Source organism: Zingiber officinale, chromosome 10B (genome assembly GCF_018446385.1).
Source record: "Zingiber officinale cultivar Zhangliang chromosome 10B, Zo_v1.1, whole genome shotgun sequence".
NCBI classification, from domain to species: Eukaryota; Viridiplantae; Streptophyta; class Magnoliopsida; order Zingiberales; family Zingiberaceae; genus Zingiber; species Zingiber officinale.
Genome location: NC_056005.1, coordinates 43679002 through 43750855, shown reverse-complemented (window position 1 = coordinate 43750855; position 71854 = coordinate 43679002). Strand labels below are relative to the sequence as shown.

At 37.8% G+C, this 71854-nt stretch overlaps 1 protein-coding gene across 9 annotated transcripts; it reads right to left on the bottom strand.

Moving 5' to 3' along the window:
* Window positions 1–19248: 19248 nt before the first annotated feature.
* LOC122029424 (mediator of RNA polymerase II transcription subunit 8-like) lies at window positions 19249–62237 on the bottom strand. Of its 9 annotated transcripts, XR_006125054.1 has the most exons (13): window positions 61972–62237; window positions 61191–61315; window positions 47520–47644; window positions 47236–47419; window positions 47002–47109; window positions 46783–46835; window positions 45119–45385; window positions 43274–43330; window positions 42977–43183; window positions 40436–40524; window positions 40207–40260; window positions 25192–25252; window positions 19582–19739 (listed from the first exon to the last, which is right to left on the bottom strand). XR_006125054.1 is itself a non-coding variant. In XM_042588402.1 (12 exons), the coding sequence occupies exons 1-12, from the start codon at window positions 62187–62189 to the stop codon at window positions 19567–19569; spliced, it is 1623 nt and encodes a 540-aa protein (XP_042444336.1). In that variant the 5' UTR covers window positions 62190–62237; the 3' UTR covers window positions 19249–19566. The 9 variants fall into 9 exon arrangements, 7 of the variants coding, with proteins under 7 accessions (XP_042444336.1, XP_042444339.1, XP_042444335.1 ...); XM_042588402.1 differs by lacking the exon at window positions 40436–40524 and having other exon boundaries at window positions 19249–19739; window positions 45119–45376; XM_042588401.1 differs by lacking the exon at window positions 40436–40524 and having other exon boundaries at window positions 19250–19739.
* Between the last annotated feature and the right edge of the window lie 9617 nt (window positions 62238–71854).

Below are 71854 nucleotides of genomic sequence, written 5' to 3'. Positions count from 1 at the left end.
TGTTCCTTCTCTCCCTATTCCATGCCGGGGCGTCCGGCCGGCCGACACTCATCTCCCGTCCGGCCGGTCCGGCCAGCCGGCACTCATCTCACGTCCGGCCGGCCGGCACTCACGTCAAGTCCGGCCCTCCATATGCATCGGTATGTTGGGGAGATCCTCGGTAAGGTGCTATGTGGGGACTGCTAGCAGTATGTTACTTTATGTCTATGGCCGAGCATGACTTCCGCTCAGCCCTTCGTTACTGTTCAATCGAGCGCCGGAACCCCGACCCCTGTCGGGGCGCCTTTTGCCATTGGTTATTCACCGGTCGACCGGTCGGGAGGTCGGCCCATCCTTCTCCGGTCGGCCACCTGGCCCTTTGACTTCCACGTGGCGTTGACCCCTCAAAATGGGGGTCCCCTGTTCTAACCGCCGGATCACTTGCCTCCCCCTCAAGTCTAGTAGAAGGAGGCGAAGTCCGACTGACTGGACTGCCGATCAGACTGAGTAACGGCCGCTGCATTAGTCCGCTCGGCCAGGCTTAGGGATGCACATCCGTTCGGCGATGTCTTGCCCGTGCCTTGTACTCCCTTGGAATCCATGCAGAATCCTCTCCCCTACTGCCAATCACGTGCGCTGCGTGCGGTAAGGGGCGCTCATTAAATGCGACCCGTGCCCTGCTGACACGTGGCGATCTCGCTTCTGTCAGCGTATGGTGGTGGCGTTACGTCCGATGGGACAGCCGCCGTTTGAAATGAACGGCTGGATGATGACCTCGTTCTTTACGACCTGAATCGGACGGTGGAGGCTGCTCGAAGCCGACGTTATAGAGCTCGGGACCTCTCTTCTCCGCCGCATTTCTGCTTTATCGATCCCCGACGCCCCGCTACTCTTTCTTCTCCGGCGACCTCGAGGCCCCTTGCGACCATCCTTTTGCCTGTAAGCCTTTCTTTTCCTCGCTTCCTCCCTCCTTTTCTTCCTGTTAGTTGTCTCTATCATTCTGCCCCCTTCTTTCCTTGCTTTATTTCCTTTTCCTTTCATTCCGCGTTCGTTCCTTGCTTTATACCATGACTAGTACCTCACAGCCGACCGCCGGCGCTCCCGGTCTTTGGTATACGACCATGGAGAGCCGGTTTGACGAGGAGGACGCGCTGCGCCTCGCTCGGACCTATGAAATCCCTGCCGACCACCACATAGTATTTGTAACGACCCAATTTTCCTTATTTTGAGTTCTGAATATCCTTAAAAATATTTGGAAATGCTTTTAAAATATTCTAGAGATTTTTAGAAATTTTTAGAGTATTTTTATGCAAATTTTGGAGTCCGTTTGGTATTTTTACCGAGTGGAGAAAGTTTAAAAAAAAAGGAAAAATAAAATAAAAACCAAAGTGCAAGAGCTGGGATTCGAACCCAGCTTCTCGGGCCCAAGCAGTAAGCGGCCCAACCAACCGAGCTGAGCTCGTTTTGTTAACTAAGTGGGGGAACAAATATATTTAAGTAATAGATGGAACCAAAATAACCCAGGTTATTTAAGGAGGTAAATTTCTTCCCGAGCCCTAAAAAAAAAAAAAAAAATCCTTTTCCCCTCTTTTTCTCTCCCGACGGCGCTGTTCTCCTCTCGGGCGAAACCGCAGCCAAGGCTAGGGTTCCTCCTCCCGACGCCGGCGAGGGGTTTTTCCGGCCGGTCTCCAACCGTGGGTGACCTTTCCAGCAGGGAAAGCTCGGGGAACACAAGGAGAAGGGAGAAACGAAGCTCTACCGAAACCCTAGGGCATTTCTCTTCGGTTGTAAGTTCAAGAACCCGATGTAAGTGCTTCTCACCTGCGGTAGGAGTAGCTTTTGGGGTTTTTTGTTCGCATTTTCTTGTTGTTGTGTAATGAACAAGAGCAGCCCTTCATTCTAACCTATTGTCCAGATTTCAACCTTTGCTAGCATTTCGGTTTGGGCTTTGGTTCAAGTTCTTTTGCTGTTTTTAGATCACGGACAGATTTTTTTTTTAAGTGTCTTCTTGATTTGTTACAGCATGTTTATCTAAATGTATTTACCTTACATTTCAAGCATATCTAAGTAGTTATGTTTCCTTCAAGTCATGGTATGATCAAAGAATTGTTAAGATTCAAGAATAAATTGGTTTTACAAGTTTGCTATTGGGAATCTGTTTGCTGCCGTGGACCTGACCAAACATATTTCATATGACCATGTAGTCTTTTAAGTACTGTTGAGTTTTGTTTTGAATATATACAGATATATATATCAGTGCCATGTAGTTTAAAATCTCTTGTTTGCTGAATAAATGAGAGAAGTATAAGAAAAGCAATACTAAGATACAATCTGATCCTAAGGTTCAGAATTTAGAACCAAGGCACACTAAGTGCTTAAATAAATGCCAAGGCATTTATTTAGAAGAAGTATTTAAAGAAGGATATAAAGAAAAGTATTTTACTTTTAAAAGGGCATGTACCGGACACAAGGTCCAAGGGATGGGCTCCAAGTTGCCCCTAGACATAAGGTCTAGAAGTGTCTTAATGGTTTTGGGATTAGCTACCTCAATTCTCATTAAGAAAGGCGCGCAAAGTGGTACAATGTCGGGCCCAAGTAAAGTTGAATATTATTTTTAAAGCATTTCTAGTGTTAAGTAGCTAGTACTAGTTATGTGTAGTTAGCAGAATCAGTAGCGGTCACCCTCAGAGTAGTAGTAAGGAGAGTGGCCGTTACAGTTGGTATCAGAGCAGGTCCATTTTCCAGCAACACACACACATCAGCATCATCCTTGCCGTCTTCAAGTAAGAAAGTATTTAAGTTCTTTTTTTATTGCTTTCCTTTATTTACATTATTATTTGCAGTATGGATTGATAGTTATAAGTGAATGAGTAAGATAAGAGTTTTATTCTTTTAGCTATTTCCTTTCTTAATATATAAATTGGTATGTTTAGAAAGGGTAGAGAAATCATCAAATTTTCTTATTTGTTTAACTAGATGTCGAGAAGAGGACGTCCCCGTACCGCTCGTACTGAGGACCAAGTTCAGGAGGAAGAGAGGCCAGGCTCAACTGAGCCCAATCTTTCTGAAGTTGTTGCCCAACTTCAGAAACAAGTAGCTGAGCAGCAGCAAGTAATTGCCAATCTGATGGCAAATCAACAACCAGTCCCTCCTACTCCTCAAACAGTAACTGTGGAGACTCCAGTGGTAACTGAGGTTCCACCAGCTACCCAGGAAGCTTACCTTATACAGTGGCTGAAACTGAAACCAGAGAGCTTCTCAGGCACGACTGAGCCCTGGGATGCCCAGGCTTGGTTCAAGACACTGGAGAGCACCATGGAGCTTCTTGACTGGCCAGAAGTCGAGAAGGTCAAGTGTGCCTCCTTCTGCCTGACTGGAGACGCACGCATGTGGTGGGAGAGAGTCAAAAGCAAGAGGGCAGTCAATCAGATGAGATGGATTGATTTTGAGACAGAGTTCTACGACGAGTTCTTTCGCCAAAAGATCACCAACAAGCACTACGAGGAGTTTATGGAGTTCAGACAGGGGGATCTGACAGTGGAGGAAGCAGTTAAAAGATTCAACAGGCTAGCTCGTCTCTGCCCAGAACTAGTAAGTACAGAGAAGGAGCGAGTCAGACTAATGCTCAGAATGCTGAAGCCTGTGATATCACTTAATGTGAGCAGTGGGACTCATCAGCCCCTGACTGGAGAAGAGTTGGTCAGTAGAGCCTTAGTAGCTGAGCACTACCTGAGCAGCATGAAGGCACAAAGAGAGCAACACAAGCCAATCAAGATGGAGACCAAGACTGGGGGAAATCAGAAACCCCAGTCAAATAATCAGAACTGGAAAGGCAAGGGCACTAAAAGAAAGCAGTGGGATTCAGGAAGTAACCAGAAGGGAGGACCAGAAACCAAACAGACTAAGCTCCTTCCCTGCCCTAAATGTGGGAGAACACATCCAGGAGCCTGCCTCTTGGGTAAGACTGGATGTTATTCTTGTGGTCAAGAAGGACACATGGCCAAACAGTGTCCTAACAAGTTCAAAGCAACCCAGCCACAGCCAATACAATATGGAGCCAAGCCTCAACTACATTATATGCCTGCAACTCTGGAAGGACCTCAGATCAGTCAAGGAAGGTTGGAAGCTCCACCAGTTCCAGCCTTTGACAATGCCAGAGTATTCTCCCTTACCAAAGAGGAAGCTGCTAGTGCCTCCACGGTCGTAACAGGTCAAGTAGTTATTTTTCAGCATATAGCTACTGCACTATTTGATACTGGGGCGACCCATTCTTTTGTATCCATACCTTTTGCCAAAGAATTACAGGTACCTACAGAAAGCATGAATTCCAAGTTCCTGACAACCCTACCTTCTGGGGAAGTCATGGAATCTAGTCAGTGGCTTCGGTCTGCACCAGTCAGAATTTCAGACCGAGAGCTATGTGTTAATCTGGTAGTCCTCGCTATGCAGGATTTCGATATCATTTTGGGTATGGATTTCCTCAGCAAGTACAGTGCTTCAGTGGACTGCCGCAGAAGAAAAGTGATCTTTAGTCCAGAAGGTGAACCATCCTTTGAATTTACAGGAGTGCCAAAGAGGAAGACTCAGAAATTTCTCTCTTCCCTCACAGCTCACCAGATGCTAGCTAAAGGGTGTGCTGGTTTTCTTGCATTCATTGTGAGTACAGAAGAAGAAGAAAGACCTAAGCAGGAGAAAGTTCGGGTAGTCTGTGAGTATCCAGAGGTGTTCCCAGAAGAGCTACCTGGACTACCTCCCAATAGAGAGGTGGAGTTTGAGGTTGAACTGGTTCCTGGTACCGGTCCAATTTCAAAAGCTCCATATCGCATGTCTCCAGCAGAGCTAAAAGAGTTACAAGAGCAACTTCAGGAGCTACTTGACAAGGGTTTCATTCGCCCTAGTCACTCACCATGGGGAGCTCCTGTGTTGTTTGTCAAGAAGAAGGATGGATCTATGCGGATGTGCATAGATTATAGAGCTCTAAATCAAGTGACCATCAAGAACAGGTATCCACTGCCCAGGATCGATGATTTATTTGATCAATTGAAAGGGGCAACAGTGTTCTCCAAGATAGATCTGCGCTCTGGGTACCATCAGTTGAAAGTGAAGGAGAGTGATATGCCCAGAACTGCTTTCAGGACCAGATATGGGCACTATGAATTTGTGGTCATGCCTTTTGGTGTGACTAATGCACCTGCAGTCTTCATGGACTTGATGAATAGAGTGTTCAGTGAATACCTTGACAAGTTTGTCATTGTGTTCATCGACGACATTCTAATCTATTCCAGGACCCCAGAGGAGCATGATGCGCATTTGAGAATAGTCCTACAGACTCTTCAGCAGAGACAGCTCTATGCTAAATTCTCAAAGTGCGAATTTTGGTTGGAGCAGGTGGCATTTCTAGGTCACATTGTTTCAAAAGAAGGCATTCAAGTGGATCCAGCCAAAGTAGAAGCGGTCAGCAACTGGAAGAGACCCAAGAATGCCAGGGAGATCAGAAGCTTCCTTGGTTTAGCTGGGTACTACAGGAAATTTGTGGAGGACTTTTCCAGGATAGCCTCTCCACTTACAGCCCTCACCAGGAAGGACAAGAAGTTTGAATGGTCAGATAAATGTGAGCAGAGTTTTCAAGAACTCAAGAGGAGACTGACCAGTGCTCCTATACTGACTGTTCCAGAGGGTGACAAGAGTTTTGACATCTACAGTGATGCTTCCAAGATGGGCTTAGGAGCTGTACTCATGCAGGAAGGAAAAGTTATAGCTTATGCTTCAAGACAACTCAAAGACTACGAGAAGAACTATCCCACTCATGACCTAGAGCTGGCAGCTGTGGTCTTTGCACTGAAACTCTGGCGACACTACTTGTATGGAGTCCAGTGCAGAATCTTCACAGACCATCAGAGTCTTAAGTACTTCTTCACTCAGAAGGACTTAAACATGAGACAGCGCAGGTGGCTAGAGTTGGTCAAAGATTATGACTGTGAAATCCTCTACCACCCAGGTAAAGCTAATAAAGTGGCAGATGCATTAAGTAGAAAATCCAGTGCATCCTTGATGTCCTTATCATCATTAGCCCTGCCACTACAGAAGGAGTTGTCAGATTTCGGACTTGAAATTATTTATGGGCAACTTTCTGCATTGACCCTAGAGTCAACCCTGCTTGAGGATATACAGAAAAAGCAAAGTGAAGATCCAGATATCCAAAAGATCAAGCAAGGAATACAAGAAGAAGGAAATTCAGAATTTCGAGTATCAGACAGTGGAATTCTTTATCAGGGAAATCGCCTTTGTGTTCCCAATGATGAAGAGCTGAGAAAGAGAATTTTAGAAGAGGCCCATAGTACGCCATATTCTATGCATCCTGGTTCTACCAAGATGTACCAAGACGTGAAACAGAAGTTCTGGTGGTGCGGACTCAAAAGAGATGTAGCTAAATATGTCAATACCACGACATGTCGAGGGTCAAAGCGAACACGAGACCGTGAGGAGTTCTGCCTCTTCCTATACCAGTGGAAGTGGGAAGACATCTCTATGGACTTCATACAGGTCTCCCAAGAACTACGAATGGATATGATGCAATATGGGTAATAGTGGATAGATTGACCAAGTCGCCCCATTTTCTAGCCATCAAGGTGTCCCACTCTATAGAGCACGATTATATGTTAAGGAGGTGATCAGACTTCATGGAGTTCCCAAATCTATTGTTTCGATAGGGATGGGCGCTTCACCTCTCACTTCGGGAGTGTGTTCAGACCGCACTAGGCACCAAACTCAAGTTCAGCACAGCCTTCCATCCTCGGACCGATGGACAGGCAGAGCGAGTAAATCAGATCCTAGAAGATATGCTCGGGGCTTGTGCACTAGATTTTAAAGGCGCTGGTGCAAGTATCTCAGCTTAGCTGAGTTTGCCTACAACAACACTACCAAGCCACCATCGGATGGCACCATATGAGGCGTTGTATGGCGAAAGTGCAGATCACCTATATGCTGGCAAGAAGGTGAAAGAAAGGAAATGGAAGTAGAGTTGGGCATTCACAGAGTTGATAGAAGAAACCACTCGTGCTATTTAGAAAATCGAGAGGATTGAGACCGCCTGAGTAGACGAAAAGCTATGCGACACACCAGTAGGCCACTGGAATTTCAAGTAGGAGATTCAGTTTTTCTCAGAGTTGCTCCTATGAAGGGAGTGATGAGATTTGGCAAGAAGGGCAAATTAAGTCCTCGCTATGTAGGACCTTTCCTGATTACGGACAGGATTGGGAAAGTAGCTTACAGACTGGACTTACCACCAGACATGTCAGCAATACACAATGTGTTTCATGTCTCCATGTTAAAGAAGTGCCTCCATGACCCTAGTCAAGTGATTGAGCCTCAGTCAGTGCAGATCCAAGCGGATCTTAGTTTTGAGAGTAGACCTACACAGATAGTGGACAGAGCAGTCAAGAGACTAAGAAGCAAAGAAGAACCACTAGTGAAGGCCGTCTGGCAGAACCAGGAACACGAGGAAGTCACTTGGGAGCGGGAGGATAGTATGAGACAGAAATATCCAGAACTATTATAAGTTCGAGGACGAACTTTTTATAAGGTATGGGGAATTGTAACGACCCAATTTTCCTTATTTTGAGTTCTGAATATCCTTAAAAATATTTGGAAATGCTTTTAAAATATTCTAGAGATTTTTAGAAATTTTTAGAGTATTTTTATACAAATTTTGGAGTCCGTTTGGTATTTTTACCGAGTGGAGAAAGTTTAAAAAAAAAGGAAAAATAAAATAAAAACCAAAGTGCAAGAGCTGGGATTCGAACCCAGCTTCTCGGGCCCAAGCAGTAAGCGGCCCAACCAACCGAGCTGAGCTCGTTTTGTTAACTAAGTGGGGGAACAAATATATTTAAGTAATAGATGGAACCAAAATAACCCAGGTTATTTAAGGAGGTAAATTTCTTCCCGAGCCCTAAAAAAATCCTTTTCCCCTCTATTTCTCTCCCGACGGCACTGTTCTCCTCTCGGGCGAAACCGTAGCCAAGGCTAGGGTTCCTCCTCCCGACGCCGGCGAGGGGTTTTTCCGGCCGGTCTCCAATCGTGGGTGACCTTTCCGGCAAGGAAAGCTCGGGGAACACAAGGAGAAGGGAGAAACGAAGCTCTACCGAAACCCTAGGGCATTTCTCTTCGGTTGTAAGTTCAAGAACCCGATGTAAGTGCTTCTCACCTGCGGTAGGAGTAGCTTTTGGGGTTTTTTTGTTCGCATTTTCTTGTTGTTGTGTAATGAACAAGAGCAGCCCTTCATTCTAACCTATTGTCCAGATTTCAACCTTTACTAGCATTTCGGTTTGGGCTTTGGTTCAAGTTCTTTTGCTGTTTTTAGTTCACGGACAGATTTTTTTTAAGTGTCTTCTTGATTTGTTACAGCATGCTTGTCTAAATGTATTTACCTTACATTTCAAGCATATCTAAGTAGTTATGTTTCCTTCAAGTCATGGTATGATCAAAGAATTGTTAAGATTCAAGAATAAATTGGTTTTACAAGTTTGCTATTGGGAATCTGTTTGCTGCCGTGGACCTGACCAAACATATTTCATATGACCATGTAGTCTTTTAAGTACTGTTGAGTTTTGTTTTGAATATATACAGATATATATATCAGTGCCATGTAGTTTAAAATCTCTTGTTTGCTGAATAAATGAGAGAAGTACAAGAAAAGCAATACTAAGATACAATCTGATCCTAAGGTTCAGAATTTAGAACCAAGGCACACTAAGTGCTTAAATAAATGCCAAGGCATTTATTTAGAAGAAGTATTTAAAGAAGGATATAAAGAAAAGTATTTTACTTTTAAAAGGGCATGTACCGGACACAAGGTCCAAGGGATGGGCTCCAAGTTGCCCCTAGACATAAGGTCTAGAAGTGTCTTAATGGTTTTGGGATTAGCTACCTCAATTCTCATTAAGAAAGGCGCGCAAAGTGGTACAATGCCGGGCCCAAGTAAAGTTGAATATTATTTTTAAAGCATTTCTAGTGTTAAGTAGCTAGTACTAGTTATGTGTAGTTAGCAGAATCAGTAGCGGTCACCCTCAGAGTAGTAGTAAGGAGGGTGGCCGTTACAGTATTAGCCACTCCCGCCGACCGGCCTCATGAACCGCCGCCCGACACCGTTCTTTTCTTCCGAGACCAATTTTTGGCCGGGCTACGCTTTCCACCCCATAAGTTTTTCTTGCAAGTTTGCAACTACTTTCGCATCCTGCTCGACCAGCTAGTTCCGAATTCAATCAGGCTGCTGAGCGGGGTGGTAGTTCTGTTTAAACTGAACAACATCCCTAATCCTGTCCGAATGCTGAATCAACGGACGCTGGGCACGTGGCGCTCCCCAACTGCTGACGTGGATCTTCGACTGGTTGCACGAACCTCCGGCGAACCTGCACAGAAGTCGGGCCGGGAAGGGGTTCCCGGCGGCGACCCTCCGACGCTCAAGTCAGGCAAGCAAGTAATGAAAAAAGTGGCTCCAAAGGTCTCCCACGCATACCTCCGGCGAAGTATAAGGCTCTTTATATAGAGTGGTGAAAGAGCTCCTGCACGTCCACCGAGGTGCATACGTGTCCGCAGCCCATACCTCGGTATGTGTCTGTCAGAAAACTTACCTGACGCCATACTGCTACAGTCCAAGCACGTCTTCGATGGGACAACAGAACACCTCGTTGTCAGACTTGGAGTATGGCCTAGCCATAGGACTTACAGCTGTCATAAGATGTTCTTGTCCTTCTTTACCGACCACAGGCGGGGCGTCCGTCTGGCCGGCGGGACGAGGAGTCCGTCCGGCCAGCATTCCTCTTCATCGGCCTGCTTGGGAGATCTTCGGTAAGATGTTATATAGGGACTACTAGCGGTATGTTACATTGCCATCGGACGATTATGACGTCCGCTCGGCCCTTCGTTACTGTTCAATCGAGCGCCGGAACCCCGATCCCTGTCAGGGCGCCTTTTTATTATCGGATGTTCATCGGTCGGCCGGTCGGGAGGCCGACTCATCCTTCTCCGGTCGGCCGGTCGGTCTGCCCTTTTCTCATGAGTCCGGTCGGCTCACCCTTCTCCGATGGACCACCTGGCCCTTTGACTTCCACGTGGCGTTGACCCCTCGCTATGGGGTCCCGTGTTCTAACCGCCGGATCAATCCCGTTGGACCCCAAAGTGTTCCACTACTTCTACTACCCTAAGCAAGCCGAGTGGGGTCAAATCTTTCTTTTAACTACAAATAAGGAAAGATATCAAACCTTTCTCTTAATCTTCTGTAGAAAGCTATAAAAGGAAATATTTAAATTTTAAACACTCTTTTAAAATCATGACTTCTACATAAGAAAAGATTTTAAAAATTAAAATCCCTTTTAATTTAACTGTGGCCGACCACCTAAGCTTGGGTTTAAACTAGGGCTGACCACCTACTTGACCCATCTAATCTTGGTTTGGCCGGCCCTAGCTTGGGCTCCAAGCTAGGTTTGGCCGACCACCTTAAGGTGGATAAGAAGTTGGGTTTAGGTGGGTAAAAGACTTTAAAAATAAGAGGCTACGACAGGGACCGAGAGGAGGAATTGATTTTGGTCTTCTGATGAACTCGAGCTTCCCGTGTTCGCCCCGAACACCCAACTCGAGTTCATCAATAATAACTCATACCACTAAAGAGTTATTATTGAACTACCGCACCAATCCCATATTACTATATGGGTTCCTTCTTATCATGAATGTGTTAGTCTCCCTGTGTTTAAGATATTGAATGCCCACTAATTAAATGAGTTACTAACAACTAACTTAATTAATATCTAGCTCCAAGAGTAGTACCCCTCGACTTCATTGTCATGCCGGATTAGGTCCACCTACAGGGTTTACATGACAATCCTTATGAACTCCTCAAGGGGACATCATCAACCTAGATTACTAGGACACAGTTTCATTCTATAATCAACAACACACCATATAAATAATATCATTTCCCAACTTATCGGGCCTATTAATTTAACGAGCTAAATCACACCATTTGATAAATTAAAGAAATAAATATTAAATACACGTGCTTGTTATTATATCATAATTAAGAGTACACACTTCCATAATAACAAAGGTTTTGTTTTTTTTTATATAGTTAGTATAAAAAGAAACTACCTCAAATGGTTCTGCTCAATACACTCATAGTGTACTAGTGTAATTTATTAGTCAAAATAAACTAATGCCTAATTACACTACAACCACTCTAATAGTTTGTTTCATTCCATCTTGGTTGTGAGAAACTGTTATAATTTATAAGGTACTGATAACATGATCTTCTGTGTGTGACACCACACACCATGTTATCTACAATATAAATTAATTGAACAACTACACTTAGCATATAAATATAAACATTTGACATTCCAACACTTTTATTATAAGGCTCGAGCTCGGCTCATTTTGGAATTATCAAGCTTGCGAATAGTTCAAGCTCGGCTCGTTATTAGCTCGATTATCATAGTTAATGAGCCTAATTTGTTAAGCAAGCTCGGGCTCATTTTAGAGCTCATTTTTTTGGCTCGTTTTAAAACTCGTTTTAAGGTTCGTTTTAGAACTTGTTTTTTGGCTCGTTTTAAGCTCATTTTTTGGCTCAATTTAAGACTCGTTTTAAGGCTCATTTTTTGGCTCATGAGCCTACAAACGAACATATTCGCGAGCTCATGAGCCGAATATCCTTGAGCTAGAGCTCGGCTCGATAAAACTGTTGAGCTCGAAATCGAGCTCGAGCTCGGCTCGATAAGATAAACGAACGAACTCGAATGAACTTTTTATCGAACCGATCTCCGAATAGCGAACCGTTTGGTTCATTTACATCCTTACACGCTTGGTCATTAAATCCTCATTTCTGAAGTCAGCTATCTTTTTAATAATATGCAGTTGTAGCTTAATTCGTTGGTTGCCAATTATAGCACCTAGAAATTCAATTTCTGGAACCGCAATCTTCATTTTTGTTGGGCTGAGTACTAGCCCATTTTCTTGACAAATCTGAAGCATCCTTTTTAAGTGTGTAGCATGCTCTTTTTCATCTTTAGAGAATACGAGGATATCATGAATGTAAACTACAATAAAGTTTTCTATTCCTCTAAAGCAAGCATCCATCTTACACTGAAATATTGCTGGGGCATTTTTGAGTCCAAATGACATAACTAACCATTCAAAAAGGTCGTCTGGTATCCAAAATGTAGTCCATTGAATAAAATTAGGATGCATAGCCACTTGGTGAAACCCACTTTTTAAATCAAATTTGGAATAAATTCTGCTATTACTGACCTTGTGGAGGATGGTATTAATTCCTGGTAGACTGTATTGGTCTTTATTAGTCAAGTCATTCAGGCGCTTATAATTGAAAATCATTCGTTCTTTTCCTTTGATTTCCTTGTCTGTTTCAGGATCTATGGTTCTACCTGAATTTACAATAATAGTAGTGGTCCGATGTCGACTTTTGCTTGGTCTTATAACTTTGAGATTCAGTAGAGCAGTGATATGTCTTTTGAATGTCTCCTTCTGTTGAGGTGTAAGATGCTTTAGAGGCCGATCTTCGATAATGAAATCAAGGTTTTTGATATCAATATGGCATAATATCTGATTTTTTGACCAATGAAGGAGAGGGTTATCCCTAATATAACCCTGATTTTTAATTCTGATAATAGGGGTTTAAACTGTTCCTGAAATTGCTGAGTCATTTGTTCAGAAGAATAATAAATCATTTCTTTAATTTGAATATATTCTTCTTCCTCCAGCTCAAGTTCTTCTATAGCTGTACATACAGTGTGGGTAACATATTAATTGTTGTTAGTTGCTTATAAAATGTTACCGTATTTCCTTCTATACGAACTCCTCCATGCATGGCTCGTATGAAGTTGCAGCCAAGTATCATCTAAATCTTGTCCCCTAGAACCATTGGGAAGCTGTATGTGTAGGGGATTCGAAATATGTTATCCCTAATAATCATTCTTCCTTACTTCAGTTTAAATTTAGCGGACTGGTGAGAATTAATTCCACTAAAATGGACAATAAAAGTGTTTTCTTCTAGTGCTTCTTTTGGGACAAAATTTTTGTCAACGCAACATGTTGTTGCACCAGTATTGAGTATAGCTTTCAAAGAAAATTTTTGAATTCTAGAAATATCAATTTCAACTCTTAGGTTATATAACATATTTTTGACTAACCTTGGATTTTGGATTTCCTGGGCCATTGTTATTTTGCTAGTTGTTTCTTCATATAGCATATTCGCGGCTTCTTCTTCTTCTTCAGGAATAAAAGGCTCTTTTCCTTTTTCCAGTGCTTTGAAATCTGTTCTTAATTTTTCCTCAAGAAAACCTTCGTATAAAGTTTTATAATAATTTGCCTCCTTTTGGAGTTGCTCCATTTCTCCTTGGCACCAGGATATATAATACTGTTGCTCATGAATTAGATTTTGAGGGAAGAAAGGGGAAGGTACAGCAGGAGCCACTGTCATTTCTTCCTTGAAGTAGTAAGGTCCACATAAATTGCAAGCAACTATGAGGCATTCCGATCAGTGTATATGAGCCCTTTGTATTGTATCCCTTTTACAACAAGTACATTTAGAGGGTTGAGGAGGAAATATTACCTCATTATGGTGTCATTGATGAAGGCACTGCATTTGTTCATCTGTTACCTTGACCTAGGAGCAATAACTACCATCAATTTCTTCCAACATATATATCTGTTCATTTAGGTTCAAGGTTTGAATAGACTTGTTGAGATCTATATAATCATCTTCTCCTTCAGAGATGCTGTAAATAGCATCACTTTGTGCTTCTCTTTCTTGTACAGAGAATATTTCATAGTCTTCTGGTAAATCAATTTGCTCGAAAATAGCTACCCTTTTTATATTTCCTTTTTCATTTGGGTATTCTCTTGCAAAATGCCCTTCTTGGCCACATAGGTAACACTTACACTTTTTATTTCTTACCATATGCTTCTTTTCAATTCTGGCATGAGTACCATGAGGTTTACCTTTATATGTCCTTGATTTTCTGATACCCATCTTTCTTTTTTCAGTATTATAGTAGCCAGGTATTGGGATTTGGCTACAGAAAGAAAGATCTTTAAGCGATCGTTTAAATGTCGCATCCTTGCATTCTTGCTCTAAGAATTTATATGCGAATAATATTCTGGGGAAGACGCCTATAGTAAGCATGTATATTTTTCATCGAAAGCCTTTTTTATTTTGTTGCCTAAGTCACCAGGCATCTTGAGCCATAATTTCTTAGAAAGCTCTGGCCCAGTATATAATCGGTCTGTTTTGGATGTCAGCCTCCTGTAATCATTAAGACACTGGATAATGTTTTTAATATTATCACAAAATAATTTTTCCAGATCTCTATATGCTTGATCTTGGATTACAGTGGATCTGAAGTAGGGTCTTTTGAAGAAAATATTCGTCGCATTTGGGAAAGAATATTTTGTGTTCTCTCTCATCCTTCGGAGATACTAATAAGGGCTTCATATTCCATACGGCAATTTACCAAATCACGCACTTAAATATCTTAATTGACCAAAAGGCATATGTTACTTTAGTTTTTACCAAAGGGCGCATTTTTTCAAGTGCACTTCCCTTTTTATCCTTCTGACAAATTAAACATTTTTTTTGTCGTTTTCCTTTTCTCTCTCTTCTCTTTCCTATTACCTCTTTCATCAACGAAATGTAAGATTTAGTTATTTTTTTTATAACATTTTAATACATTTAGAGAAGCTAAAATAAACAATGGATAGCATATAATGTCCATCAGAATGAACTATAGATTGAATGAGTGTATCTGATCTCAGGTCCATCTGGGTTTTGACCAAACCCACCGATGGACCCAGACCTCAGACACACCCATTTCAGCCTCGTGGATTCCTGATGTCCAAGGAGTTTAACTATGTTATCCATTGTTTATTTTGACTTTAGCAGAAATAGCAGAAGAAACAATCAACAAAGGCTCCCAATCACGCCCGTCGGGCTACATGGAACTATATCGCCCTGGTGGCCGATATGATTCCATATCAGCCCAACGTGAGCCTTTTGCTGATTTTTCTCTTCGCTATTTTAAATCTTTAAAGTCAAAATAAACAATGGATAGTAGATTAGATACTACTGGAATCCATAGAACTGAAATGGGTGCCCCATCTTTCATCATGGTGACCGAAACCCACCACGACCCAGACCAGACCACACTCATTTCTCCCTGTGATTCCGATGTCGCAAGGAGTTTAACTATGTTATTCATTGTTTATTTTGATTTTTATAAGGTGTTAAGAGAGAAAAATCAGCAAAAGGCTCCACGCTAGGCTCGATAGATGCTCGTTCATATCGTGCCCAACGGCCCCGATATGTGTTTGCTTGGATTTTTCTTTTTCTTCGCTATTTTAACACCTTTAAAGTCATAAAGACGTATAGAATATCGTGAATATCACAGATCGAACCGAGAAGGTTTCCATCGGCTCAATCGAAACCCACCGACCCAGAGACCAGATTACACACATTTCGCTCCCAATTCGACGCTGCAAGAGTTTAACCATGCCATATCCATTGTTTATTCGATCAATTACAAACACGACTTAAATATCTTAATCAAAGACGATACTTTGGTTTTTATTTTCAAGTCAAGCACTTCCTTTCATCCTTTCCTGCTTTCTTTCCTTTTCCTTCCCTTTCATCATTCCTCTTTCATCAACGACAGATTTAGTTATTTATAACATTTTAATACATTTAGAAAGCTAAAAATAAATGTTATAAACACTCAACATCAGATGAACGAATAGTCCATTCGATAGACAGAATGCTCGGCTAACCACTACCACGACCAAACCCAGAGACCATCAGACTACCCAATTTCAGTTCTCGTGATTCCTCGATGGCAAGGAGTTTAACTATGCTATTCATTGTTTATTTTGACTTTAAAAGGTGTTAAACAAAAAATCAGCAAAATCAATCGACCCACGTCATTCTGGGCACGATGAATCAGTTGCCCAAACGTGCCTTTGCTGATTTTTCTTCTCCTATTTTAACACTTATAAAGTCAAATAAACAATGGATAGCATAGTTAAACTCCTTGCAACATCAGGAATCCACAGGAACTGAAATGGGTGTAATCTGAGGTCTCTAGGTCCATCAGTGGGTTTCGGTCAAAACCCACTGATGGACCTAGAGAGCTCCGATTGCACCCATTTCAGTTTCTATGGATTCCTGGTGTTGCAAGGAGTTCAAATATGCTATCCATTGTTTATTTTGACTTTTAAAAGATGTTAAAATAGCAGAAGAAAAAATCAACAAAAAGGCTCAACGTTAGGCCTGATATGGAATCATATGATTTTTCCTTGAGCTTTATACAATGTATAGAAATTAATTTGATGATAGAAAACCAAGAGTTCTGTTAGTCCTATGATTTAATTGTCTTTTTCTCAAGCATGTTGTGCAAATTGATTCTCTGTTCCTCTGAACATTGTTTTATCAGTATATTGCTGATAGGTCCATCTTTGGATCTTGTTTGGTCAGCAACTCTTGATGAATTTCTTGATGGATCTAGTAGGGTTGTGGCTTGAATTTGTGCCTAATTCTTTGTGTTTGTTTTCCCTTGTCACCCCATAATTGTGTAATGCCAATGGAAATGGTGTGATTGCCATAACCCACAGTCAATTTTTTTTTACTTTAAAAAAAAAGATTGCATCTTCAGCAATAACTTACTGCTTCCAATAATGCTTTGACATCTGAATCAGCAACCTGGTGTCCGAGCTTGCGCAAACCATACTTTAACTTATCAAAATTTATCTGCCCTTTTTTGTTGATATCCATATTCTCAAACATTTCCTTTATGTCGACAATCTCCTCCACAGACAAGTGTTCAGCTATCACCTGCATTAACACAGTTTTAGAATGAACATAATAATACTAGGTGTGTCTTGGAATAATCAGCTGGACAAATGTCAAGCATTCACACAGAAAGAAATCATGAAAGAAAATATTCTCACCCTAAAAGCTTTCTTTTTAAATTTATTCATCACTGAAAATTGCTGGAGTCTTGCTCAAACAGTTTCACCAAGATTTACATTGGGTGCCTTATTGGCATTCTGCAGCCAAGGATGATCTGTAATGTGAATCATGAGGGTAATGTTGAGAATACAGAAGATATGATGCAGTATTAAGGCAAAGGTATTAGCAGATATTGCAATATACTGATAAAACAATGTTCAGAGGAACAGAGAATCAATTTGCACAACATGCTTGAGAAAAAGACAATTAAATCATAGGACTAACAGAACTCTTGGTTTTCTATCATCAAATTAATTTCTCTACATTGTATGAAGCTCAAGGAAAAATCATATCAGGTTCACATTGGGCCTGATATGGTTCCATATCAGGCCCAACATATCAGGCCCAACGTAGGCCTGATATGATTCCATATCAGGCCTAACGTGGAGCCTTTTTGCTGATTTTTTCTTCTGCTATTTTAACATCTTTTAAAAGTCAAAATAAACAATGGTTAGCATATTTGAACTCCTTGCAACACTAGGAATCCATAGAAACTGAAATGGTGTGCATCCTAGGTCCACTGGGTTTGACCAAACCCACCGACCTAGACCCAGACCCCGATTACACTCATTTCAGCTATTGTGCAAGGAGTTTAACTATGCTATTCATTGTTTATTTTGACTTTTATAAGGTGTTAGAATAGAGAAGAAATCAAAAGGGCACGTTAGGTCGATATGGATCACACGAGCCCACGTGGCTCGACATGGTTCCATATCAGCCCAACGGGCCCGATATGATTTCATATCGTGCCCAACGTGGTCCGATTTGGAGCCTTTTGTTGATTTTTTCTTCCGCTATTTTAACATCTTTTACTGATAAAACATGAAACATCACCGGTAGATGTGAATCTGGGCCGCGCGCCTGGTCCAAACCCACCGATGGACTTGAGACCCGACATTCACCCATTTCTTCGTCGATCCTGATGTTGCAAGGAGTTTAACTATGCTATCCATTGTTTATTTTAGCTTCTCTAAATGTATTAAAATGTTATCAAAAAAATAACTAAATCTTACATTTCGTTGATGAAAGAGGTAATAGGAAAGAGAAGAGAGAGAAAAGGAAAACGACAAAAAAAAGGTTTAATTTGTCAGAAGGATAAAAAGGGAAGTGCACTTGAAAAAATACGCCCTTTGGTAAAAACTAAAGTAACATACGCCTTTTGGTCAATTAAGATATTTAAGTGTGTGATTTGGTAAATTGTCGTATTCCATAGGATAAGACATTCTCTACTAAATCCATACTAGTTTTTCTGTTTCTCTTAGTAAGTTTTCCATAAATTTTATTTTTTCATGGAAATTAGTAAAGCTTTGGCTGGCTACATAATTTTTTGTAATGGATTCTCATCTCGAGAATACGTCATGAAACATCCCTAAATTTTCTGGTATAACAAATATAGCACCAATCTATTATTGTGCTGATGGTAAAATTCATATTTCATTTTCTGTATCTCTTTTGAACTTTGCGTGTGCTCATCTTTGTTCATAAATTAGCTATGATGGCACAAGAATGGGTTATAATGTTGATGCTGGGGATGTCATTGAAGAATTGTAATGAGTATAATCTTCTTGATAGTACGGTGAATTAGTTTGGTAGAATGTTCTAAAATAAATAAACAATTATTTATCAGAAACATATTTTAAAAATAAAAATTATTTAAGCTAAGGCCCTTCAATTCTAACATTAAAATTTATATGAAAAATATATATGCTTAATTCTATGTAAAACTCGATGGAATTTCTTTTTCAATATAATACAACAGGCAGAGTAGCAGAGCAGAATTTGAAATAATGACAAAAATTATTTTAAAAACAAAACAATCAGACAAATTTTACAAAATCTAATATTTCATATACCCTGCAACACAAATAGAGAATTTTCAACAATTTGCAGGGCGTCTTTTTTGCAACCAAACCGATAAGTAGAATATCGAACTAACTTAATTTGAATGGAATTTTTTACTTGTCCACTCTCAACCAAAAAATTATGAGTGCAAATGCCATTTTAATCACAATGATCTATGACAAAGAGTCATTTTACCATGACATTGAGTATGCATATGCCAAAGGACAAAGACAAACCTATGCAAGAACCGATCGAGGCGAAAAGAGTTACCTTGAAGTATGTGAAATAAATGAAAGAAATGTAATCAGCAAATTCAGATAAAATAATAAAAAAAAAATAGGAAATATAGTTTCAGCATAGATTATTTCCTCATACAATCCAGTAAAATAGCACCAAACATTTTTTCTAGTAGTGCGAAAACTTTAATAAAACAATGAGGCTTCAAGCTTACAGGTAGAATGTGTTAGACAGGAATTGATAATACAACCTCCAACCAATTAAAAGTAGCATGGCTGATGATTATCGTGAAGAACAAATGGAACAAAAAGAAAAAGAAAAATTGCTCCTAGTTATCTGACTTTCTTGGTGATAGCTAGTCGCATCGGTTGGGTAGATAGCAATGGCTACATTATTGGACACTGTTAGCAGACAACAATGTTCAGCCTGATTTGATGCATCATCTACTGTTGATTTTGCTGCTGCTGTGGAAAGTTGGGATTCTGAATTGTATTCGGAAGGTTAACCATCCCAGGCTGCAAGTCATGGGCGTTAGTTGACATGTTTCGAAATCCACCTTGTTGCTGTTGTTGCATTGCCAACATATTAACAGGATTTGAAGGACTCATCCCGAACACTGCAACAACAAATGAAACTCTTGTACTCAAACTGGAAAATATTAGTAAGAAGAAATTAATCAGGAGCATTTAAACTCTTTGGTAGTAAATACGTCCATGTTCCCGCTTATCAACTCAACTATCCATACAATTATAAAACAAACACTATCTACAGAAATTAAACAAATGGTTGGTATGATAAAGTTCATCTAAATAAATTAGATAAATGAAATAATGAAAGCCACATACGGCAGCTATGTTAATTCTTATAAGTAATAGATTACTAATCTCCTATCTTAGTCCGACCAATTTCCCAAAGTGTTGCTAACATGCATTTGTCTATACATTCATGATTATAAGTGATTTTCATCCAACTTCCTCAAGTAACGGTTGCCAACACTAGCACTGTGACATTTAAATAATAAATACGTATCATTGTTAAATGAATACAGGTAAATCATCTTTAGGATTTGTCTTTACAAATTATTTCCTGAAGGATTTTAAAGATGTTTCCTAACTAGCAATGAAAATAGATTATTTATATGTATTAATTAAACTATTAATTGAGGATGACAATCGCAAACCAGCTCCACAATGCAACAGCCTAACTGGAGGTTATTTCACCAATACTGACCAGATTAACCAATACTGACCAGATTAAAGGGCCGTGAAAGTTTGAAACCTAAGAAAATTCATCTGCATTGGTGGACACAAGTATTATTCTCACCCTCTCCACAATAAGACCCACCCCATCATCATTGTTACCATTGGCATCATGTTCATGCTTAGTAGGTGAAAACAGACCCGCCCCCATCACAATTCAAAAATTGTACACAAAAGTATTTCTAGAATTAAATTGACAGTGATTAAATAAAAGAAGTTTAATGTTATTGTCTAGATAATCATTTCTCACCTTATATTGCAAATGATACCAAGATATTGTTTTTATCATTTTGTGTTAAAATTGTTAAATCATGATATAGTTTTATTCTCTATGATTGCACATGAAATATCTGTTTATGTCATTATAAACATTTCTAAACCACTAAATGTCTTTTCTAATAATATTTCGTTACAGAACTTTTATTATGTATGTTACTTTCCCATTGTCATTCATAGTTTTAGTTCAACACGTAAATACAATCAAATACTATTTTGACTTAGACATCAGTATAAATTTGAGCCTACAAAAAATAGATTCATTAATGTGAACTCCCATATTAGACATGGTGGATAGTGTTAGCTAAATGCCTAAAGATGGTAAAAGATACTAGCATGACACATAAATACAGCACACATACTATTTTGATTTGGATAACAATATAAATTTTTCTTTTTTTTTTAATAATCCAGGTATCCAGTTCTTCGAACCAACTAATCCTGGATTTGACCGATTCGGCTTATAGAACTTTCCTACCAACCACTAGGAAAAATCTAGAAATGCAAGCATCTCATCGCCCAGTAGCCAACGTCCTAGGTTTATCATCTTACTCTTGTAGTGTGTCATAGCTAGGAATCGAACCGTGGGTGCTTGGGAATCGCTGGAACATCATTGCCACTGCACCGTAGCCTGGGGGCAACAATATAAAGTTGAGCCTACTGGAAATAGATTCATTAATGTGACTTTCTATATTAGACATAGTGGATTCTATCAATCAAATGTCTAAAAGCACCATAAGATACTAGTACAACACATAAATACAATCAACCACTATTTTGATTTGGACACTAGTATAAAGTTAAGCCTACGGGAAATAGATCCATTAATGTGGATTTCCATGTTATGCATAGTGGATTTTGCCAGCTGAATGTCCAAGGATACCAAAAGATACCAGTACAACACAATCATAACCAAGCACTATTTTGATTTGGATTTGGATCAGTATAGAGTTGAGGATTCATTAATATGTGAATTTCCATATTAGACATGGTGGATTCAATCAGCTGAATGTCTATGGGCACCAAAAGACACTAGTACTATGACACATAATTACAACTAAATACTATTTTGATGTGGACACCAATATAAAGTTGAGTCTACAACAAATGGATTTATTAATGCAAATTCCCATATTATATAGATTTTGTCAATTTGAATGTCCGAGGATACCAAAACATATTAGTACCACACATAAATGCAACCAATAACTATTTTGGTTTGGACTATAGCATAAAGTTCAGTCTACCGAAAAATAGATCCATTAATGTGAATTCCCATATTAAACATGGTGGATTCTATTAGCTGAATGTCTGACACCAAAAGACACTTCCATACCTATTATTCCCTTTCTTGATATTTTCAAACTTTGACTACCCATGATATATGATAAATTAAATTTACACCTTAATTATCTGTAAATTTGATCTTGATAACTATATCCAGTTAATTAGTTGCTTTGGTTATTTGTTCAATTATGCATGATTCATGTACTACTCTTATCATTGTTGTATCTATTACCATCATTATCCATCAGATAACTCATTCTTGATCTGTATTTTTCATGTATGATATTGTATTTACTCTTAGCTTCCACTTGTATTAGAATGTTTCATTTGATTGAAAAGTTGGAATTGCACCATTCAATTATTCAGATCTCGTATGTTTTACTCATAGTTATTAGAATCATACAATTCAAATTTGTTTTAAATTTAGATTTAAAATGATATGTCATACATATGAAATGTAAAACAACAACAACAACAACAACCAAGCCTTTTCCCACTAGGTGGGGTCGGCTGTATGAATCCTTTTACGCCATTGAGCTCTATCTCCTATTATATCATCATCTATATTTAAATAAATTTTATCTTGTTTTATTGTTGCTAACCAAGTCTTTTTTTTGTCTTCCTCTTCCTCGTTTTATATGCATGTTTATCATAGTTTCATAACATCCTAAGTACATGTTCATACCATCTTAAACGTGTCTCTCTGAGTTTTTCCTCAATAGATGCAACTCCTACTTTCTCTCTAATGCTCTCATTTCTTATTTTGTCCATCCTTGTATGTCCACACATCCACCTTAACATCCTCATCTCTGCAACTCTCATCTTCTGCTCATATAACATAGCAAGTCTAATCGCTGTTTTATAGAACTTACCTTTAAGTTTAAGATGATCACATAAAACACCTGACGCTATCCTCCATTTCACCCATCCCGCTTGTATTATATGTAAGACATCTCTCAATCTCTCCAATCTTTTGCAAAAATAGATCCTAAATATTTAAATCTCTAGTTCCACGATCTTAACAATTGTTTCATTACTTCTAATATCATTAACATTAAATTCCATATATTCCGTCTTTACGTTATCATACTAGCTAAAACCTTAAAATATTCCTATTCATGATAGTTAAGTTTGTGCAAGTAGATAACACTGATGAAAATGACAAATACATTCCTTAAATATATATGTTGAATTTAATGAAGATAAGGGCCTTGTGTGTTTGCGTATCTTTAATCGAAATGCTTCAGTTACTCTCTAGTCGTCACATCCTCATACATATTCTTAATTAGTTCAATATATATTACGCTAACACCTCTCTTTCTAAAATTCTCCATATAATTTCTCTTGGGACTCTATCATACGCCTTTTCTAAGTCAATGAATACCATGTGTAGATCTTGTTTTGCTATTTTTCAATTAATTGTCAAGACAAATAGCTTCTATTGTCGACCTTCCGTGCATGAACTGTCATTATGGTCTCCTTCCTTAATCTTTTTCTATTACTTTTTCCCAAAGTTTCATAATATGACTCATTAGTTTAATACCCCTATAGTTATTCTTATATAAGGGAACTAGAGTACTTATCCTCCATCGATCATTTTTTTCGTTTTCAATATCATGTTAAATAATTTTGTAAGCCATTTAATACCTTGTTTCCCTAAGCACTTCCATACCTCTATCGGAATATCATCTGGTCCAATGGCTTTTCCATTGTGCATCTCATTTAAAGCTTGTTTTACTTCTGAAGTTTGAATTCTACGATAAAAATTAAAATTTCGATGCTCATTTGACCTAATTAAATTACCTAAGTTAAGTTGGTCTCCTAAACCTTCATTAAAAAGTTAATGAAAATACCTTTTCCACCGCTCTTTTATTTCTCCATCGCTTACTAATACCCTATTACATTCATCTTTAATACATTTTATTTGGCTAAGATCTCTTGTTTTTCTTTCTCTCCCTTTAGCTATTCTATAGATGTCTTTTTCCCCTTCTTTTGTATCTAATTTTTGATATAACCGTTCAAAAGTTCATATGAAATGTAAAAGAATCACTATAATTTAATTCAATATGATTTGATACAAATGGTGTTCGAACAATTCTTAAAAAAGAAGGAAAAACCAAGCAAAGATTTGATCTCCACCAATTAAAAGTAAACCTAACCTACAGACTTAAAATTAGATCGAATAGATCAAAAATTAAACCATAGCCATTATTGAAGAAAGAAAGGATGAATTTTATATTATATAATAAAGATAAAGAGATTAAAGAGAGTGAAATTTTAGAGTAAGCAATGACATAAATCTTGCCACATGAGGTTGACACCTAATTGTAACCAAGAAGAACAAATCTTGTTGCATTGAGACATGAAGATGATAATGAGGGTAGAATTGATTGAGAATGAGAAGTCTTAAGATGCCAAAGCCATCATCCATTCCTCTCTTCATAAAGCATGATCGTTTTGTGATGTCAAATGCATCTTCCTCTCTTTACATGGTTGTCGCCTTTCTCCTTCATTTTCACCATGTTGATGCCATGGCAACTCCAAAGTCGACCGTGCAAGTGGAGTTAACAATAATTTTCCTATGTTTATATACATTTGAAGGTGAAATATCATATTTCCATTTCATTCTAATTGTTAACAAAATGGAATAAAATAATAGTTTGTTCATTGTTATACCCATCAATGTATAAAACTATGTATTTCTATTATGAATCAACCTCTATTTGTTCCTTAATAATAATGTTTATTAAATACAACATTATGTCATTTTACATCTTTTAGGATGTAAAAACAATCTCAAATAAAGTAGAAAGTTTTTCAAGCCTATTTATATCAATTTGTAGCCGAACTTATCAGTAACACTTCAATATAATTAGCCAGTTCACTCAAACAGTTGACATTACAAATGTCAAGTATCCTTGAATCTATTACTTGCAGCAAAAATGTGATGAGGTTATCTAACTCACAGAAAACATAATGTGATTCCCATAACACAGTAGAATGGAGAAACTTTATGCTGGTTCAAGCTATTATTTCCAAACAATACTATGATTGATAGTTTGATATTACCTTGGATGTGCAATTTTTCAATAAGAAAAAAGTAAATCAGTCCTAGTAGATCCCAGTTAGATTGCAAAACAATCATAGAATAATGTGCTAACATTCTTCATCTACTTTAGGGAGGAATAAGAATAGTATTTTGGCACCACGAGCATAACATTTTTCATTAAAGCATCTAAAACTTACTCTGATCATTAAACACTTGGGATGGATGATTCCTTTGCAGGTGCCCACCAGTTAGACCAAACTACAAAGACAACAAAGAAAGTAATGAAAACAAGAGAAGATTCCACGTAACTTAAACAAGGCATTACTCATATGCAAAATAGTTTTATGGTTAGACTACTTACAAATCCTGAACTAGCACAAAAACATTGAAAACTATAATAATTTGTAAAAGGATAGTGACCATGGAATCCACTATTTTTAGAAGGTCTACCAAACAAGGTTCAAGATCTCGAACCGTGCTGAAGTTTCGGTCTTTGATTGAAATGATACTATTTTGATATCAAGTCGATGTTTCAATTCATGGTGTCAATAATGGATTAGAACTGAAGAAACAAAGAAATAAGCATAGGAAGAAGACGTTGGATTTTAAATCTTGTACCATGTGAGGCAAAATTGTTGAAACATATTGATCTTGTCTGAAAGATACGGAGATGATGTGCTGGGCAGTTGTCACTGCTGTTGACTAGGAGAAGATTTGAACGGGAGAAAGGGTTATGAGCTGGAGCAAAAAGGGCTCCCGGTGCCCCCTCGTCCGCACACACACGAAAGGGCCAACAAAATGTTAGGGTGAGAACTAGGGAAGAGGTCCCTAGCGTAGACACTCCACCCTCAAGTCAGTATAATGGTCGAGCGAAAAGTGGAAAATGCACAGTAGATGCATGCGCGTAAGTGAGACGGCTGTAAAAGTGTACCTGACCGACAAAGAGAACCCCTTTTATATACCACCTCTCATAACCTCCGCAATCATGAGGTGACAGGGAATGTTGGGTGTCGGAAGTTGTCGAGTAAGGGAAGACGTATAGCCAAGGAAATGTACAGTCACCGTCCGAGGAATCTTCCGTTACCCATATGTGCACCCCCTTTGTAATTTACACTATTAATGAGGTGGTTAAGAGAATATGCTATCATAATATGTCGAATGATGGAAGACTTGTCTCGGCATTGAGCCCTCTAAGTTCGACCGGCTTTAGGACTGACCAACCACATGTTGCAAGACCTGTACTTTGAGAATGGACAGTTAGGTCACTTGAACCTGTATATATGACTAATCAGCCTTATAGTAGACCAGTCATCTCTTAAACCCGATCGGCTCATGGATGACCGGATATATACTAGGTGTCTTAGCACAAGAGTGAAGAACTAGATCCCTTGAGTCCGATCGACTCTTGGGTTGGTCGTCCTCCAATTGAAGGCCTTAGAACTGGGTGAGGGGCGAAGTCTCGCTGAAAATGACGCGCTGGTTATCACCTCCCCTTGACTTTGATCGCCACCTTCCCTTGACTTTGACTGCTACGTGTTTCCTGGGCTTGTTCGCTACATCCCATATCACATATCATTATGGTAAATTTACCTCCTTCCTCTTGAAAGAGAATAGAGAATAATTATTTTGGATGACTTTTTTATTGCAACCAAAGGGACTTATATATACATGTTGTCCAAATAATAAATGGATAGATTAAATATGGTATACAATCATAATAATTATAATCATAGCAATGAATATGATAAAATTGGAAATATTATCTTTTACTATTGATTTGTGTTGATCTTAATTATGATGTTGTAAATCTTGATTGATTGAAATAAATTCGAGATCATTATCCATAATTGTTATTCTTGCTGCCATTACATCCTACAACCTCTTTCACCAGCATGATACTAGAACGGTATATTTCCTGTCAAAAACTACAACTACAACATGACTCAAGAGTTTGAACCTTGGTGCTAAGTGATATCGAGTTTTGGCGATTTACTAGAATAATATATTTTGACCATTTCGCACGACACGATATAAGATTCCAAACCATGCTACTAAGGTTCAACCTTCACTTTCAAATAACATTTGCTTTAGTCCCCCTATATCAAAATAACTGTGAATCAACGGTTTGAACACCATTTAGCCGTTGTTGTTGTTGTTATTATTATTATTGTTATTATTATTATTATTATTATTATTATTATATTTGGAAAAAAATACAAGAAAAAAGAGAGTGAAAAGTAGAGCAGCAAAGGGGGAAGGAAAGAGAAGAATGGGAAAGTTTGATTTGTAGGAAGGATTTTTTTTTTTCTTTTCTGAATGCTTGGATAAGGAAGAAATGAAAGTATGGAAGGATACTTCAATGACCCTTTCTTCTCCTTGGGCATTACCCTCGGCAAACTCAACGTTGAGTTTAATTGCCAACTTGTTAAAACGTTGTATGGATAATGACTTAGTGAATATGTCAATTTAATCTTCTGTAGAGATATAAAAAATTGAAAGTTGTCGAGTTATCACTCGTTCAGACAAAATGAAAATCAATCTCCACATGCTTGATACGAGCATGAAAAAACTGAATTTATGAAAAGGTATGTCGCTCCAATATTGTCACACCATGAGACACCTAAACCACACCCCCCCCCCCACATCTTGTTCCTTTAAAGAAACATTTTTCTCCCCTATCTTTCTTTTATATTCGTTGCATGATTTCTCCCAAAACTGCTATCACCGCCTTCTCCTTCCATTCCTCCTTTTCTCTACCAGCGCCTCAAGCTCCAACCACGAGTAGCAGCAACTAACTCTGTTGCCCTCTTCACATATCAGTAACATCATTGGTTGCTCCTCCCTTCTTCCTCACTGCAGCATACTTAGTCGCCTCCTTTACCACTTTGATCGCTGCGACCACTCCCTCCGCCTCCATCAAAGGGGAATCAAGATCATTGAAAAAAATTACTATGGGATCTAGATTGAGGCATAGCACAAGACAAGTATGCACTGAGATTCGACGGTCTTAGACTCATCGAAATGCTAGTAACGTGCACCGATGATTCAAGCTTTCACTCTTTTTTTCCCCTTAAGTCTTGTTGTTGTATTTTGTTCCTCGGCGCTCCTACATATTTTTATTTTCCCTTTTTCTGATTTGATTGTGATTTGTAGCGTCAATTTGCAAAAAAAAAATAATAATAATAAAAATTAAAAAGTCACAAAAAATAGAAAAAAAATGTTTGAAATCTTTTCTTCAAATTTTGCGGAAATACCATGAAAGAGAATAGAGATTTTTTATTTTGGATGATTTTATTATTATAGCCAAGGGGGCTTATTTATACATGTTGTCCAAATAAAAAATGAAAAGATTAAATATGATATAGGATCATAATAATTATAATCATAACAATGCATATGATAAATACAGAAATATTATCTTGGTTATGATGCTGTAAATCTCGATTGATTGAAATAAATTCAAGATTATTATCCATAATTGTTATTCTTGCTTCTATCACCAGCATGATACTAGAACAGTTTCTTTCCTGTCAAAGACTACAACTACGACATGACTGGAGAGTTTGAACATTGGTATCGAGTTGTTGTTGTTGTTTATTTTATATTTGGAAAAAAATACAAGAAAAAGAGAGTGAAAAGCAGAGCAACAAAGGAGGAGGAAAGAGAAAAATGGAAAAGTTTGATTTGTAGGAATGATTTTTTTTTTCTTTTTCTGAATGCTTGGATAAGGAAGAAATGAAAGCATGGAAAGATACTTCAATGACCTTTTCTTCTCCTTGGGCAGTACGCCAATACCTCCCAACAAGATTGATCCATTTGGATCTTGGTCATGATGGCCTTTTTCTTGATTTTGACGATTGGATCTCCATGCCTAAAGGAAAAAAGAACATTAACCAAGACACAACGAAATCACTGATTTCTTCCTCGAAAGAGATGTATTGAACCTCTCAAGCAGCAAGACCTATGCCGAAGGAGCAAACCTTTCATGACTATCTTAAGCAATGCCTAAAACAACTGTTGTTTGGTTTCCGACACAATAGGAATTCCCTTTGTTAACTCTAATTCTGATCTTTTCGACTAAGAATGAACAAAAGATCTTCCAACCTAGAACGGAAAGGATTCTAGCAGAAGCAATGTCTATGCTAGCTTAAATAAACCCATTGTAAGCATAAAATTGATGTATAGATCAGACTTAATCACATTGGTGATAGAAAAGGCATACTATTAATTGATGAGCCTCGTGAAAAGAAAAAAATTAATTGATGAGCCTCGTGAAAAGAAAAAAAAATTGAAGGTTATTTCAACCATTGGAACCATCGGTTCCGACCGTTCAGAAGATTTTTTTATATTTTAAATGGTTGAGATTAGTTAATTCCCAAGGTAACAATGTTGAGAAGTGAGAACTATAACCGTCTTGGATGGTTAAGACAAGACAGTTAAGGTTAAGGGTCCACATTCCTGAAACTGTCGAGCCGGCTGTTGCGAACAATCAGTTTTGAACCATGGTCGAGTCTAATGGAAGGTCTACTATCTTCTCTATTTCGTTTTTTTTCATTTCTATGTTCAACTGAGGCTACACTTCACCATTCACAATAATAGCATTGATATAATTTGTAACTTTTTATTTAGCAATGCATAACCAAGGATAATGTGGAACAATGATATAACATAAACAACAAAAATGATCCCACCAACAAAAACATTATCATCAATATGAATTATGCACCTAAGTAGAATATGCCCAATGTTTGACCAAAGCTACATGTTTGCCTATGTATTGATATTTGTGGTTTTGCAGAAAATCTTCTCTTCTATTTCAATAAACTTGCCTCTTTTATATACAAATTACATACTCCAATTTAAGAAATTAAAATAACAAAATATCTCCTAATCAATTTCGTCTATTATCAAATCAAATCTTCCTAATTATATAATATTAACTCAAATCTAGAATAAATCTACCTAGATTAGTTCTCCACACTCCTCCTTAATCTAGGCGGTAGATGCTTTCCAACCCAAGGATCTGCTCATCTCACTTAGATTAGGTCTGAACAAGGCTTTGGTAAGGATGCCAGCTGCTTGATGCTTTGATAGAATGTTGAGGGTGATTGACCTATCTTCAATTTTCTTGCTGATGAAATGTCGATCAATTTTCACATATTTGGTAAGATCATGGCGGACAGGATTCCTGGCAATTCGCATAAGATTTGAGTAGGGCTTGATGTCTCAACTTTGAAATCGTTTAGTAATCGCTTTAGCCATATCCCCTCGCAAATACCTGAGGCTAGTGCTCTAAACTCAGTTTCTGCACTACTAACTAGTGACCACAGTTTGCTTCTTACTCCGCCATGTTACTAGGTTTCCCATAAGAAAAAGCAATATCCCGATGTAGACCTTCTATCATTTAGAGACCCTACTCAATCAACATCAATATATACTTCTATAGATCTGCTACCTGATTTCTTAAACATAAGACTTTTCTCTAGATCTTGCTTCAAGTATCTCAATATACGATTCACTGCCTCCATGTGATCCATAAATGGATTACTTAGAAATTGACTCACTCGACACACTGGAAACTTATGTCCGGACGTGTATGAGTTAGGTAGATTAGCTTACCCACTAACCGTTAGTATTGTCCCTTGTCGGCCACTAATTCATCAATTCTAGGCATACGCCTAGTATTGAGATCCATGGGAGTTTCAGTCGGCTTGCACCCATTCATTCCGATTTCACGCAACAGATCAAGTACATATTTGCGTTGGGAAACAAATATGCCCTTTTTGTTTCGTGCCACTTTTATTCCCAAGAAATACTTTAAGTGCCCAAGTCTTTGATATCGAATTCTTTGGACATAAGAGACTTGAGTCTTCTAATTTTGTCACCATAATTTCTTGAAAGGGCAATGTCATCAACATACACAATCAAAACTGTGATTTTCCCATCTGGGAAGTACTTAGTGAACAAAATGTGATCATCTTATGACTGAGAGTATCCATTATTCTTTAAAACTTTTGGGAATCTGTTAATCCATCATTCTTTAAAACTTTTGGGAATCTGTCAAACCATGCTCTCGGTGATTGTTTCAACCCATACAATGCCTTTTTCAATTTGCATACTTTTCCTTACGTATCGCTTGTCTCAAGCTGGGATGTCCATATATACTTCTTTAATCAAGTCTCCGTTAAGAAAGACATTTTTAACATCAAGCTGGCGCAAAGGTCTACTGATAATCAATTCCATATGATTGAGTATATCCTTTCACCACTAGGCATGCTTTATACCGATCTATACTCCCATCTACATTCTGTTTAACTGAGAACGATCACCTACATCCCTCAATTTTCTTTGTAGCTTTGTTATCACCCACGTGCCATTCTTTTCTAGTGCATTATATTCCTTGAGAGTCACCCCCTTCCATTTAGGAATTTTAATAGCTTCATCCGCAGAGTTAGAAATACTAATTATGTCTAAAGAGGTAACAAATGCATGAAATGATGCTTCACGTAGGAGATGCAATTGAGGAGAGTGTTGAGTGCACAATCTAATACCTTTCCTATGTGCAATTGGTAGATTTAATGTAAAATCCAACTGTGAACTAGAATCTGTTGTCTCTTGTTGTGATTCAGGTTCAACTTGGCTTAGGGAATTCTCTTGGCAACGCTGAGATAGTACCAACACTCGATGTTTCATTCTTTCATACACCTATAGAGTAGGAGGATGAGGAGGGTGACTATCAAGATTTGGAGATGGTGGATCACCAGATTTTGGGGAAGGTTGAATGTAAGACTCAAACGATGATGACCCAAGAAGAGATGTCCACTCCTAATAATGCAATTAACTGGAATTGTTCTCCCTCTGAATTATAGTATTAGAGTAGTAAGGGATAGTCTCAATGAATCTAACATCCATAGTGTTGTAGAACTTTTTGGTGACCGGTGAATAACATTTGTATCCCTTTTGGTTAGAGAACTAACCCAGAAAGATACATTTATAAGCCCAAGCATCAAACTTTCCTTGGTATTGAGAATGAATATGCACAAAAGCAATAAGAGTTTGAGAGGAAGGTCAGAGATAAGGAGAGACTGGGGAAACAATTTTTATAGTGTCTGCATTGGAGTGCGGTGTCTGAGAACTTGAGAGGGCAGGCGATTTATGACGTATATAGCAGTGAGGATTGCTTTCTCCCCAAAATGTGGTTGGGGCATTAGCTTAAAACAGTAGGGATCGGGCTACCTCAAGAATGTGGTGACTCTTCCATTCGGCCACACCTGTTGTTGCGATGTGTCAACACAGGAGCTTTGTTAGACAATTCCATGAGATTTGAGATATGAGCCAAGATTAGAATTGAAAAAAATCGTTAGCTTTATCAGTTTTGAGAATTTGAATATCACCTTTAAATTGATTTTTTATCATGACATGGAAGTTTTGGAAGATGTGCTTGGCCTCTGATTTTCTTTCATTAGGAATGTCCAACATAATCTAGTGTGATCATCAATCAATTTTAGGAACCACCTTGAGCCTATGAGACTCGAGGTACGAAATGGTTGTTGGCGCAGTGGGGCCAGCAAGAGGGGGGTGAATTACCTGAAAAGTAAAGTATACCCTCCTCAAGACTTTCAACTAAAAAATGCAATAATAATAAAGAAATAAACTAACAGAAATAAAGAGAAGACAGAGAATTTAACTTGGTTACAACCCAGGGGGTTGTTAATCCAAGGCGATGAAAAAGCTCAGAAAGATCTCCTTCTCTAAAGGTGGAGAAGCCTTTTACACACTGAAAGCTCTAAACTATTGTTAGGAATTGAATATAGAGTTGATTGATTAATTTCCTAGCTCCAGGGGCCTTTATATAGCTCCTGGAAAACTTATCCCGAGTATCGAAGGCGCCTCCAAGAGGGTTAAGGGCGTCTCCAAACAGTTTGACCGGATAAAGCTCTATCCGGTTGCAAACAGTCATGAAGACTGGGTCTGAGGCGCCTCCAATGCCCTTGAAGGCGCCTCGGACTGATCTGAGGCGCCTTCAAGGTGATGGAGGCGCCTCGGACTGCATGGTATAAATACTGCCTTCAACCTGCATGGTATAAATAGCTTCCAGCTTCTCTTTTTCCTCTTCTTCCGAAGCTCCGATCGCTTGGGTGATTTCGGCCAACCGAAATAGGGCTTACCCGAACCCGGCTCCCTTCCTGTGCCATCCTTCTCGCTAGTTGCGTCTTCCGCTCGACTTCCTGCGCTCCTAAGCTCCTGCACACTTAGACACAGAGATCAAATAACAAGCAGGACCTAACCCAACTTAGTTGCTCACATCAAAACAACCATGGGGATCAACAATCTTCCCCTTTTTGATGTGCATCAACCCAAGTTCAAATTAGGGTAAACAGACTAGTAATAATTTAAAGACATTATTAAACTAACATTTCAGCACAAAAATTGCAATAAAAAAATTTGCAACACTAAGTAAAAAAAAATTTAATTTTAATTTACTTTAATTTACTCCCCCTAAAATGTGAATTCCCCCTAAACTTGTACCTAATTCTACCCCTTTGATCACATCAAAATTTCAAGTAAAGATTTCTAAGTGAAAGACACTTCGAAGTCAAATTCAAGAAATAAATCATTTTCGAAATGATGTTCAAGTAAAAAATTTCTTAAGGTTTCTTAAAAAAAATTTCTAAGCAAAAAGTTTAACCTTTTGATTCAAAATAATTTCTGAATAAAAACAATTTGAAGTAGAAAATTTCTAAGTCAAACAAAGAGATTTTTTTTGTTTTTTTTAAATATCTAATTTCAGAGAAAAATTTTAACTCAGACAAAAATATTTTTGAGAATTTTTTAAGTAAAAACTTTCTGCAAAAGACATTTTTCTAAAATTTAAAAATATTTTTGAAGAATTTTAAAAATTAAAAAAAAACTTTCTAAAGCATTATTTAATTCTAATTTTAATGTTTTATCAGAAAGTTAATTAAACATTTTTATTCCAATATTTTGACTTCCAGATCGTGGCGAGGCATTAGACCTTCTTGGTTATTGGAGCAACAACCACTTCCTTAGACAAAGCCTCATAAAGAAATTTTATTGTTTAATTTTCTCGCTGAAAGCTTTAATATTTTAAACAATTTATTCAAGTAAAGATTTTGAAACCCGGTAAAGGTTCCTTCCTACTGGATTATGTAAGAACTTAGGAGGTACATAATTTCTAGGAATTTGTCTAAGTTGTCCCTGATGTTTTCCATAAATTCAAAGTTTTGATTTTGAAAATTTATTTGAGCAATTTCAAATAGGGGACATGCTTATTTTTAAATTTTTCAATTTCTAATTTTTTAATTTTTCAATTTCTAATTTTTCAATTTCTAATTTTTCAATTTAATCCATGATTATTTTTTAATTTTTCAATTTCAATTTTCAATTTTTCATTTTCTAATTTTATATTATCATACATTTCTAGGGGGCATGCTTTTTCTAATTTCAATTTCAATTCAGCATTTTCTTTTTCTAATTTTGCTAGATCTTTCGTAAGTACTTTGATAAACTGAAAAGACTGAGTAGGGGTGAGAGCACGTACCTTACTTACCTCACTCGATGATGCTCCCCCTTCATCGTAGCTCTCCTCTTCTGATTCTCCCCCTTGATCTATGCTCATCTCTGAGTCCGAGTCATCTTCAAAGAGATGGTTAGCCATCAGTGCTACTCCTGGGAAGGCTTCGACTTCTGACTCGGAAGATGATGATTCATCTCATGTAGCCTTCAAACTCTTGCGCTTCGAGGGTGTCGGTCTTTGAGACTTCTCCTTGTCCCTTCTCTTTAGTTTTGGGCAATCATCCTTGATGTGCCCTTCCTCGTTGCAGTTGTAGCATCGGATCGTCCTTTTATTGCGATGATGCTTTTTCGACTGCGATCTAAATTTATTAGTTTTAATAAATTTATTTAACTTTCTTACCAAAAGAGCCGCTTCAGTTTCGTCGATCAATGCTTCGGAGTCGAGATCGTCCATCTTGGCTTGTAGGGCAACGTTGAGGTCTGAATTCTCTAATTGTTTCGGCTATACAATTCGAGACTCGTGAAGTTCGAAAGTAGAGAATAAACTTTCTAAAGTACTTACCTCAAAGTCCTTAGAGATGTAGTAAGCATCTACTAAGGACGCCCACTCTGGAGTTCTTGGAAAGACGTTGAGCGCATATCGGATGGAGTTTCAGTTTGTTACCGATTCTCAGAGATTTGTCAGTTGCGTTATCAGCTCCTTGATTCTCACCTGGAGTTGCGCTACCTTTTCGCCATTCTTCATCCGGAGGTTTGTCAGTTGCGTCCGGAGGATATGACGCCTCGCTAACTTGGCTTCTGAGGTGCCTTCGTGGAGCTCCAAGAATTTCTCTCAGAGGTCTTTAGTGGAGTCGTAGCTTCCGATCCGACTTACCTCCTGGGGCGGCAGAACGCTAAGCAGGTGGAATTTCGCCTTTCCGTTGGCCACAAAATCAGCTTGCTCCTTCTTTGTCTAGTTATATTCTTCCTTGTCTGCGAGAGTAAGTGTTTTGAGTATGTTTTGCAATTTGACAAACTTCGCACTAAAACAAACTCGAATTTTTATTAATAAAGAATGAGGGAAACAAGTACCTTAAATATGAAAATTGAGACGACCAAGTCGAATGTGCCACATCATAATATCACTTTCTTTATTGAACTGACTACTATCGCCACGACATTTGTGACTAATTAAATGGCTTGAAGATAGATAGGCATTAAAGAAGTAAAGGCCTTCAGAAACTCAACACTGTCAACATCTTTCTAGTGCTCACGTCCCAAAACACGAGTTAGAAAGGAATTTAGTCTCATGGTCGAGATCAGCGTTCAAAATTTCGTTCCGTGCCGGGCGGAACGGGTGCAACTTATCGTTCCGCCCGCGCACCGAAACCGGCACCAGGCCAGCGAAGGTTTCATCGCGTCATCACGTGCGCCAGGAAGAATCGCGCGTGCGCGAGACAACATGGGTGGCGTCGCCGGAAGCGTCGTGACGTTTCTGGCGGCACTGAAAGTGTCGCGAGATACTTCCGGCGTTGCCGGAAGCGTCGCTGAACGCCTCTGGTGCCACCGGAGGTGCCGCCAGACACCTCCGGCACAGTTGAAGGCATCCGCGGGGTCGCGATCGCATCGCGGGCACGGGCGCCCGTGTCCCGGTGCTGGAAGCGTCGCCAGAGGCATCTGCGGGTCGTGAGCGCGTCATGGTCACTAGCGCGGGTGCGTCGCGGTCGCATATGTCGGGGGTTACTATACAAAATTAACCCTAATTAAATCAAACAATTCCACTTAATAGTGATATGTTAAAGAGGCTTTCATAAACCCTAATTAAATTGTCCTAATAAAATATAAAAACTACATATAAAATTTTAAAAATAATAATAAATTTTATTAAATAATATTCTGAAATTATTTTGTGTTTTAAATTTTATCTAAAAATTCTAAAAAATTATAAAAATTTATAAATATTCTAATAAATCAAATTTATATTCTTATATATTTTAATTATTTTATATTTTTTACTATTTTAAATATATATTATTTAAATTATTAATTAAATAAATAAATTTTTAATTTATATGATTATTATATATAAAATAGTATTTTATATTAATTATATAATTATAATTATTTAATCTGGATATTGGAGACTATAAAGATTATCTAAGCAAAATATTACAAGAACCCTTCAATTTGATTCACGTCACTCCTTTTAGTATTAGTAATGTAACATATTATGATATTATGGTGTATCAATTTTAATTTGAGTTATTAATAGATCAATTTTTTTAAAAAAAAATATATTTAATTATTTTTTCTAACAATATTAAGTTGTTTAATAATGGAGAACTTATATAAAATCAATATATAACTTATTTTTAAATTATACACAATAAATATATTTATCTAATAATTACTGTATATAAATAAAAAATATTGAAACCGTATCGGCATGACACGATACGATATTGAAATCTCGGCACGGGTCGAGATTTTAAACCTTGGTCGAGATCTTTATTTAATCTACTAACATACACAAGATTACAATCAAGGTCAGGAACAAATAGAATAGAATGTGGAATTAGTGTGGTTGAGAGATGAATGATTCTTGTCCCAACTACTTTAGCACATGTCCCATTTGTTATACGCGTTGATTAGGGTTTGTCACATATTGAAAAAGTAGAGAAAAGTAATCTATCACTCTGAAGCGCTAGAATCCACAATCTAGAAGTGGGTAGATGTGTGCATTGCTAATGGAGGCAATATGTTTCCCTTCTGAATGAGCTATTGGAGAATATCAAGTTGTTCAGAAAGGAACCGAGTTGTCACACTGCTAGGGATAGCAATTTCATTCGAACTTGATGGAATATTCGATATCCGATCCGAATGGAAGAGGGTATGGAGGGACTATCAATACCCGATACCCGAATACCCGATTAAATAATATATATACATATATTAAAGAAAATTTTCTTTTTCCAAAAATCAACTTACTATTTTTGTTAATATTAGGAGAAGACTATAGAGATATTTAATCTATTTTTTTAATTATATATATTTTTTAATTATATATATTTTTTAATAGGATGTTAATTTTAATATATATTTATTGAATAATAATAGTTGGATAGAAAGAAGAAACTATAGAAGATATCCGATCCTTTAATGGGTATGAGTATATCCATCGGATATCCTATACCCGATGGGTATGGGACAGAGGATATAGAATTCGACCCGAGCGCGACCCATTGTCATCCCTACACACTGTGTTGTGGGTGTGAGTACAACATTTCCCTTTGCTTCGTGGTCTCGGGAGGGTTTCCAATCCGTCGGTTTCCCATGAAGCTTCCAACACGTGTCTGGTGTGTCCTTGCTTTCGATAGTAGTCACACCATGGGCGCCCCTTCTTCGGCCGATTGCCATTTGTGTTGTGAGTAGATTCCGGGTAGCTAGAGAATTCAGTTATCTTGAGAGGCTAAATTTTAGGGTTTAGCTATCCTAACATTACCCGCATGCAGCTTTCTTCCCTTCGGACTTCTGAAAACGCCTCCCAGAAACTTGCCAATGGTTTTGTGTCGGCCCCTTACTACATCAATCCATCAGAAACTTAAACACTCTCTTGATCTCCACAAATCTCTTGAAATACATTTAGTCTTCAGAACACTTACAGTTAAGGGTGGTTTCAAAGAGATCGACCTATTGCCAATAACAAGTGAGAATTGTGAAATAAGTAGTTACTGAACGATTACTTTGATTGAAGTCTTGGAGAGTGATTTCAAAATGAAACAATTCAACAATGTTCTCTTGACCGAGGAAAGTATCACGAACTGCCTCCCATATATCTTAGGCAGTCGTGAATAATAGAAAATTTTCACCAATTTCTACATTTATAGATTTGATTAGCCATGACATAACAAGGTTGTTTTCGGTCCTCAGACTTGATGCTCCAGACTGCCTATTTCTGGTTCTGGAATACCCAAAAGATAATCATCTTTTCTTCGTCCGCTAATGAATTGTGACCACTAAAGATAATTATGGGCATTTAGTTTGTGAATGGTAATTGAGCCAGAGATAGTTTCTGGTAGAGTTAGAAAGTGCAGCATCATGGGGTGATTTGGAGCAGAGTTAACAGTGGAAGAGTTTGTCGGCATCTGATCAGAGTCCGACAAGATTGGTTGTTGTAAATCAACAGAGGTGGAAGAGATGTTCTAAACCAAAGTTGTCGCCCTGAATGGTATGACAGAATTGGGCTTGTGAACATCAGTAATCCTAGCCTTTCACTAGTAGGAGTTAGAGCAATGAGACAAGTTTGCCTTCACATTAGGGCTGACCTCGAAGATCAGAATCCCCAATGGCTGATAAATATTGAAACCCTAGAGGCAACTGGGTAGCAAAAGGACGGTAGATTTGATACCATGTGGTATTGCAGAAAATCTTCTCTTTTCTATTTCAATAATATTGCCCCTTTTATATACAAATTACATACTCCTATTTAAGGAATTAAAATCACATAATATGTCATAATCGATTATAGCTATTATCAAATCAAATCTTCCTACAATATTTTTGTCAAATCACATTTGATCCATGTTACACTCAAACTATTAAAATTGTTTTTTTAGTGGAATATTCATTATTCTGGGATAAACTGAAGAGTGTAGATAATCCAATGGGGGAAATTGACACCACTGGATTTTTTTTCTCAAAACAAAAAGTTATTATATACATTAATAATTATTTTTAATATATAATTTATTTTACATAATATATTATATGAAACTTATGCTAAGTTCTGATCCCTCTTGCTAAAGTTTTATCCGTCGCTTGCTTGGGATTGTCACATGTAACTCTGGATGTTTACCATGGATCCCCGCCATGGCCTTACCAATGTCCTACGCCCTATGCCAGAATCTGCAACGTAGCTTCTCCCTATGACAGCATGGCTTCATCGATCTTTGCCCTTCCATTGTAAGCAGCATACCTATTAGATTGTTGTTTCCAACCTTCATCCTCTATTACCCATATTGTCACCGACATCACCTCAACCAGCTGAACTTTGTCAATCACCCTATTTTGTATCCCTTAATCCCTTAGTCATGTGTTGCAACAACAGTGACTCCTCAATTGTTCTCCTTTTCCTCCAACAATTATGCTCTTTTATATTAGCAGGGTCTCCTGCTAATATAATATTTATTTTATATTTGCAGAAGTTATTTCTTACTCTACCTTATTGGCTGTACTCAAACAATTGTCTAGCTAGATCACTCTTTGGAGCCAACCCAAATACAAATGAAACAAGTATTGACTCAAAGCTAGGCAATACTAATCCAGTTAAGGACAGAAAATAGCAAATGCTAAGCACCTTAATTTGGTAGATGTCACATGTAATCATATTAGTCAGGCCAACGAAGGAAGGTTAATAAATAGCAAAAAGGCTGAGCACCTTAATTTGGTAGATGCCACATGTAATCATATTAGTCAGGCCTACAACCGAGTACCACAAGCATGACAAATTTCACATATAGAATACATATTTTAACTAATTAGTCTTATGTGCTGACCACATTCAATCCTGTAAAAAACATTTTGTAACATATTGTTATAATATATCATCAATACCGCTAATATATAGATAACTTAAAAAGATAGCAAAAATTCAAAATGTTAAAGAAATTTTTTGAGGATAGCTATGCAGTGTATACCTGCATCCGTGGCAAACGTGATTGAGATTGCATCGAAGCTGACATGCTTGCAATCTGAGATAAAGATGACAAAATCTTAGGAACTAATATGAGAGCATCTATTCTATTCAAAACTTTCAAGTAACTCCTGCAACAATAAAAGAATTTCAACTTTATATCTAAGTGAAGGGGCATGTTGGTGCAAGTATAAGGCCTGATTAGATTTTTTGCATGTAAATATAAATGGAACCTGATCCAGCCTGGAAGATCCCAAATTTTCAGGCTGAGGTTTTTGAACCAATTGGATCTGATGTCAGAACCCCAATGTTTGTGTCTCTCCTGTATTCTTACTCCAGCAATTGTTGGATTCTCATCAGCAAGAGCTCAATTGAAATTAAAAGATAACCTTCACCAAAAACATAGCTCACTGCGTGTAACATAGCTTAGAATTGTTGAAATTTTGTATTAGCAGTCATCCTATATTCAAGCATCTAATAAAGCAAAAAGTAGGCAGGAATATCGAGGCATTTTAAAGGTTGGGCAATTCCTGTACAAAATTTTTCTCCCTGATGAGGGTTTCAAAAAGAGTTAATGTACAGAATCTACCCTTCACAGAAAGACTACATTTTTGACCTAAACCTGGCCATTCAGATCATGCAATACTTTCATTAAACCTGTAGGCCAGATATCCATTAAGTGGGAACTAAACCCACTCCCACACTTGTTCTCCCATATTCACAGTGAAAACCCAAATCGCCCCAATCTACCTCCCTCTTCATCCTTGTGTTTCAACTCCATGCAGAAGCAGTGCCCAAAGGTTTCCACAGCAACAAGGAAGAGGGCTTTTCCACAGCAGTGCCAATTTAAGATACAGTTTTGTGCATGAGAAATAGGGCTTTGGAACTACTGTGACACTTGCAAGCAGTGATATAGGATCTCAAGATCCTCTTTCATCTCCTATTAATCAGATCAACTCTCATCGTTATCATCTTATTCTTATCAATTAGAAACTTGCATCCTTGATGTTATGCGTACTTGAGAAGGAAACCCAAATAGAGGGAAAACAATTATTTCCCTTGTCTACTTAGGTGTAATAATAAAAAGTGAGAAAAAGAAAGAATTAGTTTGGCTCTCTTTACCCACTTTTGGTTCCTTCCAAAAGTGGATGGAAGAGGGGAGAAAGAGTAGATACAAATTGAAAAGACCAGTTTAACCTTATATGCATTGGGAATGACAAAATAAAAGGGCGAGAATTTTCTTGTTCTCTTCTTTACTCCCTTCCGTCCATTCATGAAACTTCTAATTTGGCTGTGTACTGAAAGTCTTGTCCCTCAAACAATGGCAACATTTGTTTGTGTTGAGTTAACCCTTTTCAATTATAAAGTCCAAGGGTGCTTCGAGAAAGTTTTGGTGGCAAGATGAGTGATACATCCTCTACGGACGCAAGGGAAATGGATATAGAAGATGTCTGGGAGTTTTGGTGGGATTTTGGGAAACTTTTTTCTTGTGTTGTTCAGCCAGACATTAGCTGTATGGTTATGAATAGAAGCTATTGAAGAGTGTTTCCCAATTGTGATGATCTCAAACATGCCTAATGGTGTATCCCTATCCTAAGGAATGAGAGTTTAACCAATCTACCCAATTTAGAATGAGTTCCCAACCATTTTATAGACAAGACACATCAAGAGAGGAGTTTAAGGGATGAACATGAGTGTGGCCAGAATAATCACCATTAATACCCTACTCAATGAGGAGGAACCCTATTTCACCTTTTTAAATCATAAATGCTTGTGTTGAATCAAAATATGTTTGCTTCTAAAAATATTCTTTGCGCATACACAAAGTGTTAGATTGTGTGCGCGTGATAATGTTTGGTTATATGAACGTTCCATAGACCTTAAATTATGCTCTTGATAGTTATTAGATGATCCATTTATACATGTCATGCTTACCTAGCTTAGGTAATCTCTATGAGAAATATTACCATAAGTGATATTGGAGTTAAATTATAGATGAATATAATAAATCTGTGTGGAGAAATATCAGCATTATGTAATCATGATACTTATTGTAATGATTTCTATGAACCTTATGTTACCTGGTTCGTAGATACGCGAGAGTTATGCTAGTATTATGTGAAGATAATATACGACCATGCAATAATATTGTAATGATTACTATTGGCCTCGTGTTAGCTTGTTGGCAGATATATGAGCATTATGCCAGAAGCACACTCAATTAGTCCTGATGAGTGTGCATTTTCGAACTAATAGTGAGGCAATCATGCACATGCTTGAGTAAGCACAGTGTAATAGTCTACATAGTGTCATTCACAAGTAACATAATCTAAGATAATAAAATGTGAAGAAGTGGCCTTAACACACTTCATGCATAGAGTTATTTGTGATATCCTATTATAAAATTAATTATCTTCTTGCTGCGTACTATTGCATTCCTACCCAGCTTTTTCTAGTGAACCCTTATTTGTTTTTGCCTCCAGATCATCCCCAAGCAAGTGCTAGGATGAGTTATTAGATGCTCTAAGACGTAAATGTTGCTACGATTTTGGAGCTTTCTTTGGTTGAACTTTTATAGTTGAATTCTCAAGTTTTATTCTATTGCTTCAATTTTTTATCTTTAGTATTTTGTGGTATTGTTGTTCTGGTATCTATTAGTATGTTAACAAATGTACTTTTTCTTGCATTAAATCTTTATATTAATTATGTGTTTAGATCAACCACCCAAATAAAAGGAATAAAAAATACAGCATATGCTTGCTAAGATAATTCACCATTTGAGAGTTTGGTGAAGCTTGAGCAGCACTGAACAAAGCATTGCTGCTAGATCCTAACTGGTTTATGTTGTTCCTATGTTGACCTCCTTGGTTAATTTGATTTTGTAAAATATTATAAGACATGTGTGATGTTTGCAATTGTCCATTCTGAAATTGCTGCTGCAACATAGGATGAGAATATGACATCTGATGCTGTCCAGCAATCTACAGATGAAACACTTTTGCATTATGATGGCTTCTAATATGCATCAACAAGATTAATATTTACAAGAGAACAAGTTTTATGGGATGCACCTGTTGAAGCTTTTGCTGAGTTTGGCCTGTTATATCGTGCAGCTGGGATATTGAGCGCTGAATAAAGGTATTATAGTCAATATCCAACAAAATTGCAGAATTCAAGAAAAATGAATATCAACCAAGCAACCCAAGTAAAAAGATAGAAAGAAAAGTGTAATAGCTCAAAGTGAAACTTGAAACTGGTGAGATGAAATGAATTCATGTGAACATATATGACTTGTTAAAAGTACAAAACCTGGAAACAATTTTGTAAAAGCATAAAATGGGTTTGCGTGCATGTTTTTGCATGCTTTGATGAGTATAAAAAAATTCTGATATGTTTTTCTAATATAAAATTTCAATTGGTTTGGCCTCAAAATTTTGAATATTAGAAAAAAAAAGGAAAAGATTTTCAAAAATTCCTTGTTTTCCAATTCCATGGCATAATTTTGGCTATAATTACCCATGCATTTTTTATGGTGCACTAATAACATAGCATGTCAAAATAGTGTAATGACCAACTGCAAAATTTCTTGATCGATATTCTTCTAGTGTCATGAGATAAAGGTTCGAAATCTCGAGTCATGAGCCATGCAATGATTCGATCTTTGATAGAACGACATTGTTTTGGTCTTGTGCCAATGTTCCAACATACAATGTCGATGGCGAATTGTTGGTAGAAGAAGGAAAGAGATGATGAATAAATATATAAACTATATAACTAATTTCAATTTCAATGTTCACTTTTTAACTACAATGCAACAATTTTATCATTATCGTATATGAAAACAAGGTATAAAAAAATAACATCATGTTGATTTTAGTATGTCAAAGGGTATTAAATTATTGACATAAAATGATACTCGTTGACATTATTGGCACAACGACATAGGAGATATTGTCTCGATGTTGAGTAACATCGAGTTTCGGTAATTTATCATAATAGTATCTTTTGACAAGTTCGCTCGCTACCACACGAGACTTTAAACCATGTATAAGACCAATTCAATCATGGTGATTTGGTTCTAGTGATGCTTCAAGTTAATGGAGAATATTCTTGAATGCAACATTAGATCTAGGAATTTAAAATAGGCCTAGCAAAATCATAAGATCTAATTGCCAAAGTAGATTTCTATAGACATTTTAGTGCCAGCCAATGATGCAGTTGAGATGTGAAAATATTTTGGCACTTATCTATCACAGTAGAGTCGTTTTTCTTTTTATTTGTATAAGGTGAGAAACTTGCTTTATAATTCTTTAGCACTGACCTCACATTAACAAACCCATACATAAATATCATGTGTATCAAACTCTGAATATTGTGTAAGTTATCTTTGGAAGGCTTTGGTTGTTTAACTATGCAACAATCATATGTTACCCACTCAACCAACTAATGGCGATCAACATTAGAAAGAGATGTTCTAGACTTCTAGTACAAGGAAAACCAAGAGGAAAGAGTTATAGAACAGTACAATCAAAGTCCCTAAGATCAAGACAGAAATGTGCTATAGGTAACAGGATAAGGATTAGTGATATCTCATTTTCACTGGATCATATTGGTGAGATCAAATTAATGAGTTATAGAGTGGTAGAATCAAGGGCCATAAGATCAATACAGGAATGCACTAGAGGATATAGGATAAGGATTCGTGACATCACATATTCACTGGATCATATTAGCAGGTATTGAATTAATGGGATTTTGAATGACCTCTATTACTTTGACTCTTCGTACCCCTCCGTACCCATGTCAAATACCATAAATCGACCAAAGCTAAATGGACATCCATTATATGTATTGACCACAGAAATGATCCCCCTATTGTTAAATATAAAAGGAGAGAACAAAAGCTTTTAAATTACCTGGCCTAGAACTCCTGTAATAGAAGATTGTCGCAATTGCTGTTGCAGCAGAAGCTGTTGTTGATGTGTTAATTGCATAATCTTTTGTCTCTGTTGCTGTTGCCGTTGTGCCTGTTGCTGTGGTGACGGGGTATTCATAATGTTTGGATCAGATCTAGGTGAATTAGCATATGCCATTGGAGGTGTTGATGGATTATCAAAAGCAGTAGCATTGGATGGCGATGGAACAGATCTTGCAATCAACTGTCCTCCAGGTGTCTGTAGCATCTAAAAACAGAAATGGCATAGAAGAAAGAATTTGTTAGAAAATGATTCTAGATCCAGAAACATATTAAGAGATTAAAAGAAAACGCCATGAAGAGATCAACATAAGTTCTTTAGAATATATGTACATAGTGGCTAAGACCTGCTTTGGTTCATCAGTACATCAAATTCAAATACAGAGATGAGCAATCTATGCTAAACGAGTTTCATACTGATTACTAGTGCCAATTTTTAGCTTTCTAAACTACGTCCATAATCATCATTGATCCATAAGTTATTTCTACCAATATGTCAAAGTTCTATTTTAAGGTTTATTAGTACTTTTGAACACTAATGTATCTCAAAATGGAGTAGTTAAGGTAAAATAAACAGTTCTGGAGGGCTACTTGGTAGATATTTATGGAATTTTCATATTGAAAAAGAAACTTGTTGTCCTTTTATCTTTCTAAATTCTAACATATAGTAAACTTCTCCAAGCAATAGGTTGTACATTAATATGATGAGTAACTAAAATAAAGAAAGAAATTATTGAGACCATTATATTTTAATTTGAGCTCAAAACTATGGAAGGAAAAGAGAAACTCATCAAACCACAAATCTTGTTTGTTTCTATGTCAAAGATATTACCACCGAGTATACTTGGTGGTTATAACTTGTGGCAATTACTTAATTTAGTATAAATTAAGAAACAATAAGTTGAACTTGTTATACTACTTCCTCTAATTGTTTGTCTATTCTCCATCCCCCTCCTAATTATTAAGTACAACTATGCTACATTTAAAATAAGTATCCATATCACACGAGAGAAAGGCATGAGCCTTGTAGACAACAAAAGAAATTATGAGAAAGACAGATTTAAGTAATGCATAAATGCACAAAAAGGAATCTTCAAATCTTACAAGTAACTCCAGAAATTGATCACAGATTTGTTTAAAATTAGAGAGCTGCAAGATCTTTTTAACTAAATTTTGTCATAGAACCACTTCTAGAACATTCATTGTCATTTGAAGTTCTTTACTGTTCATCTTCATTTCACAATTAGTTAATCTCCTTATGTGCAACAAGATAAGTGAGATTTGTCAAAATTATGGAGTCCAAATATGTCTATACAGAAATATATGACAAAGACACTATTTTGAAAAAGCAGAACCATCCATTGATAAAGATATATAAATAATAAATAAATCCCTCTCTCTCTTTTCTACACACACACATTTAGCAAATACAACAACCAAGCATAATCCCACTAGGCGAGGTTGACTATATACATTCAGCAAATACAATAAAAATATCAACACCATGCCCTATGAATACCAAATACCTTTAATCAATAAATTTAAAAAAAGGGTTATATCTCTATTTGGGAACTTAAAATTTACTAAACCTATTAGAATATTGACCTGCAGTACTTCTCGAGTAGATGAAAATGCAGGAGTATTTTTCTCACAAGAACCTGCATAGAAGCAGTAAAATAGTATGCTTAAACAACATAATCTCAACAAACAGAATACAAGCTTAAAGCCATCCCTCAACATAATCTCAGCAATAAACTCTCATCTTACATGCATGATCAAGAATCAAAAAAGTCTTGCAAATAACAACTGATAAGTGTTAAATACCAGAATTATCAGCCAAATTCTGTGCACCATCACCAAATGAAAGCACATCTGCCAAATGGCTAGGAAGAGAAGTTGGGAGTTGCCTCTGATCAAATGGAATTCTTAACCCTACATAGATTCTTTGAATAAGGTGCATATAAAGTAGGAATGATGAAATGGTTATAATATATTGTAGATTTGGTCTTTTGCATTAAGTTAGAAGCTTACTTAGTAAAAAAAATGAAATTTAAATACCTTCACCCAAATTCACAGCTGCTCTTAGTAAATTTTCTTGCTCCTGAATTTTTGCAGCTTGAACCTTATCCAAAGTTGGAACAACTGTGGATCCTGGATGTGATCCCAATCCATAAGTTTTACGACAATCAGATATAACCGTCTCTGCAGCTTCACAAGCTGCTCCAATCATGTCAATTCTAGCCTGTTATATGCAAGCAGAATATTTGTACAAAAGCAATGCAGACATATAATTGGGATATCAATAAAACAAAAAATTGTTCTGTTTTCAACCTTTATATCACCTTCAGTTTCTCAATTTGTATGTGTACAGGGTGACCAGATATTCCATATAATAATTGCTCTCTTTTTGCAATATCCTCAGCTTCCATCTCTGGAAACAACTTTGATGACAGCATTACAGGTAACACTGAGATGATTTGTCACATGTCAACAGCAACTCAAAGATACTGTACCAAAATTTAGCAAAGAAGATGCAAGATAGAGAAATGAGGAAGATTCTAAGGCTAAGAAACATGGAGAAGCATTTGAACAAAGAGGTAATGTTATGCTTGTCTCGTAGAAAACGGAGCTAATCCATGTTTATGGGCCATCTTACTAGAGAGACTCCATGACTGCATTCCATAACACTATTAATCTTTGTGTTTGACCACTTCATCTAACAAAACGAAACAAAATACACCTTAGCAATAAACTCATGACCTCCCTCTTTGGATATATGCAACATCATATACCTATTCATACCATCACTACCATCATTTGTTTATCTTACATGGAGTATCCTGTACCACTCATATCGTCACCGCCAATTGTCAAGTACTTTTGCAGAAAGGGGAGCCAATACAAGTGTCTATGTACTATGTGCCTTCTTTCCAAAAAGAAAGAGAAAAAAAACCTCCTTGATTGCATTCAATATCCATACTGAACTATGTGCCTTGAAACTTATCTAGTCTGCTGAAATGTAACAGAATATACCAATTTCTCCCTCTTATGATATACGAAGTTTCCTGTACCTGCTCGTACCACCATAACCATCATATGCTTTTCTGTTTGTTTTACATGAAGAAATATATACCTGCACATACCACCACCACCATGTGCATTGTTATTTAACTTATATAAGGTGTTCTATGTGTGAAAATTGTCAATGTTAATATCCAATTTTGGATCAGCTAAATGCATTCTATTCCTACATTGAACTTTAAATAGACAATATCTTTCTCTTTGGTTTCCCTCTGTTAGACCCCGTGATTGTTTTGATGTGATCAACCAAGTTGGTTAGGTCTGCTTTGTGTTTAATCCCTGTGTCTGAATGTGCAAGAGCTTAGGAGCGCAGGAAGTCGAGCGGAAGACGCAGCTAGCGAGAAGGACGGCACGGGAAGAGAGCCGACGGGCTCGGTGCGTCCGAAGGACGAGAGAGCTGCGGAAGAGTACACCGGTGGGCGAGAAGAACGTGCACGGCGTTCGAGGGACGTTAAGCTGGGGAGGAAGGCTACTCGAGGAGAAGGCCGGAAATTGGGTTCGGGTGAGCCCTATTTCGGTTGGCCGAAATCACCCAAGCAAACGGAGCTTCGGAAGCCAAAACGAAGAGGAAAAGGAGTCAAAAGAGGCTGGAAACTATTTATATCATGCAAGCAGGAAGGTATTTATAGCAGGAACCTTGAAGGCGCCTTAAACATGCATTGAAGGCGCCTTCATTGCTTGTTGGAGGCGCCTTGAGCCAGGTCAAAATGACCGTTGAGGTTCGGATAGAGTTCTATCCGAACAACTCATTGGAGGCGCCTTGGACCCCTGTTGGAGGCGCCTTAGACCTACGAGATAGAGTTTTCAGGGCCTATAAAAGGACCCCTGGACCTAGGAATTAGATATCAATTATTCAATCAACTCTGTATTCATTCCTAGCAATAGTTCTGAGCTGTTAGAGTGTAAAAGGCTTCTCCGCCTTCAGTACAGGAGACTTTTTCTAGTGTGCTTTTAATCGCCCTGGATTAACAACCTTCTTGGTAGTAACCAGGTTAACTGCTGAGTCTCTGCTTTATTTCTGTTTCTTTATTTCAGTTATTTTATTATTGCTATTGCATTGATGAGTTGAAAGAACGAGGAGAGTATAGTTTTTATTTTTCAGGCAATTCACCCCCCTCTTGCCGGCCTCCGCTGCACCAGCAAGTGGTATCAGAGCCCGACAGCCTCAGAAGGACTAACCGCCGACTGAAACACAAAGATCAAGACGATGGCCGGCGCAAACATTCATCCCCCAAAGTTCGACGGAGACTTCACTACTTAGAAGCGAAAGATGGAGGTATTTTTTAAAATTGAATTTGATATACTTTTAATAATGAAGTATGGATATGCAACGCCAAAAGATAAAGAAGAGTGCAACTGGACGAAGAAGGAGCAGGCCGATTGCGTGACCAACAGAAAGGTCGAATTTCACCTGCTCAGTGTTCTGCCGCCCCAGGAGGTAAGTCGGATCGGAAGTTACGACTCCGCCAAAGACCTCTGGGATAAATTCCTGGAGCTCCACGAAGGCACCTCAGAAGCAAAGCCAGCAAGGCGCAACATCCTCCGGACCCAGTTTACGAACCTCCGGATGAATAATGGCGAGAAGGTAGTGCAACTCCAAGCAAGGATTAAGGAGCTAATAACTCAACTAAGCAACCTTGGAGAAGAAGTAACGAACCGGGACTCGATCTGGTACGCGCTCAGCGCCTTCCCGAGAACTCCCGAGTGGGCCTTCTTAGTAGATGCGTACTACATCTCTAAGGACTTCGAGGTAAGTACTTTAGAAAATTTATTTTTAACTTTTGAACTTCACGAATCTCGGATTGCAGAGCCCAATGAAGTGGAGAAAACAAGTCAGAATATTGCCTTAAAGATAAGAACAAATGATTCTGACTCTGAAGCCTCGATCGACGAATCCGAAGCGACACTATTAGTAAGACGCTTCAATAAATTTTTTAATTCTAATAAATTTAAATCGCAGACAAAGAGGCATCAGGAAAGAAAAAGAACGGTTCGTTGCTACAACTGCAACGAAGAAGGGCACATCAAAGATGACTGCCCAAAATTAAAAAAAAAAGAGAAAGAAAAGGAAAAAGACAAAGTACAAGAAACCAGAATCCTTCAAGCACAAGAACCTGAAGGCCACTTGGTCAGATTCGTCTTCTTCCGAATCAGACGTTGAAGCCTTCTCGGGGTTAGCGCTAATGCTAACCATCAGCTGGAAGAAGAGTCAAGCTCAGAGATGAGCATAGATGAAGGGGGAGGAACATCAGAAGAGGAAAGCTGCAGTGAAGGGGGAGCATCACTAAGTCAGGTAAGGTACGTGCTCTACAATTTATTAAGTCTCTTTCTAAAGATTTATTCAAATTAGAAAAAGAGAATGCTGACTTAAATAGAATTTTATATAAATTGAAATCAGAAAATGATAATTTAAAATTAGAAATTAAAAATTTGAAAACTGATGCATGTTTTAAAACAAATGTTTTTCAAAAATCAAAACTTAAGATTTATGGAAAATTGAATTGGTATATAAGAAAGCATCAGGGTCAACTCAGAAAAATTCCCAAGAATTATGTACCCCCTAAGTTTCTGATTAATCCAGTAGAAAGGAACCTCTATTGGGTTCCAAAAGTTTTATTAGAATAAATTTCTCCTATTATTAAAACTTTCAGCAAGAAAGTTAAACGTTAAAATTTCTTTACGAGGCATTGTCTAAGGAAGTGGTTGTTGCTCCAATAACCAAGAAGGCCTAGTGCCTTGTCACGACCTGGAAGCTGAAATATTGAAATAAAATGTTTAATAAACTTTCTGAAAAAACATTAAACTAGAATTAAATAATGCTTTGAAAGTTTTTCAAAATATTGTCTTTGAAAATCTTCAAAATTTTTACTTAGAATTTTTTTTTAATTCTAAAAAGTCATTTTACTTAGAATTTTTTTTCTAAAAATTCATTTTACTTAGAAATTCTTTTCTGGAAAATTCTAAAAAGTCATTTAAATTAGAATTTTTTTTGGGAAAATTCAAAAAAAAAATCATTTTACTTAGAAATTTTTTTGGGGAAAATTCTAAAAATTCATTTTTGCTTAGAAATTTTTGAAAAATTCAAAAAATTCATCTTGCTCAGAAATTTTTCTAACTTAAGAATTTGCTAAATATTTTTTTTTAATATCATATTCTCTTATTATTACCCCGTTTTTGCTGTGATCAAAGGGGGAGAGAAAGGTACAAGTTTAGGGGGAGAGAATTTTTTTATTTGTTTTCAAAACTTTGAGTTTTAAAAATATTTTTGAAAAATTCTGTTTAACTCTTAATTAAATAGTTGCAATTTTATTTATTGCAAATTTATGCTTAAAAATGTTAGTTTAGTAATTTCTTCAAAATTACTACTTGTCTATTTTAACCCTAACTTAAACTTGGGTTGATACACATCAAAAAGGGAGAGATTGTTAGACCTCGTGGTTGTTTTGATGTGATCAACGAAGTTGGTTAGGTTCTGCTTTGTGTTTGATCCTTGTGTCTGAGTGTGCAGGAGCTTAAGAGCACAGGAAGTCGAGCGGAAGACGCAGCTAGCGAGAAGGATGGCACGAGAAGGGAGCCGACGGGCTCGGTGTGTCCGAAGGACGAGAGAGCTGCGGAAAAGTACACCGATGGGCGAGAAGAACGTGTACGGCGTTCGAGGGGCGTTAAGCCGGGGAGGAAGGCTGCTCGAGGAGAAGGCCAGAAATTGGATTCGGGTGAGCCCTATTTCGGTTGGCCGAAATCACCCAAGCAAATGGAGCTTCGGAAGCCAAAGCGAAGAGGAAAAGGAGTCAAAAGAGGCTGGAAACTATTTATACCATGCAAGCAGGAAGGTATTTATAGCAGGAACCTTGAAGGCGCCTTAAACATGCATTGAAGGCGCCTTCGTTGCTTGTTGGAGGCGCCTTGAGCTAGGTCAAAATGACCGTTGAGGTTCGGATAGAGTTCTATCCGAACAACTCATTGGAGGTGCCTTAGACCTACGAGATAGAGTTTCCAGGGCCTATAAAAGGACCCCTGGACCTAGGAATTAGATATCAATTGCTCAATCAACTCTGTATTTATTCCTAGCAATAGTTCTGAGCTGTTAGAGTGTAAAAGGCTTCTCCGCCTTCAGTAAAGGAGACTTTTTCTAGTGCATTTTTCATCGGCCTGGATTAACAACCTTCTTGGTTGTAACCAGATTAACTGCTGAGTCTCTGGTTTATTTCTGTTTCTTTATTTCAGTTATTTTATTATTACTATTGCATTTTTGAGTTGAAAGCACGAGGAGGGTATAGTTTTTATTTTTCAGGCAATTCACTCCCCTCTTGCCGGCCTCCGCTGCACCAACACCCTCTACCTCTCACACATTTAATTGTAGTCCACTAAACTTGTCTAACTATAGAATTGATTGGTCATCTTCAAAACACATTCATATCATTATAATTTATTCTCATGTTTTAACATTTATTGGAGCAATATCTAATTTCTCCTACATAACATTTTTTATTTTACCTTTTCAAATAGTTTCACATATCCATCACAAAACAAATATCGCATGAAAGAAAATAATTTGAAGAAAATAAATTGAAGATAAATTTCAAATTGATTCATCTGCAATAAAAAGGAAAGAAATTGAAAGTCTTCAAGATTAGAAAGTATTAAAGATTTGCACATCTGAATAAAATAACAAAATTGAAAATCTTCAAGAGGAAATATTCAAGATTGACACATCTACAACAAATAGAAATAAATTGGAAAATATTAAAGATTAGTGCATTTGTAATATATCAAGAATTTGATTTTTATTATTTGATAATTAATATTTTTTATTTTGGTAATAAATCATTCTTCTCTTCATCCATTTGTTCCTAGTTCCTCGGTGGTTCGACGGTTCAATTTTGGCGTTATGTCAATTGGTATCAGAGTCGAACCCTGGTGGTTTGATTTCTGTTAGAATAAGTATAAGGGTATTTTTGTCTTTTGTTATATATCTTCTTTCCTATATAAAGGCCTAACTCGTGGTTCCCATTGTACGAGATTTTAGGTTTTGCTTTGAACATGATATCAGAGCGAGGTTAAAACCCTAATTTCTTTCCGCCGCAGTCTCTGCAGCTATCATCATGATCGGATCTCTCTTCCTCATCGAGGACTCGTTTCTGCGGCAGTTCTTCCCCGAAGTGCTCAGCAAGGAGAAGGCGAACAAGAGCACGAACCAGTACTACACGTTCGATAGCCCGTTGCTGACCATCTTCACGTCGTCGCTGAACCTAGCGACGCTGGTGTCCTCCTTCTCCGCCTCGATCACGACAACGCGCGGGTGGAATCCGTCCGACAGTTTTCCTAGCCACTGCGGTCCCGCGCCATCTGCCCCTTCCCTATCCAGGAGGGTTTGTGCCACGTCTCTCTTCCGCGAGTTCTCCAGCGGCAACGGGCGGTCGGCTTCTCCAGCCCTCTCTGACTCTCGCCGCTGCTACGTTTTCCTCAAGCAACAACGAAATCTCGGCTCAGATCGGGGATTTGCTGGTTGGCCTTGGATCCCTTCTCTTACCACCTGTAAGGGGGCAAGCGACATTAGCCTGCAACTGCAGCCCCTCCCTTTTCTTCTTCTGTGGTTGGTTGATAGGAAAACTCTTCCAGCATAAGCAAGCTCACTTCATCTATTCGTCCGGTTCACAGTTCTATTCATGACTACATCTGGCGCCCCAAAGCCAGATACCTCAATCTTTACTAACCATATCACTGCACCTCTTTCTTTCGAGCAGTTGGATGGTAAAAATTATATCTCTTGGGCATCTCACATTGAGCTTTGGCTTGTTGGACAGGGTTATGAGATACATCTCACTCAAACTGAAGAAGATGTTCAAGTCGTCGATCGTCCTTTGTGGAAGAAGGTTGACGCTCAGTTATGTTGTATTATCCGAGCCACCATCCATCCATCTCTTAGGAATGTCTTTCGTACTCACAAAACCTGCAAAGCTGTTTAGACACAAGCTCAACAACTCTTTACAAACACCTCTCGACGACTCTATCAAGTTTGTGAAGATCTCATGACCATCCTCAACGCCCATCAGATTAAGGATTCAATGTCAACTTATTTGGGTTCAGTCTCTAGACTTCTTTGTGACTTCAATGAACTGCTCCCACCTGCGGCCAATCCTGTTGAAGAGGTTGAAAACGGAAGAAATTTTTTATGTCTCTGGCTTTATATGGTCTGCCCACAGATTATTCTCATGTCCGTGACCAGATCCTAGGCAACCCCACAGAAGCTACCATGGACAATACCTGGGTGACTCTTCTCCGTGTCCCGGCTAAAGTCTTGACTATGCCTTCTTCTGTTCCTGTCGACTCGTCAGCTTTGGTCTCTCGACACAAAGAACCTCCACCTCGCAAGGGTGGCAAAGGACGCCCTTGGTGTGATCACTGCCACCGACTGGGACACACGATTGATAAGTGCTGGAGTGTACATGGTCATCCTCCTCATGCTGCTCAGATCGTTCAGAGTTTTATTGCTTCTTCAGCTTCCACTTCACAGTTAACACCGGATTCGACTCCAACACCTTCCTATACTGACTTTCTGAAATGGTTTGAGAATCGTCAGGCTTCTGGTTCCACTGCTACCATTGCACACGCTGGTACTTCCTTTGCTGGCATATCTCGTTCTTCGGGTCCTTAGGTTCTTGATTCTGGAGCCACCAATCATATCATTGGTAATAAATTCCTATTTTCCTCCCTCACTACTTCTGGTAATTTGTCAATGGTCACCATGGCCAAGGTTCCCAAACTCAATCTCAGGGTATTGACATTATTCATCCTTCTTCATCTCTTTCCATTCATAATGTTCTTTATGTTCCCGACGCTCCCTTTAATTTATTATCGATAAGTTAACTTACTCGATCTCTTGATTATACCATTTCTTTTACTGATACGTCTGTTTCCTTACAGGACCGGAGTACGGAGAGGATGATTGGCTTCGGATGTGAATCTCATGGCCTATATCGGTTTCAACAACCCTCTTTTGTTGGTTCGGCGGCGACATCTCCACTACTTATTCATGCTCAGTTGGGACATCCAGGTCAAGACAGTTACATCCTAGTCTTTCTCACTTAGAGTCTTTATCTTGTGAGTCCTGTCAATTAGGTAAGCATGTTCGTAGTTCTTTTTCTCCTCGTATTGAGAGTCGGGCTATGTCTCCTTTTGCTTTAGTTCATTCTGATGTTTGGGGTCCGAGTCATGTTTCTTCTACAATGGGTCAAGGTATTTTGTTACTTTTATAGACGATTTTTCCCGTTGTACACGGTTATATCTGATGAAGGATCGTTCAGAATTATTTTTTATTTTTGAATCCTTTTTCTAACCTACGGCCCTCGAACTGCACTGGCGATGCGGCCCGTGGAACTCAACCGATTCAGCGACATCAGTGGCGTGCAACGCTACCGCACCATCGGCTTCGGCTTCAACTACGTCGCGAATCCCCACCAACTCTTCTTCTCCATTCTCATGTCCCTAATCAGTTTTGGGGTGATGTCGTACTTACTGCATGTTATCTCATCAATCGCATGCCTTCTTCCACTCTCCAGGGTAAAATACCTCATCAGGTAATTTATCCGCATCACCCTCTTCATCCTCTACCACCTCGGGTCTTTGGTTCTATATGTTTTGCTCATGCTCTTGATCCTGGCATTGACAAACTCTCTCCCCGATCTCATAAGTGTGTCTTCCTTGGGTACCCACGGTCTCAGAAAGGGTACAAGTGTTATTCCCCTACTCTTCGTCGATACTTCATCTTTGCTGATGTCACATTTTTTGAGTCGGTTTCTTTTTTTGGTCCTTCCGCTTCACAGGTCGAGGTTTCTCCTCCACCACGAACTATCTTTTGTCCTGGGCGCCTCATCATCTTCACCTCTTCGCCCTTCGCAGGTTTATCGGCCGCCTTGTTCCGCCGACCAACACTGACACTGTCGTGGGCACATCTTTGGAGTCAAATCCTTCGCCGTTTCCTCCGGTCCCATCTCCTGACTCTGATGTTCCTATTGCACTTCGAAAGGGTATGCGTTCCACTCGTAATCTTTCTCCTCACTATGTTTCTTTGAGCTATCATCGTCTTTCTCCATCCTATTATTATTGTCTGCCTTCCTTGTCTTCTGTTTATCTTCCAAAGACTGCAGGTGATGTCTTTGCCCATCCAGGATGGAAACAGGCTATGCTTGATGAAATGAGTGTCTTACAGAGCAGTGGGACTTGGGACCTCGTTCCTTTACCTCTTGGGAAGTCGGTGGTTGGTTGTCGATGGGTGTTTACAGTGAAGGTTGGTGTAGACGACACGGTTGATCGGCTTAAGGCTCGTCTTGTCGCTAAAGGCTATACTCAGATATTTGGATTGGATTATAGAGGCACCTTTTCTCCTGTTGCCAAGATGTCTTCCTATTTCTGTCAATTGCTGCGATTCGCCATTGACCTCTTTATCAGTTGGACATCAAAAATGCATTCTTACATGGTGATCTGCTCGAGGAAGTCTACATGGAGCAACCTCCGTGTTTTGTTGCCCAGGGGGAGTCTTCGGGTCTTGTATGTCACCTGCGGAAATCTTTATATAGCCTCAAGCAATCACCCAGAGCATGGTTCGGTAGATTTAATACTGTAATTCAACAGTTTGGCATGACTCAGAGAGAGGTTGACCATTCTGTCTTTTATCGTCACTCATCTACAGGTTGCATCTACGTAGTGGTTTATGTTGATGATATTGTCATCACAGGTAGTGATCATCTTGGGATTTCACAAGTGAAACAACATCTTTTTAAACATTTCCAAATAAATGACCTCGGCAAACTCAAATATTTCTAGGGGATAGAAGTAGCACAGTCTAACAGGGATCATCATATCTCAAAGAAAGTATGCAATGGATATTTTGGAAGAAACACGAATGTTAAACTCAAAGACAATCGACGGCCTTATGGATCCTAATGTCAAGCTCCTATCAAATTAGGGGGGAGCGTCTTCCATATCCTGAATGGTACAGGAGATTAGTAGGGAAACTAAGCTACCTTACTATTACTCGTCCGGATATCTCATTTGTGGTAAGTGTAGTAAGTCAGTTTCAAAACTCTCCATGCAAAGAACATTGGAATGTTGTGACTCGCATTATCCAATATATCAGAGGTGCACCAAGAAATGGTCTTTTGTATGCAGACAAAGGACATACTTGAGTCATAGGGTACTCTGATGTAGATTGGGAAGGATCTCCCACTGAATGAAGGTCCACTTCTGGGTTTTGTATATTTGTTGGAGGTAACCTTGTTTCTTGGTAATGCAAAAAGAAGAATGTTGTGGCAAGATCCAGTGCAGAAGTAGAATATCGAGCTATGGCTATTGCCAGTCAAGAACTTATATGGTTAAAACAGTTGCTTTAGGAACTAAGGTTTGGAGAGGTTACACAAATGTCACTTATATGTGACAACCAGGCCGCTATGCATATTGCCTCAAATCCAGCCTTCCATGAGAGGACAAAGCATATTGAAGTTGACTGTCACTTTGTCAGAGAGAAAGTCATATCTGGAGAAATATCTACTAGTTTTGTCAACTCACATGATTAGCTAGCAGATATATTCACTAAGTCACTTAGAGGTCCCCGAATTGACTACATATATAACAAGCTTGGTGCATATGATCTATATTCTCAAGCTTGAGGGGGAGTGTTAGAATAAGTATAGGGGTATTTTTATCTTTTGTTATATATCTTCTTTCCTATATAAAGGTCTAACTCGTGGTTCCCATTGTACGAGATTTTAGATTTTGCTTTGAACAGTTTCAATACTAGTTATCTCCATTATCCATCATCCTCAAACTTTAGCTTCACCCTTATCCACGACTTATTCACAATTTGAGACCTTATTTGTTCATCCTTGCATATCTACTTTCATATTTACCTTTTATAGTTTTCCACCTTCATCATTATTTCTTTATTTTCATCTGTTCTTGTGCCCTATCATCATCTTCGTGCATCATCATTTTGTCATCATTGTGCATCGTTGGCTTCACCATTGAAGATTGAAGAGAGAAAGAAAGTGAGAAAAAAAATGAGAGAGAAAAGGGGAAGAGGGGGGGGGGGGTGTGGTAAAAATAGCATAGTAAATTTGTGTTATTCCCCTTGCATTGGCACGAGAACTTATGGCAGCACTATAAAGATTTGTCGACTTCATCTTGTTATTTTCAGTCACATGCTCCCTCCAAGGCATCACCATCACTAGCTCATCACAATGGCAATGACCATTGTGCATCGGCTTGCAAACAACACACTGACAAAACCAAGAGCTGACAGAATTTCTAAAAAGAATTAATTGTGTTCTCCCATTTTAGTTTGTAAGAAAACGGTTGTCTCTTTTAGATTCAACAAAGTGCAGAGATTGAGTAACTGCGTTCATTGGTCTAGATCAAAACTCGAACAACTTCAACATCAAATAAAACACATTTCTTATTTTGTTTGGTCATCATCCATCAAATAAAATACTTCCTATTTTGTTTAGCCATCATTTATCAAAACAATATCATGATCAATTTAGTTACTTTACTTGCATGTTAGCATATCATATTCTCCTACATCTCAGTTAATTCATCATATTATGTTATCATCATTACGGGTTAATATTTGAATTAACTTGATGAGAGAAAACATAATACCTACCACTAATATATGCGAGATTTAAACTTAGAAACATGAGATATCAACCAATTATACTCATGTGAATGATGAGCTTGATAAATATAAGGGTTATTCTTCTGACACTACTGCCCAATTTAGGAATGGCACCTATGTCTAAAAAAGAATCTCAGTATTTTTGTGAATTATGTGTTAGAACAGATGTCCCCTACATTTGATGGGACTACGGACTCCAATGTATTTCTTGATTGGTTACGCACCATTGAAAATTATTTTGTCCAACATAATTTTCCCTCCACTGAACGTGTATGATTTGCCAAATTCACACCCATTAGACATGGCAAAACTTATTTGTGATGTGTCCAAAACATTAGAGAACAAGACGGACATAAACCCATCACATATTAGCACAAAATGAAAAGACAATTAATGAAAAGATATGCCCCACTAAACTTCAAGAAACGATTGTCTAACAAATATGTAAAAACAAAATAACCTTCCTTAAGAGAATTGAACTTGAAGATATCACCCAAAGACCTTAGTTCTCTTACAATCCATGAATTTGCCATTAAAATAAAAGAAACGTATTCAAACAAACCTCTTCACAACCTAACCTTAGAGAAACCCTCTAAAAATATTTTAGAAGAATCCTCCAATGATATTTTGAACAGGCCCTTCAATGATGCGATATTAGAAGAACCTCTTATTGACTTGACTTCTTTGGAGTCCAATTGACCAAATACTCACCATGACTTTTAAGTCACATAATATAACGCAATCATGTTATATGGAGAAGCCAAAAAGAAACTAAACACAATAAGCATCATGATTTAGTAATGCAAGATGACAGTTTAAAAAATTACAAATCACTTAGTACGATCCCTTCCATATTTACTTACATCTTTGATGCTTGTCCACCAATTGAATTAAATGTGTTATTTTCTTCTATCTACGAAACCCAGAACTCCACTTTGAATATTAGAAATATATTTATTGATACAATGGTAGAAATTGTACTTAGTAATGATTAGTATAAAATATTTAATAATACGGTAAATTTTCATATTACATTTTAGTTCAAATTTCTCCATCAAATCTACATTGGATGTATTCATACCATACATATCTTCTTTATTTGGGTCCCACTGTGAGAAAAATTGATTGCAATGTTGGTTCATTTAACTTTGCAATCTATTTAAACACAAGTTCAATTTTTAAATATGAGGATATGTTAATTTTCTTGGAAAAGTTCGAGCATTCATCTTCGTATGTTGATTTTGTTACAGATTTTGAGGAATCATCATCATCATTAATGCCTTCATGCCACATTTTAATGAAGGCATAAATATTATTCTCACCATACAACAAACTCAAATTTTTTTCTTACTCGTTGGAAAGGACGACCAAAAGGAATATTTCAAAGTCAAAGTGCAAAAAGATAAACAAAGTGCATCAATTTCTTTCTCATTAGAAAGGATGTCCAAAGAAGAAAAACAATAAAAAGACATTACTTAACAGAGTTATTCAAACAATTGTTCCTCATACTTGGAAACGAAGATCTAAAAAGAGCAATCGACAACTCGTCAAGAGTCAAGTTTTACTCAATGGGAGAAAATAGTGCAAACAAGGAAAAGAATAATACAAACAAAGAAACAAAGAAAATAATTTTGAAGAAAATAAATTGAAGATAAATTTCAAATTGGTTCATCTGCAATAAAAAGAAAGAAATTGAAAGCCTTCAAAATTAGAAAGTATTAAAGATTTGCACACCTACAATAAAAGCAAAGAACAGAAATTCTTCAAAAATAGGATATATTCAAGTTTGGTGCATCTGCAATAAATGGAAAATATTCAAAATTAATGCATCTGTAATAAATCAAAATTGATTTTTATTATTTGGTAATTAATATTTTATATTTTGGTAATAAATAGGGAATAATTATAATCCCTGATAAATTAGCCTATTTTCTTTATTCAAAATATTTATTTCTATATTTATTGTTAAGTTGAGTAGAGTCTTGTAATTTAATCATCTTAGAATTAATATTAATTTCAATTTTACTTCTCTCTGTGAGATTATCGATTCATTTACAATAATGACAATTTCCTGTCATGCTATAAAAAAAACCAGAAGTAGGGTTACCAACGTAATAGACATTATACAACATAAAAGTAATTAACAAGATAAGTTTCTTTACGAAATAATCATTTATTAAAAAATAAAACCTTCACAAATTAGGTTGCAAACTTCAGTTCATTTTACAGAACATAAAAGGTGATGTATATCTGATCTTACCTGTTGCATTTTCAGCATTTATATTTCTTGGGAAGATCACGAATGCCTTAGACACATTCTTAATGTCCTCCACTATGTTGAAGAGTTGCATGCTCACCATTGAGAATTGTCCGAGTGCATCTCGCCTGCAATGTGTACGGCCCTTTATCACATCACCAATCCTTTAAAAATCACTACGAGATTGGAGATTTATAGGATTCGTTTTTTCATGACACAAGCAAACAGCCTGCAATATTATGCATATATCTGAATATCTCCAATAGATATAGCTAAGGGATGTTAATACAGTTGGCTCCAACATTAATTTCTAGAGCAGACAATATTTATCTATGCACAACCAGCATTCTTCGAGGTAAAAACCGCTTTTGAACCTCCTATAATGAATAAACAGAAACACTGTTGTACACATGAGGATACTCTTTATCTGTTCCAAAATAGCGTACACTGCATATCAAAGTTCTCGAATAACAAAAGACAAGGAACCTGATAAGAAAAGATTTGTGAATGAACGCTGAAAAAAAGTGATATTTGGCATTTACTTAAATTGGGAATCAGAATTGATTAACTAGAGTTCTCATTCATACATCTGAATTATGGAATTGACGTGAAAGGATGTATGGTTTTGTTATCACGAGATTACGAATAGGAATCAAACATTCGGTGCCTCTGGGAAAACATCGGTAACTGAGCAACGAATGAAAACATGGAAAAGCGAAACCCTAGGAAGAGATTTTCAATAAAGAAAAGAATGCAGGTCTGCTATCACGGAAAGAAAACTTACCATTTGATGGTGGAATTGGAACGGGCGAAAGCATCTAAATCCTCGAGAATGTGAGAGACAGCTTTGTAGAGAGCAAGCGCGCGGATCTTCACCGACTCAAGGTGCAGTTGCTGTTCGACCACTGGATTGAGCCTCTCGACGTGCGGCGGAGCAACCGCTTCGACCGCGGGCGAAGGCACTGGCCCTTGGGCAGCCGCCACTGCGCCACCCACGTTCATTGCCGCTGCACAACACAACGGCGACAGGGCGATCGCTTACGTCACCCTCCCTGAGAAAAATATTCCTAGCTTCATATAAACATTAAAAAAAATGGCAAATTTCTCAATCCAGCCCCTGAATTCTTACCATTTTTCCGTAACCGCACACCCCAAATTCTAACAGCTTAAACCACCTTCTCTTTTTACGTTTTCAAAATATCTCTACTTTCATAAGGTTATATATTTTTTAATATTTTAGAATTGAAATTTTATCAATAAAAATATCTCTACATTTATTTTAAAAAAATAAATTGATTAACTAGGCTAATAACATAGAGTCTAAGATAATTGATCAAATTTTATAAAAGTTTTCTATGATCAAATAAATTAGAAAGTACTTATAATAATGGATGACATAAAAGTCCAATATTCTTTAATTGGAAATTCTATTTAGAAAAAAAATTCTTATAAATATAATTTAGTTAGAATAAATTATGGATGTTTGAGAAATAATCGAATACTTCTACCATTATCATTGTACCATAGCCCTCAGGCATCTCTACATTTATAAGAGATATCTATTTATCTATTTTATATTTTAAAAATTAAAATACATCATTTTCAATTATCAAATTATTTTGACTACACTTTTTAAGAGTTATGCTGAAATTGGCACCATGGTTAGGGCATTTTATATTTTTCTTACAAATATAAAATTTTAACAAATGTTTAGTGTATATGATATGCTCAAGGTGCGTAACACAGTTGATACTCTGGTGATAATTTATCATATTAAGATGAGTGATTTCTACTCACCTAAGAAGTCACTGTATATTTTAATTTACATGTTTATATCTTGTCATGAGACTGATCATATGGAACTCATCTATAAGACTACTACTTATCATAATTTATCTATTTATATTTTATCATGAGATCGATGATACTAAATTACTTAATTGAATACATCATTTTTTATCATATGATTATACGATAATAAGTTGAAAGTAAAATTAGAAAAAAAAAATGATAAGATGGTTCCAAGACCTTAAATTCATATGTCGAACTACTTTGTCACACCCGATGAGACGACTAAAACCAAAATTATTAAATTATTCATCATCACACAATTTTAGTATTGGATTTCATAATCTAAGAATAAAATTATAGATTTAGAGTGTAATATTTTTTTAAAAAAAATGAATGACTAATCTCAACTTACTTCATTGGGAAATATTCATATATCGAGTTGATAACATATGAGATACAAAATTAATTATTCGTCTAAATTTATATATTTTTCAAATAAAATTTTAATAATAACATATTAAGTATAAATCAACTCCCTCTTTGAAATAAAGTCTATATCAAAGGTATAAAATCTCAATGAGAATAAGACCTCAAGAATCTAAAGAAAAAGATTTAATAAATGGGAATCATTATCAACTCTCACTATTAGAAAATTAGATTTTTGAGACACAACAAAATATGTCTTAAATTATAAATATAGTATCTCAAAATATTTTTGAGACGATGATGAGATGGTAATGTAGTCATCCCTAATACAAGCGTCTCAAGAAAATATTGAGACAGTTGTACTGTCTTAAATGCTATTTAAGACGGTGATGAGACAGTTGTTCAATTGTCTCAAAAGTATTTAAGACAGTTATTATTTTGTCTCAAATGTTACGTCTTATCTTAGGAAAAAATTAGAGACGCTAAATTGAGATAGTAATGTGTTGTCTCAAATAGAAGTGAAGATAGTAAATTAATGTCCCTAATATTTTAACTTGTTAGATACAACATTTATGACGAAAATTAATAATTTTAAAAGAATATTTACTATACAAATTCATCTAAATTGGATTTATTGAATTGTAATTTCGAAACAAAAGGAAAAAACTCTCTCTTTATAAATTAAAAATGATATATATAATATAAAATTCTACAATCACCAATAAGAGTGTAATTCTATTATTTTTCTGGAATTTTAGAATATTTTTATGAAATTTTTGGAGTAGCGGAAGTAGCGAAATTAAATAAAAAAAAACATAAAATAGCCTAAGCAAGAATTGAACCCGCGACCTATCAGACCCTACGACTTATAACATGACTTTAGTAATCAGGTAGCTCCAGCAAGGGTGTGCTAAAAGAAGAAGAGAGAAATTATATTTATGATTGAGTTGGGTCGTATTAATCACTTAATATAAATAGGGAAGTTAAGTGAGGGTTTATTATTTTGGATCGACAACTCTTCCTCACCCTCACCCGCCGACCTCTCCTTCTTCCTCACCCTCTCGGCACACCAAGCCCAAGAGACCTAGGGTTGCATCCCTAGGGACGTAGGAGCACCTTCCGGCGACGACTTCGATACGAGGGCGCTCCTCTCCGGGAGAAGAACACGTAGACGTAAGAAGATCGCCGAAGAGAACTTCTTCTCCGGAAATCTAGCGATCAGAATTGTAAGAAACCTAGCGCAGGAAGTAAGTAACCCCTCACCTGCAGTATAAGTAGCTAATCGTACGTTTTTATGTTTTAGTTCAGCTATATGTAGATTTTTTTTTCGGCACGTAGGGTGGATTTGACCCTCCTCGCAGTTTTAGGGTTTATTTGAGCACCTCTAGAAGAGCTAGACATGTTTTCCCCTCCAGTTTTGGGGTTTTAGACGCTGTCGGGTGCCTAGAGGTGGTCCCCTAATAAAGAGGAGAGTTAGAGCACACCAAGTGCTCGATAAAATGACTAGTACAGTTAAATGCTACAATAGGCATTTTAATAGTTCAGTTAAATGTCATAAAAGCATTTAAAATAGCATGCTTAGTCTTGCTTCGGTTTATATGAGACTACAGTCCAATGGGTGGGCTCCCATAGTCGCCCTAGGTTCAGATAACCTAGCTCTAGGTTCAGATAACCTAGTAAGAGCAAGATAAGATAAATCAACTTATGAATTAGTATTTTACTTTTATCAGTGGCACTGTACTGGACTTTTAGTTGTCCTTTGGTTGGGCTCCCATAGTCGTCCCTAAGTTTAGATAACCTAGTAAACCCTATTAGATTCGGGACTAACTATCTCGAGTCTAGTTAGGGATACGCGCATAGCAAGTACAGTTACCGGACCCATCAACAACATGATTATTATTTTTATCTATTATGAAAATAGTTTCCAAACTTCACAAATCAGTTATGTAAATACAGTTTAGATTCAACATTAGTCTAGCATCAGTTTAGCTCAGCTTATGTATCAGTTCAGTTGTTTTTTTTCTTATTGATCCTACAAGACAGTTCTATGATCAGTATTTGATTGTCATGACTCATATATCAGTATGCCATGTTTTTTTTAGCATTTTCAGCATAATTATCAGCATGTGTTTCAAATAGCATCTTTTAAAAGCATGATTTCATCGAATGCATGTTTTGTGAGGTAGATGGTTCTTACTAAGCTCCCAAGCTTATAGTTTCTTTTTCCTTATACTGCAGATAAAGGTAAAGGGAAGATGGATTAGCAGAGGCTGGATGACAATGTGTCAAGATGTGTGTGGGAAGGAACTTGGAATAAAGACTCTTGGAGACTAGCAAGTCTAAAGAATTTGAATTTCTTATATTCTTATTATTCCGCACCTTTAGAATGTTTAAATGTCATGAATTGTGAAAGTATGCACCATGCTATGCCTGGACTATTAGTTATTTTGATGTTAGTTAATAAACTATGAACAATGACAGTAATGACATGCCTAGTAATATTATGATGCTTTTCAGTTGACACATTGAATTTTATACGAATTAATTGAGGAATGCTTATCATGCACTTACATTGTTATATGGGATGTTGGGGTGCTGCTAGCGGCATGTCTAGTTTGTATCAATGCTTAGTTTTAGTATGAAGTTGATACAAAGCCATGGTTCCACTCGTATGCTTAGAAATTGCCAAAGCATACTAAATTTCATAGAAACATGTATTAAATAGCTTAGAATGGTAGTATATGTTATATTGTATGACAATTGCATGAAAAGTTTAGATTCCATCCTTTAGCATATGTACAACAATGAAATTGTATTTTGAACATAAATTCTAGATTTTATAGCAATTAGCAGAGATTTTAATTAGTTTAGCTTTCCACACATTATACTTAAGTGATAGACATATAATAGTTTAGCAAATGTAACCCCCGGCCTTATAGCTTAGTCAGTAGAAGGCGGGGCGTTACAGAGTGGTATCAGAGCAAGTTTCATACTTCCTCCACACACACATCAGCATTGAACCTGCAGCTTCCAAGTAAGAATACCTCTCACCTTATTTATGTTTCTTGCTTCCATGTTTATAGATAACTCTATGTTTATCGATAACTAAAGCATGTTTATATATGATAGCATCTAACATGATAGTATCTAACATGATAGTAGTAGTTATGTAAACATGATTGTAGTAGTTATGTATGTCCTCTACTTCTCTAGGAAATGGTACGAGGACGCCCAGCTAGAAGGACACCAGCTACTGAGCCCCAGCATGAGGCGGACAGCTTAGTGCCTCCCCCAGACCTTACAGAGGTAGTGGCTCAGTTACAGAAGCAATTAGCTGAACAGCAATAAGAGATAGCCACCTTAAGGGCTAATAAGCAGAACACTCCCACTGCCACCTCGGAACCTAACATAGCAACCCTAGTAGTTACAGAGGTTCCATCAGTCCAACCTACAGCACTTGTAGCCCCAACAGCGGGGGCAAGGAGAGAAGCCTATCTGATCCAGTGGCAGAAAATCAAGCCAGAGAACTTCTCAGGCACAAGTGAACCATGGGATGCCCAAGCCTGGTTCAAAACACTGGAGAGTACGATGGAGCTTCTGGACTGACCAGAGCATGAAAAGGTGAAATACACTTCCTTCTGCCTGGCAGGAGACGCACGTATGTGGTGGGAGAGGATTAAAGCGAAGCGCCCAGTGAACCAAATGACATGGGCCGACTTCGAAAGAGAATTCTTTGAGGAGTTCTTTCACATGCAGGTCACAAACCGCCACTACGACGAGTTCACTGAATTTCGTCAGGGCAACCTTTCAGTTGAGGAGGCCGTGAAGAAATTCAACAGGTTGGCTCGTTTGTGCCTCGAACTAGTCAACACCGAAAGAAAACGAGTCCGGCTGATGCTCAAAAATGCTAAGGCCGGAAATAACACTGAACGTAGCCAGCGGCGTCTATAGGCCGCAAACCACTGAAGAACTGGTAAGTAGTGCTCTGATTACCGAGCATTACCAGAACAGCATCAAACAGCAGAAGCAAGCCTTCTCAGAGTCCAAAGGCCAAGGAGGCTCAGGTACTCAGAAATATTAGGGCCATAGCTCTAACTGGAAAGAGAACTCCAGTAACAAATGTAAACTAGGGAGTTACCCAAAAGGAGGACCAGCTAGTAAACAGCCTAGCTATCCCAAGTGTTCTACTTGTGGGAAATTCTGTTGGGATTTTTGGGCTGAGAAAATCGCTTTTCGCGTCGCGGAAACCCCGAATCTCCCTAGCCAACGGATCCGTGCGAAGAATAAAATTTTTCGAAAAACTACGAGTACAAGTTTACCTAGATCTACACTTAGATCTACAAGGGAAAAGGTTATACCTTTGAAGCGAAGCCCTTCGCATTCCGCTCGTACAAATGGTGCCGGATCTCGAAGTTGTCAACGTAGACAACTCTCTATATGTATCCACACAAACAACTCAATGGAGAGAGAGCCTTAGAGTGTGCTAGCACTCCAAAGGGTCTCGACAATGGTAGAGGAGGAGAGGGAGAGGGAGAGCTTGAGGAAGAGAATGAAGTGAATGTGCCTTGAATGAAAAATTCATTCCATCCCCTCACAATAGTGGCCGACCACTTTCAAAAAGTGTAACCCCCATTTCCACATTAAGTGCAATTAATGTGGAGTCATTAAAGTGAAGAATTGTAACCTCCATGAGGTGACATCTCAATTAAGTAACCATGATGATGTGGAGCATCATCATTGGTCCACATCTTGCCAACTCACTAATGATGTGGCAAAAAGTCAAGTCAAACTTGACTTTTCCTCTTCCTCTTAAGTCAAGTCAAACTTGACTTAATCTCTCTCATGGTTGATCTAATCCAACCATTTGATTCAAGCCAACTTAATATAATGAATCTAATTCATTAAATTAAATTGATCTAATGAGTCATAATCTAAATTAGACTCATTAAATACATGAATCAACTTGAGTCTAACTCAATTAGCCCAATTAGGATTACTCTTAATCCAATTTGATTCATCAAATAAATCTAATCCTCTTGGTTCATCATATGAACCTAATCTCCATCTAATTGTCCTTAGTGTGTGACCCTATAGGTTCTTGTAACGTTGGCAATGCCCTAAACCCATTTAGGAGCATAAGTAATGAGCGGTATCTAGCAACACATCATTACTACCCAAGTTACAAGAATGTTGAGATCCAACATCACCTTGTGACTACTAATTGTGACTCCTCACAATATATGACAAGTGTCCTTCTATCCTAGACATCTAGATTGATCAATGTGAGGCATAGACCATGTCATCCTCTGATCAATCTAAATCCTGAACTCCAAGTAGACTCACTAAATCAAATGAGCTCAATATCTCATATTGACTCATTTGGGCATGGTCATGCACTTCGTGGTCTCACTCTATCAAGAATACCGATGTCTCTCCCGTCATATAAGAGGGATAGATCCCATCTACATCACTCACATCCCTTCGCATAATTTGTTAAATACTCAGTAATCGCCTTTATAATCCACCTAGTTACGGGTGACGTTTGACAAAACCAAAGTACATAACTCCTTATGTAGGGAACCATGGTGACTTCAGGTCTAAGGACTAGTAGTCATACTAATAGCCACATGAGAAAGTATATGACACTCATATAACGATCCATGATACTTTCTCATGACGGGTCATTCAATATACATTCTCTAATGTATACCCATGTGTCAACTTGATATCTCTATATCCATGACTTGTGAGATCAAGTCATCGAATTGACCTACATGCTAGTCTTATTGCATTAACATTGTCCCTGAATGTTAGTACTCGACTAGGAATGATTAAGAGTAGTGTTCCCTATATCATCTCACTATCGGTTCAGCTAACCGATTGATATAGGTATGAACCTTCTACTCAAGGGCGTTATTATACTTAGTTTATTTGGCACCAATACAAGTAAGCATAATAACCAAAAACCAAATGCCTTTATTTATATAGAATATGATACAACAAGTCCATAATATAATCATCAAATGATTGGCTCTAGGGCTCTAGCTAACAAATTCCACCCAGGAGTTTGTCGCAAGGGTACACGAGGATGCTTCGAATGTGGCCAGGAAGGGCATATGGCTAAACAATGTCCGAACAAGACCAGCTTTCCCCCACCACAGCCGATTCAGTACGGAGGCAAGCCAGCATAGTTGTGTTGGTGTGGTTAGCACTAACGATTTAACCCAGATTTTGATGAATGACAAATAGGTTAAGTTAGGTTTGTCGTTATCTAATGCTTTGATCGAGTATCCAGGCTAAGTCCAGACAGGTCGACGGGCTGACCGGATATCTGGCAAAAGTCCAAGCGGGTCGACGGGCTGACCGGACGTTTGGTGAGAAGTCTAGCTAGGTCGACGGGCTGACCAAATAGCTGGCATGAAGTCCAAGCGGATCGACGGGCTGACCGGATGCTTGGCACGAAGTCCATCTAGGTCGACGAGCTGACCGGATAGCTGGCACAAAGTACAGACGGGTCGAAGAGCTGACCGAACGTTTGGTAGGTAAGTAAAGGTAAGTCACTGGAGGAGAGTGACTGTGAGGACGCATCCCAGTTAAGGGACAGTAGGCATCGGTCCAATTTAGGTCTATTTTGGATCCCTAAATTGAGACCCTGACTAGGTTATGGTCTCGGGAAGATAGGACATAACTCATAAATCTATATAAAATATCTATACATATATTTTTCTAACTCTATTTTGTAGATACAAATGTAGAGCTTCAAATTCTGCACGCGTAGCAACTGACAGAGCTTGATTCCGAGTTCGGAGTCAAAAGTTATGACCTTCGGAAGATGAATGTGTCAAACAAGTAGTTGGAGACGACTCGGATCAGCCAGATTCGAACTCTCCTCATCTGATCCGAATTTTTGGGATCTGATAAGCTCTGGAGACCCCTCCAAAGGGCTATAAAAGGAGGGGGTGAGCAAGCTTCAAGAACACAACTCTCAGAACGAAGAATCTGCTTCCTTGTGCTCCTGCTGCGCTGCAATCTCTGACAAGCTTTTCCTTTCTGTTCTAAGTCTTTTTATTGTCGGTAATTTTTCCTTATTAGCAATATTGTACTTAACTTGTAATCTATATTTCGAATTACTAGTGAATTACCCAACGAAAGTACTCACGGAGTACGAGCCTTCGAGTAGGAGTCGTCACAGGCTCCGAACGAAGTAAATCCACTGTGTTCAATTTTTTTATTCCGCTGCGTTTATACTCGTTGTTTTTCTATTGACGTTTCACGATCCAACAAGTGGTATCAGAGCGGGTACCGCTCTAATTTGGTGCAACCACCAATCAGACAGGGGGTGAAAATTTCCTTTTTTCTTTTTTAATTTTAGTTTTTTCGCATAAGTCCAAACTAGTATCATTACTTGTTTTGGATATTTTCTTTCGTTGCAATTAAGACTAAATTGGTGCAACACCAACTTAGTTCATTTTGATTAAACTCTTCCCGCACTGCTAATCCAAGACGAAGTCTTGGGATATTTTTTTTTGCTTAATTTCGTGTGTGCAGATTAACATGTCTCAATTAGAAGGCTTCAGCACAGTACGCCCTCCCCTATTCAACGGGGACGACTTTTCGTACTGGAAGAAAAGAATGGAGGTTTACCTGAAGACAGACTACGACCAGTGGTTCAGCGTCATAAAAGCCTATAGACCTCCAGTCGACAACTCCGGAAATCCACTAGACCCAGAACAGTGGACTCCGGACATGAGGAAAAAGGCATCGACTGAGAACAAAGCAATTAACACGCTACACTGCGGTCTAACATGAGAAGAACTGAACCGGGTCAGACCACATCAGAACGCGAAGGAGCTTTGGGACAAATTGATCGAGCTGCACGAAGGAACGAGTGACGCAAAGGTAACAAAAAGAAACTTACTTTTAAATAGAATTTTTAATATAAAATTGCAGGAAGGAGAAACGGCAAGTCAGCTCCACGCGAGGATCAAGGACATCTTCAACGGACTCCACGCGATAGGCCACCAGATGGAAAACAGAGACTTAATAAGGTACGCACTAAATACTTTTCCACGTAATAGTTTCTGGGCATCGATCGTAGATGCCTACAAAATTTCCAAAAATTTATCTAAATTAAAGTTAGACGAGCTTTTTTGTGAGTTAGAACTGCATGAACAAACTAATGCTAGAGCCGAGAAAGGTGTTGCTTTATTTGCAGGCTCCTCCAAAGAAAAGAAGAGCAAGCCTGAATCTGAAGAAGATTCCGACCAAGATTCCGAAGACGAAGAATACCTGGTGAACTTGGTAAGAAAAATGTTCACCAGGAGAAAAAGGAGCTTCTGCAAGAAGGATCTTCAAAAGATCAGTTCTCCCACGGAACAAAAGAACGTGACCTGCTTCGGATGTAACAAGAAGGGGCACTACAAGAACGAGTGCCCGAGACTAAAGAACGA

Bases quoted from the DNA above. Each gene is read 5' to 3' on its own strand.
- LOC122029424 (XM_042588401.1), bottom strand. From the start codon at position 62,189: ATGAACGTGGGTGGCGCAGTGGCGGCTGCCCAAGGGCCAGTGCCTTCG. The intron at 47,645-61,190 runs GTAAGATCAGAT...AAATCATCTCAG, and splicing joins AAATGCTGAAAATGCAACAG to TGTTACCTGTAATGCTGTCA. The intron at 45,386-46,782 runs GTCAATATTCTA...TTCTGTTTTTAG, and splicing joins CTACTCGAGAAGTACTGCAG to ATGCTACAGACACCTGGAGG.